The sequence below is a fragment of the Lactuca sativa genome, chromosome 3, assembly GCF_002870075.4.
Source record: "Lactuca sativa cultivar Salinas chromosome 3, Lsat_Salinas_v11, whole genome shotgun sequence".
Lineage (NCBI taxonomy): Eukaryota > Viridiplantae > Streptophyta > Magnoliopsida > Asterales > Asteraceae > Lactuca > Lactuca sativa.
This window is the reverse complement of record NC_056625.2, coordinates 276,283,572-276,354,922: the sequence shown is the minus strand read 5'-3', so window position 1 is coordinate 276,354,922 and position 71,351 is coordinate 276,283,572. Positions and strand designations below refer to the sequence as shown.

Here is a 71,351-nt window from a genome sequence, read left to right as displayed (position 1 = left end):
TGTAGATGTGGATATGTATTTGTATTTGCATTTCTATGTATATGAGTATCTTGAGTGTATTTTATGTATGTATATGTGTTTTTGTATGCTCATTTATATGTATATGTATGTAAATTCTGTATGTGTATGTGTTTTTGTATGCTCATTTATATGTATATGTATGTAAATTCTGTATGTGTATGTGTTTTTGTATGTATATGTGTATTTTGTATGTGTATTATGTATGTATGTGTATTTGTATGTATACAAATACATACGAATAGCGACGATACCTTTAGTGGCAACAAATAGTATTAGCATCGACACGCCTTTAACGGCGACAGAAGGCAATAGCGGCGACCAGTGGAGCATTAGCGACGAACCAACAGTAGTGATCATTTAGCGGCGACATTTTCGACCTTTAGCGACGACGCCCGTCCCCAGTAATACTCTAATTTCTTGTAGTGCACCAGTCAGTGACGGAAGCTTCTAGAGGCCTAGGGGGGCCAAGGCCTCCCCGTTTTTCTCATTCTCAGCTATAAATATTATATAAACTAGGTTATAAATGTGTACTACACGAAACCAACGTAAAATCATTTTAGAAGTTAATAGATGTTATAATTAATAATACATTTGCAAACAAATATTTTTTAGAAGCTTAAAGGTTTTATCCATAACTATAAAATTGTTAGTTTAAACCCATAGAAATTATGTTTGTGAAAGATTAACACTATTAATTTACAAGGATTTATTAATTTATTAATTTAAGAAGATTAAAGCTTTGTCAGTAATTTTATAATTTTGTTTTTAAATTAATATATACAATGTTATAAATATCCAATTTACTTATAATTGTCTTTTAAAATAAATACATACACTATTATGAATATCCAATTTACTTTTTGTATATTTAGATATTTGATAAAATCTCAAAGTTGCACCATACAATATAAAATTTGAGTACAGTTAATGGTCAACTTACCGATTATACCCTCCTAGATTCAAAAAGAAAGAAAGTGGCTATTAACATACATAATAAATCAAAAGTAGCAATAAGTAATTTAAAGGTTGTTTAAATTTCTGTAATTTAAAGGTTGTTCAAGTTTATGCGGAAGCAAATGACATGCCAATTGACTAAATATGGATATCTTGCAAGTTTGGATGCAGAATTGACCAAGATGAGACTTTTCATGAGACCATATTCCTAATTTTGCCAAAATAAACTGTGTGTTAGGTCCAAAAGCATAATGATTGCTTGAAGTACCGAATGTATTTTTGACAATATTTTAAGCATTTATCTTAATGACATCTGAAAAATTATTAGACATTTATATTTGTACTTCAAAAAGGTCAACTAAATAAGTAAATACCAACTTTGATAGAGAGTAATTCAACCTCTAAATTTCTGATCATTTACTACCCAAAAACATCACGAGGAAGAATATGTTTTGTAGGAAAATAAAATGATAACATATAAAAACATATATATGAAAAATGTATGTACAATGCATAATTCTAAGTCTTATTCTTTACACCATTTTAATTTTAATTTAAGAATTTTTATTTTCACATGTAAAAAAATTAAAAGACAACAGAGGCTCATTAAAACCCAATTAAGTGATAAAAAGATAATTTTGTGACGTTAAAATTCCACAAACAAAATTGGGTTACAATGCAATTTTTCTATTCCATTACATGATAAATGAAGAAAAAAAGGAATGGAAATTAACAAATGGAGTGAATCACCTTCGTTCGGCAGTAGTTTATTCCATTGCTTCCTTCTCTGATCCATTATACTAAACACTACCTTAGTCTTTTCGGTAATGATGCTTTAGCAAATACCCCAGATCCAAATAAGCTGATATGAGCTCATTTAAGCTTTGCGCATACCTTAAATAAATAGGTAGAAGTTTGCAATTATCACTAATTATTTTTACTTTTTCTTCACAACTCCAAATCCAACTTAATGATTGACATGAGAAAGCAAATTATATGAAATGGTAAATCACCTTTATATTTTTTAGCATCTTTAAACTTTATACAGTAAGGAAAAACATTTGTAAATTGAAGAATTATCAAATGAGCGTTGCATTACCTCGACAAATCGAGGTTGATTCACTGATTGTTTTCCATGTTTCTTGAATAACAGGTCTTATCATACCCACCAAGAAACTATGTTAAAAAAAAGGTTGTAGGCTCCCAAGAGAGAATCTCAGTCCATTGATCTCCTCTTTATCTATCTCATCACCATCACCACTGCATTCCACACAAATCAAGTTCAATTATAAAATTAAAAGGGATATAAATAATAACAACAATTACAAAACTATCTACTTTTAAAGTAAAGAAGCAAAGTGTACTTCTGCTGTACACTTATATATATAGAAACTGATTGAACTAAAAAATAAATGATTACAAATTGGAATCCTAGCTTTCAAGAGGCTAGTTCTCTCCTTGAGCTTTAACTTTAACAGAAATAGATCCAAGATGATGACCGACTGAATCTAAACTCCCACTTAAAGATAAACAACACCAACATATCCTAATTGACTAAAAGACCTTATTGCCCCCACCATCTCTACTTAAGCCACACTTAGAGAACCACAACCGAATGCGCATGGTTGTTTAAAATATTATAGTCACATGAGAAATGAGATGCAATTAAGAAACTGAATAAACCTAACCACAATGGAAATAATGATGCATTTGGAGAATCTTTTGTGTGTGTGTGTGTGTGTGTATATATCACATTAGTTGTTGTAATTCTCTCATAAGTGCTTATGTGCTTGAATCATACCAATCATAGATTAAAACATAACTTTCCTTGTGAACTCAAATACCATTTTTCCTAATTTTTTTTGCAGTGCTTTTATATACTCGAAAGGGAAATTGAAAGTTATAACACAATATGTTAGTATATCAGAAGATATATGTCTCATATTATCTTAATTTTGACAAATACCACCCATATTTAGAGGTTATTTGAGTCAATTTCTATAACCCTAATATTTGAATGTTCAACTAATAGGTATTTGGTCAATACGGTGGTGAAGATCAGAAAACACCTTTGACTATGAGTTGGTGATGTTTACTTGTCACGTTTTGATTGAATCTTTCACCCGCTTTGATTCTCAGAGTCTGTCAGCCTTTGATTCTTTGCTAGTATACTTTATTTGAGGCATTTGGATTTTACTGTGTATTAAGGTTTTTCCTATGATTTTTTTTTTTTTTTCAATTTCTTACATTATACTTTGCACGGCTAGAAGCCAATGCCCTTTTCTTTTATAAAACTGCACTTCTCAAAAAATATGATTTAGTGCAAATCATTGATATATCATTTTATACATTATTATTTAGAGAATAAATTAATATCAAGCTGGAATAAAAAGGAATTCAAAGGAATTGAAATGAAATATTTTGATATTAAAGCCTTTAGGTGACAAATAGATGAAATTTAATTTGCTCAAAATACATCTAATTCAACAACTGAAAGATTCTATGATTTTTTTGACACAAGAACATAAAATATATGTCATTCTTAAATTATATTCCCTCTTAAATATATATTTATGCTAAATGATCATTAAGTTTAATAAAACACTTGTATCGAGCAAACTTTTCAGCCAAATTTGTTGACTTTTACATTATTAGAACCATACCATTTGAATATATATAAAAAACGTTAGCAGCCGGGGAGTTCAATCTCTATATATTATGATCCCTGTGTATCATCATATTCATAATTCATTCTGGACGTAGAAAGCATGGAGCTGTTTCTCCCATTTTCAGCCTCTATAGCAGCGATTGTTTTTTCTTTGCTACTAAAATTCCTGCTGCAAAGCTTAGAAGGAAAGAGAGTGAAGAACAGAGAACCACCTCAAGCAAAGGGCCGATGGCCGGTAATCGGACACCTGCGCCTTCTAGGTGGAGCTGAACTACCTCACAGGGTCTTAGGTGGCATGGCAGATAAATATGGCCCCATTTTCACCATCAAGCTTGGTGTTCACAATGTTTTGGTGGTGAGTAACGCTGAGATGGCGAAAGAGTGCTTTACCACAAATGATAAGGTGTTTGCAAGTCGACCCAAGTCAATGGCAGTAGAACACATGGGCTATAACTATGCCATCTTGGCTCTAGCTCCTTATGGTGACTACTGGCGACAAGTGCGCAAGATCTTGACACTCGAGGTTCTCTCTCAGCGACGCGTGGAGATGCTTGGACCTCTTCGTGCTTCAGAGGTTAAAGCATCCATGGGAGATATATATAATGCTTGGGTAAAGAATAAAGAGAGTGGAAGTTCCGACATGGTAAAGGTGGATATGAAACAATGGTTTCAGAACTTGATATTAAATGTTGTGGTCAGGGTTGTTTCAGGAAAAAGGTTTTCACCTGATGACAAAGAAGGGGTTCGATTTCAAAAAGTGATAAGGAAATTCTTTGTGTTATTGGGCACATTTGTGGTGTCTGATTTTATTCCATATCTCAAGCCTTTGGACCTGGGAGGATACGAGAAAAAAATGAAGATGACAGGAGAAGAGATGTACGGAATTGTAACAGGATGGCTAGAGGATCACAAGAGAGTGAGGGCGGAGGAAAAGCATGCGCAGCAACATGAAAGAAGCCAAGTCTTCATGGATGTTCTGATTTCCGTTCTTGAAGGTGCCTCCCCAGAGGAATTCCGTGGTTTTGACCATGATACCATAATCAAGGCTACATGTTTGGTAAACCTTATTAATCTTTCTATATCTCATACTATTACTAGCTAGAGTTTGTTAATTAATCGTTTAATTATATATAGTTTCTTCCACATTCATTATAGTACGTATTTGCAACAGTTTTCAGTGGCAAATATAAAGATAAGCTGTGCAAACAAACAAAATTAATTATCAGCATGCATGCATGTTGCTTGAAATCTAGCTAATATAAGAAATTTGTTTTAACTTCAAACTTGCAGACTGTTTTAGCTGCGGGATTGGACACATCGTCTGCAACGTTAACATGGGCTTTATGTTTGTTGCTCAACAACCCAAGAGTATTAAAAATTGCCCAAGATGAATTGGATGAGCATGTTGGAAGGAAGAGAGCAGTAGAGGAGTCGGACCTGAAGAACCTTGTTTACCTTGACGCAGTCGTTAAAGAAACACTGCGTTTATACCCACCTGGACCTCTAAACCTTCCTCATGAGTCCATGGAGGATTGCGTTATTGGTGGCTACAAAATCCCTAAAGGCACACGTTTATTGACTAATCTTTGGAAAATTCAACATGATCCTAATAAATGGTCACATCCTGAAGAATTTCAGCCAGAAAGATTCTTGACAAGTCATAAACATGTTGATGTCAGGGGAAACAATTATGAATTGCTTCCTTTCGGTAGTGGTAGAAGAGTATGCCCTGCTATTCCCTTTGCTCTTCGGTCTTTGCATATAACTTTAGCTACTTTAATACAACAATTTGTGCTTAAAAACCCATCGAAAGAACCCATTGATATGAGTGAAAGCGCTGGAGTGACTATCAGCAAAGCCATCCCACTTGAGGTCCTTCTGGCGCCTCGTTTATCCCTTGATATGTACCCTGCAGTTGCTGCATGATACGTCTGCTTCGAATCATCACCGACCATGCGCCCACACTCTAGTCTTATTGAACAACCATTCCAAGACAATTAATCCCGAAAAATCACAAAGTCTTCTTACTATCTTATCAACAGCTTGTTAATTAGTCATACTAGCTACTTTGTTTTGGATTTTCATTATTTCATGCAATGGATACTACTTTGTTTTGGATTTTCATTATTTCATGCAATGCTTTCTAGTTTCTTCTGCTTGTATATATATGCTCTGTATATAGAGCCATCCCTTATTTACATTTTAAGCATCGATAATTAGCATGAAAATTTTTGCTGTTTAATTACACGAACATTGTGTTATCAGAGCTAGCTATGTTGCACGCATAATAGTTGCTTTATATCAATTTTAAAATGGTACAAGTCAACACTACTATATATTAGCATGGCTTAGCTTCTGATCCCAATTTTCAGACTATGTGTTTTTGAGCATGAAAAAAATATCCTTTCCAAGTCAGAAGAGATATGGGATTTTTTACAGAATGATTACGCTGTTGCCTGGATTAATCGGTTCGGTTGTCATCGGTTCACCCGTTATATGCATGCATGATTGGAACTTTAGTTTTAATGAGTATTTATGAATTTATATCATCTTATGTTTTAATTAGTAGTTTATTATTTAGAATTTAGCTTCTAGATTGACCCAAGTATATGGAGTTGTACCAGTCCTTAGCTTGTACCGAGTCTTCTGGTAGAACAATTAGCATGGCTTCTTTCATGGGTCACGTGTGTATCTAAGATGATTATATATAGCCTTTAGTGCTATGAATAAAATAGTTTTTTTGCTCTTTACTTTTCAGATTGCTGCACATTTAATTTATTACATTAGAAAAAACCTTTCTTCTTCCTTTCTTCATACATTTCGTGAGTGATAACAGTAATAAAAGGAGTTTGTTATTTTGGTCTTATATCCAACATACGCACACGGAAACTAATGAAGCTCAACAAATAGAGATATCCAAAAGAAAGATACCAATGTTTTGTTGTTCATCCAACATGGAAAGGATGAAACTGTTTTCCTCATAATCGTTTCTAGAGAATAATGGAACATTTTAAAGACTTCGTATCCACTATGGTTATCACCATCAAGCAATAGCAGCGACACCTTTAGCACGACGGACACTTTGAGCGGCGACATCAAACAAACGCGTTTTTGTCGCCGCTAAAAGTGTATGTCGCCTCTAAAAGCTTATGTTGGCGATCCGCCTCATTTCAACCCTAACCGTCGATTTAGGCGATGATCCAACGACTAGGAGGATGTAGAAAACTCCGCGTTATTTTCCCTCCGGTGTGTCGCCGCTAAAGGCTACTCGTCGTTGCTATTGCTAGTTCTGGCGATCCGCGTCATTTCAACCCCAACAGTCGATTTAAGTGATGATCCAACGATGTAGAAAACCCCGGATTGTTTTCCCTCCGATGTGTCACCGCTAAAGGTGTCGCTGCTAAAGAGCCTCGACAATAAAATCTGCGTCGTCTTCACTTTCTTCCCTGATCTACTTCTGTGTTTTCCCTTCTTCTCTCTTCTTTCTACTCACCACCTTCGACCCCATCGGAATTTCACCGAAATCTTCGATATTTCACCTCTCTTCCTCTCCATTTTCCCCCTTTCTCTTTTCCTTTTCTCTTCTCCCTAATAAATTTGTGTTGGTTGTCGGAATTTTGAGACCCCCACCTTTCTCGCCGGAGTATACCGCCACCACCACTGTTCATGACGAAATTTTGATAATTTTGATATTTTAGATCTGTATTTGTATTTGTATTTTGTGTTTGTAGATGTGGATATGTATTTGTATTTGCATTTCTATGTATATGAGTATCTTGAGTGTATTTTATGTATGTATATGTGTTTTTGTATGCTCATTTATATGTATATGTATGTAAATTCTGTATGTGTATGTGTTTTTGTATGCTCATTTATATGTATATGTATGTAAATTCTGTATGTGTATGTGTTTTTGTATGTATATGTGTATTTTGTATGTGTATTATGTATGTATGTGTATTTGTATGTATACAAATACATACGAATAGCGACGATACCTTTAGTGGCAACAAATAGTATTAGCATCGACACGCCTTTAACGGCGACAGAAGGCAATAGCGGCGACCAGTGGAGCATTAGCGACGAACCAACAGTAGTGATCATTTAGCGGCGACATTTTCGACCTTTAGCGACGACGCCCGTCCCCAGTAATACTCTAATTTCTTGTAGTGCACCAGTCAGTGACGGAAGCTTCTAGAGGCCTAGGGGGGCCAAGGCCTCCCCGTTTTTCTCATTCTCAGCTATAAATATTATATAAACTAGGTTATAAATGTGTACTACACGAAACCAACGTAAAATCATTTTAGAAGTTAATAGATGTTATAATTAATAATACATTTGCAAACAAATATTTTTTAGAAGCTTAAAGGTTTTATCCATAACTATAAAATTGTTAGTTTAAACCCATAGAAATTATGTTTGTGAAAGATTAACACTATTAATTTACAAGGATTTATTAATTTATTAATTTAAGAAGATTAAAGCTTTGTCAGTAATTTTATAATTTTGTTTTTAAATTAATATATACAATGTTATAAATATCCAATTTACTTATAATTGTCTTTTAAAATAAATACATACACTATTATGAATATCCAATTTACTTTTTGTATATTTAGATATTTGATAAAATCTCAAAGTTGCACCATACAATATAAAATTTGAGTACAGTTAATGGTCAACTTACCGATTATACCCTCCTAGATTCAAAAAGAAAGAAAGTGGCTATTAACATACATAATAAATCAAAAGTAGCAATAAGTAATTTAAAGGTTGTTTAAATTTCTGTAATTTAAAGGTTGTTCAAGTTTATGCGGAAGCAAATGACATGCCAATTGACTAAATATGGATATCTTGCAAGTTTGGATGCAGAATTGACCAAGATGAGACTTTTCATGAGACCATATTCCTAATTTTGCCAAAATAAACTGTGTGTTAGGTCCAAAAGCATAATGATTGCTTGAAGTACCGAATGTATTTTTGACAATATTTTAAGCATTTATCTTAATGACATCTGAAAAATTATTAGACATTTATATTTGTACTTCAAAAAGGTCAACTAAATAAGTAAATACCAACTTTGATAGAGAGTAATTCAACCTCTAAATTTCTGATCATTTACTACCCAAAAACATCACGAGGAAGAATATGTTTTGTAGGAAAATAAAATGATAACATATAAAAACATATATATGAAAAATGTATGTACAATGCATAATTCTAAGTCTTATTCTTTACACCATTTTAATTTTAATTTAAGAATTTTTATTTTCACATGTAAAAAAATTAAAAGACAACAGAGGCTCATTAAAACCCAATTAAGTGATAAAAAGATAATTTTGTGACGTTAAAATTCCACAAACAAAATTGGGTTACAATGCAATTTTTCTATTCCATTACATGATAAATGAAGAAAAAAAGGAATGGAAATTAACAAATGGAGTGAATCACCTTCGTTCGGCAGTAGTTTATTCCATTGCTTCCTTCTCTGATCCATTATACTAAACACTACCTTAGTCTTTTCGGTAATGATGCTTTAGCAAATACCCCAGATCCAAATAAGCTGATATGAGCTCATTTAAGCTTTGCGCATACCTTAAATAAATAGGTAGAAGTTTGCAATTATCACTAATTATTTTTACTTTTTCTTCACAACTCCAAATCCAACTTAATGATTGACATGAGAAAGCAAATTATATGAAATGGTAAATCACCTTTATATTTTTTAGCATCTTTAAACTTTATACAGTAAGGAAAAACATTTGTAAATTGAAGAATTATCAAATGAGCGTTGCATTACCTCGACAAATCGAGGTTGATTCACTGATTGTTTTCCATGTTTCTTGAATAACAGGTCTTATCATACCCACCAAGAAACTATGTTAAAAAAAAGGTTGTAGGCTCCCAAGAGAGAATCTCAGTCCATTGATCTCCTCTTTATCTATCTCATCACCATCACCACTGCATTCCACACAAATCAAGTTCAATTATAAAATTAAAAGGGATATAAATAATAACAACAATTACAAAACTATCTACTTTTAAAGTAAAGAAGCAAAGTGTACTTCTGCTGTACACTTATATATATAGAAACTGATTGAACTAAAAAATAAATGATTACAAATTGGAATCCTAGCTTTCAAGAGGCTAGTTCTCTCCTTGAGCTTTAACTTTAACAGAAATAGATCCAAGATGATGACCGACTGAATCTAAACTCCCACTTAAAGATAAACAACACCAACATATCCTAATTGACTAAAAGACCTTATTGCCCCCACCATCTCTACTTAAGCCACACTTAGAGAACCACAACCGAATGCGCATGGTTGTTTAAAATATTATAGTCACATGAGAAATGAGATGCAATTAAGAAACTGAATAAACCTAACCACAATGGAAATAATGATGCATTTGGAGAATCTTTTGTGTGTGTGTGTGTGTATATATCACATTAGTTGTTGTAATTCTCTCATAAGTGCTTATGTGCTTGAATCATACCAATCATAGATTAAAACATAACTTTCCTTGTGAACTCAAATACCATTTTTCCTAATTTTTTTTGCAGTGCTTTTATATACTCGAAAGGGAAATTGAAAGTTATAACACAATATGTTAGTATATCAGAAGATATATGTCTCATATTATCTTAATTTTGACAAATACCACCCATATTTAGAGGTTATTTGAGTCAATTTCTATAACCCTAATATTTGAATGTTCAACTAATAGGTATTTGGTCAATACGGTGGTGAAGATCAGAAAACACCTTTGACTATGAGTTGGTGATGTTTACTTGTCACGTTTTGATTGAATCTTTCACCCGCTTTGATTCTCAGAGTCTGTCAGCCTTTGATTCTTTGCTAGTATACTTTATTTGAGGCATTTGGATTTTACTGTGTATTAAGGTTTTTCCTATGATTTTTTTTTTTTTCAATTTCTTACATTATACTTTGCACGGCTAGAAGCCAATGCCCTTTTCTTTTATAAAACTGCACTTCTCAAAAAATATGATTTAGTGCAAATCATTGATATATCATTTTATACATTATTATTTAGAGAATAAATTAATATCAAGCTGGAATAAAAAGGAATTCAAAGGAATTGAAATGAAATATTTTGATATTAAAGCCTTTAGGTGACAAATAGATGAAATTTAATTTGCTCAAAATACATCTAATTCAACAACTGAAAGATTCTATGATTTTTTTGACACAAGAACATAAAATATATGTCATTCTTAAATTATATTCCCTCTTAAATATATATTTATGCTAAATGATCATTAAGTTTAATAACACACTTGTATCGAGCAAACTTTTCAGCCAAATTTGTTGACTTTTACATTATTAGAACCATACCATTTGAATATATATAAAAAACGTTAGCAGCCGGGGAGTTCAATCTCTATATATTATGATCCCTGTGTATCATCATATTCATAATTCATTCTGGACGTAGAAAGCATGGAGCTGTTTCTCCCATTTTCAGCCTCTATAGCAGCGATTGTTTTTTCTTTGCTACTAAAATTCCTGCTGCAAAGCTTAGAAGGAAAGAGAGTGAAGAACAGAGAACCACCTCAAGCAAAGGGCCGATGGCCGGTAATCGGACACCTGCGCCTTCTAGGTGGAGCTGAACTACCTCACAGGGTCTTAGGTGGCATGGCAGATAAATATGGCCCCATTTTCACCATCAAGCTTGGTGTTCACAATGTTTTGGTGGTGAGTAACGCTGAGATGGCGAAAGAGTGCTTTACCACAAATGATAAGGTGTTTGCAAGTCGACCCAAGTCAATGGCAGTAGAACACATGGGCTATAACTATGCCATCTTGGCTCTAGCTCCTTATGGTGACTACTGGCGACAAGTGCGCAAGATCTTGACACTCGAGGTTCTCTCTCAGCGACGCGTGGAGATGCTTGGACCTCTTCGTGCTTCAGAGGTTAAAGCATCCATGGGAGATATATATAATGCTTGGGTAAAGAATAAAGAGAGTGGAAGTTCCGACATGGTAAAGGTGGATATGAAACAATGGTTTCAGAACTTGATATTAAATGTTGTGGTCAGGGTTGTTTCAGGAAAAAGGTTTTCACCTGATGACAAAGAAGGGGTTCGATTTCAAAAAGTGATAAGGAAATTCTTTGTGTTATTGGGCACATTTGTGGTGTCTGATTTTATTCCATATCTCAAGCCTTTGGACCTGGGAGGATACGAGAAAAAAATGAAGATGACAGGAGAAGAGATGTACGGAATTGTAACAGGATGGCTAGAGGATCACAAGAGAGTGAGGGCGGAGGAAAAGCATGCGCAGCAACATGAAAGAAGCCAAGTCTTCATGGATGTTCTGATTTCCGTTCTTGAAGGTGCCTCCCCAGAGGAATTCCGTGGTTTTGACCATGATACCATAATCAAGGCTACATGTTTGGTAAACCTTATTAATCTTTCTATATCTCATACTATTACTAGCTAGAGTTTGTTAATTAATCGTTTAATTATATATAGTTTCTTCCACATTCATTATAGTACGTATTTGCAACAGTTTTCAGTGGCAAATATAAAGATAAGCTGTGCAAACAAACAAAATTAATTATCAGCATGCATGCATGTTGCTTGAAATCTAGCTAATATAAGAAATTTGTTTTAACTTCAAACTTGCAGACTGTTTTAGCTGCGGGATTGGACACATCGTCTGCAACGTTAACATGGGCTTTATGTTTGTTGCTCAACAACCCAAGAGTATTAAAAATTGCCCAAGATGAATTGGATGAGCATGTTGGAAGGAAGAGAGCAGTAGAGGAGTCGGACCTGAAGAACCTTGTTTACCTTGACGCAGTCGTTAAAGAAACACTGCGTTTATACCCACCTGGACCTCTAAACCTTCCTCATGAGTCCATGGAGGATTGCGTTATTGGTGGCTACAAAATCCCTAAAGGCACACGTTTATTGACTAATCTTTGGAAAATTCAACATGATCCTAATAAATGGTCACATCCTGAAGAATTTCAGCCAGAAAGATTCTTGACAAGTCATAAACATGTTGATGTCAGGGGAAACAATTATGAATTGCTTCCTTTCGGTAGTGGTAGAAGAGTATGCCCTGCTATTCCCTTTGCTCTTCGGTCTTTGCATATAACTTTAGCTACTTTAATACAACAATTTGTGCTTAAAAACCCATCGAAAGAACCCATTGATATGAGTGAAAGCGCTGGAGTGACTATCAGCAAAGCCATCCCACTTGAGGTCCTTCTGGCGCCTCGTTTATCCCTTGATATGTACCCTGCAGTTGCTGCATGATACGTCTGCTTCGAATCATCACCGACCATGCGCCCACACTCTAGTCTTATTGAACAACCATTCCAAGACAATTAATCCCGAAAAATCACAAAGTCTTCTTACTATCTTATCAACAGCTTGTTAATTAGTCATACTAGCTACTTTGTTTTGGATTTTCATTATTTCATGCAATGGATACTACTTTGTTTTGGATTTTCATTATTTCATGCAATGCTTTCTAGTTTCTTCTGCTTGTATATATATGCTCTGTATATAGAGCCATCCCTTATTTACATTTTAAGCATCGATAATTAGCATGAAAATTTTTGCTGTTTAATTACACGAACATTGTGTTATCAGAGCTAGCTATGTTGCACGCATAATAGTTGCTTTATATCAATTTTAAAATGGTACAAGTCAACACTACTATATATTAGCATGGCTTAGCTTCTGATCCCAATTTTCAGACTATGTGTTTTTGAGCATGAAAAAAATATCCTTTCCAAGTCAGAAGAGATATGGGATTTTTTACAGAATGATTACGCTGTTGCCTGGATTAATCGGTTCGGTTGTCATCGGTTCACCCGTTATATGCATGCATGATTGGAACTTTAGTTTTAATGAGTATTTATGAATTTATATCATCTTATGTTTTAATTAGTAGTTTATTATTTAGAATTTAGCTTCTAGATTGACCCAAGTATATGGAGTTGTACCAGTCCTTAGCTTGTACCGAGTCTTCTGGTAGAACAATTAGCATGGCTTCTTTCATGGGTCACGTGTGTATCTAAGATGATTATATATAGCCTTTAGTGCTATGAATAAAATAGTTTTTTTGCTCTTTACTTTTCAGATTGCTGCACATTTAATTTATTACATTAGAAAAAACCTTTCTTCTTCCTTTCTTCATACATTTCGTGAGTGATAACAGTAATAAAAGGAGTTTGTTATTTTGGTCTTATATCCAACATACGCACACGGAAACTAATGAAGCTCAACAAATAGAGATATCCAAAAGAAAGATACCAATGTTTTGTTGTTCATCCAACATGGAAAGGATGAAACTGCTTTCCTCATAATCGTTTCTAGAGAATAATGGAACATTTTAAAGACTTCGTATCCACTATGGTTATCACCATCAAGCAATAGCAGCGACACCTTTAGCACGACGGACACTTTGAGCGGCGACATCAAACAAACGCGTTTTTGTCGCCGCTAAAAGTGTATGTCGCCGCTAAAAGCTTATGTTGGCGATCCGCCTCATTTCAACCCTAACCGTCGATTTAGGCGATGATCCAACGACTAGGAGGATGTAGAAAACTCCGCGTTATTTTCCCTCCGGTGTGTCGCCGCTAAAGGCTACTCGTCGTCGCTATTGCTAGTTCTGGCGATCCGCGTCATTTCAACCCCAACAGTCGATTTAAGTGATGATCCAACGATGTAGAAAACCCCGGATTGTTTTCCCTCCGATGTGTCACCGCTAAAGGTGTCGCTGCTAAAGAGCCTCGACAATAAAATCTGCGTCGTCTTCACTTTCTTCCCTGATCTACTTCTGTGTTTTCCCTTCTTCTCTCTTCTTTCTACTCACCACCTTCGACCCCATCGGAATTTCACCGAAATCTTCGATATTTCACCTCTCTTCCTCTCCATTTTCCCCCTTTCTCTTTTCCTTTTCTCTTCTCCCTAATAAATTTGTGTTGGTTGTCGGAATTTTGAGACCCCCACCTTTCTCGCCGGAGTATACCGCCACCACCACTGTTCATGACGAAATTTTGATAATTTTGATATTTTAGATCTGTATTTGTATTTGTATTTTGTGTTTGTAGATGTGGATATGTATTTGTATTTGCATTTCTATGTATATGAGTATCTTGAGTGTATTTTATGTATGTATATGTGTTTTTGTATGCTCATTTATATGTATATGTATGTAAATTCTGTATGTGTATGTGTTTTTGTATGCTCATTTATATGTATATGTATGTAAATTCTGTATGTGTATGTGTTTTTGTATGTATATGTGTATTTTGTATGTGTATTATGTATGTATGTGTATTTGTATGTATACAAATACATACGAATAGCGACGATACCTTTAGTGGCAACAAATAGTATTAGCATCGACACGCCTTTAACGGCGACAGAAGGCAATAGCGGCGACCAGTGGAGCATTAGCGACGAACCAACAGTAGTGATCATTTAGCGGCGACATTTTCGACCTTTAGCGACGACGCCCGTCCCCAGTAATACTCTAATTTCTTGTAGTGCACCAGTCAGTGACGGAAGCTTCTAGAGGCCTAGGGGGGCCAAGGCCTCCCCGTTTTTCTCATTCTCAGCTATAAATATTATATAAACTAGGTTATAAATGTGTACTACACGAAACCAACGTAAAATCATTTTAGAAGTTAATAGATGTTATAATTAATAATACATTTGCAAACAAATATTTTTTAGAAGCTTAAAGGTTTTATCCATAACTATAAAATTGTTAGTTTAAACCCATAGAAATTATGTTTGTGAAAGATTAACACTATTAATTTACAAGGATTTATTAATTTATTAATTTAAGAAGATTAAAGCTTTGTCAGTAATTTTATAATTTTGTTTTTAAATTAATATATACAATGTTATAAATATCCAATTTACTTATAATTGTCTTTTAAAATAAATACATACACTATTATGAATATCCAATTTACTTTTTGTATATTTAGATATTTGATAAAATCTCAAAGTTGCACCATACAATATAAAATTTGAGTACAGTTAATGGTCAACTTACCGATTATACCCTCCTAGATTCAAAAAGAAAGAAAGTGGCTATTAACATACATAATAAATCAAAAGTAGCAATAAGTAATTTAAAGGTTGTTTAAATTTCTGTAATTTAAAGATTGTTCAAGTTTATGCGGAAGCAAATGACATGCCAATTGACTAAATATGGATATCTTGCAAGTTTGGATGCAGAATTGACCAAGATGAGACTTTTCATGAGACCATATTCCTAATTTTGCCAAAATAAACTGTGTGTTAGGTCCAAAAGCATAATGATTGCTTGAAGTACCGAATGTATTTTTGACAATATTTTAAGCATTTATCTTAATGACATCTGAAAAATTATTAGACATTTATATTTGTACTTCAAAAAGGTCAACTAAATAAGTAAATACCAACTTTGATAGAGAGTAATTCAACCTCTAAATTTCTGATCATTTACTACCCAAAAACATCACGAGGAAGAATATGTTTTGTAGGAAAATAAAATGATAACATATAAAAACATATATATGAAAAATGTATGTACAATGCATAATTCTAAGTCTTATTCTTTACACCATTTTAATTTTAATTTAAGAATTTTTATTTTCACATGTAAAAAAATTAAAAGACAACAGAGGCTCATTAAAACCCAATTAAGTGATAAAAAGATAATTTTGTGACGTTAAAATTCCACAAACAAAATTGGGTTACAATGCAATTTTTCTATTCCATTACATGATAAATGAAGAAAAAAAGGAATGGAAATTAACAAATGGAGTGAATCACCTTCGTTCGGCAGTAGTTTATTCCATTGCTTCCTTCTCTGATCCATTATACTAAACACTACCTTAGTCTTTTCGGTAATGATGCTTTAGCAAATACCCCAGATCCAAATAAGCTGATATGAGCTCATTTAAGCTTTGCGCATACCTTAAATAAATAGGTAGAAGTTTGCAATTATCACTAATTATTTTTACTTTTTCTTCACAACTCCAAATCCAACTTAATGATTGACATGAGAAAGCAAATTATATGAAATAGTAAATCACCTTTATATTTTTTAGCATCTTTAAACTTTATACAGTAAGGAAAAACATTTGTAAATTGAAGAATTATCAAATGAGCGTTGCATTACCTCGACAAATCGAGGTTGATTCACTGATTGTTTTCCATGTTTCTTGAATAACAGGTCTTATCATACCCACCAAGAAACTATGTTAAAAAAAAGGTTGTAGGCTCCCAAGAGAGAATCTCAGTCCATTGATCTCCTCTTTATCTATCTCATCACCATCACCACTGCATTCCACACAAATCAAGTTCAATTATAAAATTAAAAGGGATATAAATAATAACAACAATTACAAAACTATCTACTTTTAAAGTAAAGAAGCAAAGTGTACTTCTGCTGTACACTTATATATATAGAAACTGATTGAACTAAAAAATAAATGATTACAAATTGGAATCCTAGCTTTCAAGAGGCTAGTTCTCTCCTTGAGCTTTAACTTTAACAGAAATAGATCCAAGATGATGACCGACTGAATCTAAACTCCCACTTAAAGATAAACAACACCAACATATCCTAATTGACTAAAAGACCTTATTGCCCCCACCATCTCTACTTAAGCCACACTTAGAGAACCACAACCGAATGCGCATGGTTGTTTAAAATATTATAGTCACATGAGAAATGAGATGCAATTAAGAAACTGAATAAACCTAACCACAATGGAAATAATGATGCATTTGGAGAATCTTTTGTGTGTGTGTGTGTGTATATATCACATGTACATTAGTTGTTGTAATTCTCTCATAAGTGCTTATGTGCTTGAATCATACCAATCATAGATTAAAACATAACTTTCCTTGTGAACTCAAATACCATTTTTCCTAATTTTTTTTGCAGTGCTTTTATATACTCGAAAGGGAAATTGAAAGTTATAACACAATATGTTAGTATATCAGAAGATATATGTCTCATATTATCTTAATTTTGACAAATACCACCCATATTTAGAGGTTATTTGAGTCAATTTCTATAACCCTAATATTTGAATGTTCAACTAATAGGTATTTGGTCAATACGGTGGTGAAGATCAGAAAACACCTTTGACTATGAGTTGGTGATGTTTACTTGTCACGTTTTGATTGAATCTTTCACCCGCTTTGATTCTCAGAGTCTGTCAGCCTTTGATTCTTTGCTAGTATACTTTATTTGAGGCATTTGGATTTTACTGTGTATTAAGGTTTTTCCTATGATTTTTTTTTTTTTCAATTTCTTACATTATACTTTGCACGGCTAGAAGCCAATGCCCTTTTCTTTTATAAAACTGCACTTCTCAAAAAATATGATTTAGTGCAAATCATTGATATATCATTTTATACATTATTATTTAGAGAATAAATTAATATCAAGCTGGAATAAAAAGGAATTCAAAGGAATTGAAATGAAATATTTTGATATTAAAGCCTTTAGGTGACAAATAGATGAAATTTAATTTGCTCAAAATACATCTAATTCAACAACTGAAAGATTCTATGATTTTTTTGACACAAGAACATAAAATATATGTCATTCTTAAATTATATTCCCTCTTAAATATATATTTATGCTAAATGATCATTAAGTTTAATAACACACTTGTATCGAGCAAACTTTTCAGCCAAATTTGTTGACTTTTACATTATTAGAACCATACCATTTGAATATATATAAAAAACGTTAGCAGCCGGGGAGTTCAATCTCTATATATTATGATCCCTGTGTATCATCATATTCATAATTCATTCTGGACGTAGAAAGCATGGAGCTGTTTCTCCCATTTTCAGCCTCTATAGCAGCGATTGTTTTTTCTTTGCTACTAAAATTCCTGCTGCAAAGCTTAGAAGGAAAGAGAGTGAAGAACAGAGAACCACCTCAAGCAAAGGGCCGATGGCCGGTAATCGGACACCTGCGCCTTCTAGGTGGAGCTGAACTACCTCACAGGGTCTTAGGTGGCATGGCAGATAAATATGGCCCCATTTTCACCATCAAGCTTGGTGTTCACAATGTTTTGGTGGTGAGTAACGCTGAGATGGCGAAAGAGTGCTTTACCACAAATGATAAGGTGTTTGCAAGTCGACCCAAGTCAATGGCAGTAGAACACATGGGCTATAACTATGCCATCTTGGCTCTAGCTCCTTATGGTGACTACTGGCGACAAGTGCGCAAGATCTTGACACTCGAGGTTCTCTCTCAGCGACGCGTGGAGATGCTTGGACCTCTTCGTGCTTCAGAGGTTAAAGCATCCATGGGAGATATATATAATGCTTGGGTAAAGAATAAAGAGAGTGGAAGTTCCGACATGGTAAAGGTGGATATGAAACAATGGTTTCAGAACTTGATATTAAATGTTGTGGTCAGGGTTGTTTCAGGAAAAAGGTTTTCACCTGATGACAAAGAAGGGGTTCGATTTCAAAAAGTGATAAGGAAATTCTTTGTGTTATTGGGCACATTTGTGGTGTCTGATTTTATTCCATATCTCAAGCCTTTGGACCTGGGAGGATACGAGAAAAAAATGAAGATGACAGGAGAAGAGATGTACGGAATTGTAACAGGATGGCTAGAGGATCACAAGAGAGTGAGGGCGGAGGAAAAGCATGCGCAGCAACATGAAAGAAGCCAAGTCTTCATGGATGTTCTGATTTCCGTTCTTGAAGGTGCCTCCCCAGAGGAATTCCGTGGTTTTGACCATGATACCATAATCAAGGCTACATGTTTGGTAAACCTTATTAATCTTTCTATATCTCATACTATTACTAGCTAGAGTTTGTTAATTAATCGTTTAATTATATATAGTTTCTTCCACATTCATTATAGTACGTATTTGCAACAGTTTTCAGTGGCAAATATAAAGATAAGCTGTGCAAACAAACAAAATTAATTATCAGCATGCATGCATGTTGCTTGAAATCTAGCTAATATAAGAAATTTGTTTTAACTTCAAACTTGCAGACTGTTTTAGCTGCGGGATTGGACACATCGTCTGCAACGTTAACATGGGCTTTATGTTTGTTGCTCAACAACCCAAGAGTATTAAAAATTGCCCAAGATGAATTGGATGAGCATGTTGGAAGGAAGAGAGCAGTAGAGGAGTCGGACCTGAAGAACCTTGTTTACCTTGACGCAATCGTTAAAGAAACACTGCGTTTATACCCGCCTGGACCTCTAAACCTTCCTCATGAGTCCATGGAGGATTGCGTTATTGGTGGCTACAAAATCCCTAAAGGCACACGTTTATTGACTAATCTTTGGAAAATTCAACATGATCCTAATAAATGGTCACATCCTGAAGAATTTCAGCCAGAAAGATTCTTGACAAGTCATAAACATGTTGATGTCAGGGGAAACAATTATGAATTGCTTCCTTTCGGTAGTGGTAGAAGAGTATGCCCTGCTATTCCCTTTGCTCTTCGGTCTTTGCATATAACTTTAGCTACTTTAATACAACAATTTGTGCTTAAAAACCCATCGAAAGAACCCATTGATATGAGTGAAAGCGCTGGAGTGACTATCAGCAAAGCCATCCCACTTGAGGTCCTTCTGGCGCCTCGTTTATCCCTTGATATGTACCCTGCAGTTGCTGCATGATACGTCTGCTTCGAATCATCACCGACCATGCGCCCACACTCTAGTCTTATTGAACAACCATTCCAAGACAATTAATCCCGAAAAATCACAAAGTCTTCTTACTATCTTATCAACAGCTTGTTAATTAGTCATACTAGCTACTTTGTTTTGGATTTTCATTATTTCATGCAATGGATACTACTTTGTTTTGGATTTTCATTATTTCATGCAATGCTTTCTAGTTTCTTCTGCTTGTATATATATGCTCTGTATATAGAGCCATCCCTTATTTACATTTTAAGCATCGATAATTAGCATGAAAATTTTTGCTGTTTAATTACACGAACATTGTGTTATCAGAGCTAGCTATGTTGCACGCATAATAGTTGCTTTATATCAATTTTAAAATGGTACAAGTCAACACTACTATATATTAGCATGGCTTAGCTTCTGATCCCAATTTTCAGACTATGTGTTTTTGAGCATGAAAAAAATATCCTTTCCAAGTCAGAAGAGATATGGGATTTTTTACAGAATGATTACGCTGTTGCCTGGATTAATCGGTTCGGTTGTCATCGGTTCACCCGTTATATGCATGCATGATTGGAACTTTAGTTTTAATGAGTATTTATGAATTTATATCATCTTATGTTTTAATTAGTAGTTTATTATTTAGAATTTAGCTTCTAGATTGACCCAAGTATATGGAGTTGTACCAGTCCTTAGCTTGTACCGAGTCTTCTGGTAGAACAATTAGCATGGCTTCTTTCATGGGTCACGTGTGTATCTAAGATGATTATATATAGCCTTTAGTGCTATGAATAAAATAGTTTTTTTGCTCTTTACTTTTCAGATTGCTGCACATTTAATTTATTACATTAGAAAAAACCTTTCTTCTTCCTTTCTTCATACATTTCGTGAGTGATAACAGTAATAAAAGGAGTTTGTTATTTTGGTCTTATATCCAACATACGCACACGGAAACTAATGAAGCTCAACAAATAGAGATATCCAAAAGAAAGATACCAATGTTTTGTTGTTCATCCAACATGGAAAGGATGAAACTGCTTTCCTCATAATCGTTTCTAGAGAATAATGGAACATTTTAAAGACTTCGTATCCACTATGGTTATCACCATCAAGCAATAGCAGCGACACCTTTAGCACGACGGACACTTTGAGCGGCGACATCAAACAAACGCGTTTTTGTCGCCGCTAAAAGTGTATGTCGCCGCTAAAAGCTTATGTTGGCGATCCGCCTCATTTCAACCCTAACCGTCGATTTAGGCGATGATCCAACGACTAGGAGGATGTAGAAAACTCCGCGTTATTTTCCCTCCGGTGTGTCGCCGCTAAAGGCTACTCGTCGTCGCTATTGCTAGTTCTGGCGATCCGCGTCATTTCAACCCCAACAGTCGATTTAAGTGATGATCCAACGATGTAGAAAACCCCGGATTGTTTTCCCTCCGATGTGTCACCGCTAAAGGTGTCGCTGCTAAAGAGCCTCGACAATAAAATCTGCGTCGTCTTCACTTTCTTCCCTGATCTACTTCTGTGTTTTCCCTTCTTCTCTCTTCTTTCTACTCACCACCTTCGACCCCATCGGAATTTCACCGAAATCTTCGATATTTCACCTCTCTTCCTCTCCATTTTCCCCCTTTCTCTTTTCCTTTTCTCTTCTCCCTAATAAATTTGTGTTGGTTGTCGGAATTTTGAGACCCCCACCTTTCTCGCCGGAGTATACCGCCACCACCACTGTTCATGACGAAATTTTGATAATTTTGATATTTTAGATCTGTATTTGTATTTGTATTTTGTGTTTGTAGATGTGGATATGTATTTGTATTTGCATTTCTATGTATATGAGTATCTTGAGTGTATTTTATGTATGTATATGTGTTTTTGTATGCTCATTTATATGTATATGTATGTAAATTCTGTATGTGTATGTGTTTTTGTATGCTCATTTATATGTATATGTATGTAAATTCTGTATGTGTATGTGTTTTTGTATGTATATGTGTATTTTGTATGTGTATTATGTATGTATGTGTATTTGTATGTATACAAATACATACGAATAGCGACGATACCTTTAGTGGCAACAAATAGTATTAGCATCGACACGCCTTTAACGGCGACAGAAGGCAATAGCGGCGACCAGTGGAGCATTAGCGACGAACCAACAGTAGTGATCATTTAGCGGCGACATTTTCGACCTTTAGCGACGACGCCCGTCGCCAGTAATACTCTAATTTCTTGTAGTGCACCAGTCAGTGACGGAAGCTTCTAGAGGCCTAGGGGGGCCAAGGCCTCCCCGTTTTTCTCATTCTCAGCTATAAATATTATATAAACTAGGTTATAAATGTGTACTACACGAAACCAACGTAAAATCATTTTAGAAGTTAATAGATGTTATAATTAATAATACATTTGCAAACAAATATTTTTTAGAAGCTTAAAGGTTTTATCCATAACTATAAAATTGTTAGTTTAAACCCATAGAAATTATGTTTGTGAAAGATTAACACTATTAATTTACAAGGATTTATTAATTTATTAATTTAAGAAGATTAAAGCTTTGTCAGTAATTTTATAATTTTGTTTTTAAATTAATATATACAATGTTATAAATATCCAATTTACTTATAATTGTCTTTTAAAATAAATACATACACTATTATGAATATCCAATTTACTTTTTGTATATTTAGATATTTGATAAAATCTCAAAGTTGCACCATACAATATAAAATTTGAGTACAGTTAATGGTCAACTTACCGATTATACCCTCCTAGATTCAAAAAGAAAGAAAGTGGCTATTAACATACATAATAAATCAAAAGTAGCAATAAGTAATTTAAAGGTTGTTTAAATTTCTGTAATTTAAAGGTTGTTCAAGTTTATGCGGAAGCAAATGACATGCCAATTGACTAAATATGGATATCTTGCAAGTTTGGATGCAGAATTGACCAAGATGAGACTTTTCATGAGACCATATTCCTAATTTTGCCAAAATAAACTGTGTGTTAGGTCCAAAAGCATAATGATTGCTTGAAGTACCGAATGTATTTTTGACAATATTTTAAGCATTTATCTTAATGACATCTGAAAAATTATTAGACATTTATATTTGTACTTCAAAAAGGTCAACTAAATAAGTAAATACCAACTTTGATAGAGAGTAATTCAACCTCTAAATTTCTGATCATTTACTACCCAAAAACATCACGAGGAAGAATATGTTTTGTAGGAAAATAAAATGATAACATATAAAAACATATATATGAAAAATGTATGTACAATGCATAATTCTAAGTCTTATTCTTTACACCATTTTAATTTTAATTTAAGAATTTTTATTTTCACATGTAAAAAAATTAAAAGACAACAGAGGCTCATTAAAACCCAATTAAGTGATAAAAAGATAATTTTGTGACGTTAAAATTCCACAAACAAAATTGGGTTACAATGCAATTTTTCTATTCCATTACATGATAAATGAAGAAAAAAAGGAATGGAAATTAACAAATGGAGTGAATCACCTTCGTTCGGCAGTAGTTTATTCCATTGCTTCCTTCTCTGATCCATTATACTAAACACTACCTTAGTCTTTTCGGTAATGATGCTTTAGCAAATACCCCAGATCCAAATAAGCTGATATGAGCTCATTTAAGCTTTGCGCATACCTTAAATAAATAGGTAGAAGTTTGCAATTATCACTAATTATTTTTACTTTTTCTTCACAACTCCAAATCCAACTTAATGATTGACATGAGAAAGCAAATTATATGAAATAGTAAATCACCTTTATATTTTTTAGCATCTTTAAACTTTATACAGTAAGGAAAAACATTTGTAAATTGAAGAATTATCAAATGAGCGTTGCATTACCTCGACAAATCGAGGTTGATTCACTGATTGTTTTCCATGTTTCTTGAATAACAGGTCTTATCATACCCACCAAGAAACTATGTTAAAAAAAAGGTTGTAGGCTCCCAAGAGAGAATCTCAGTCCATTGATCTCCTCTTTATCTATCTTATCACCATCACCACTGCATTCCACACAAATCAAGTTCAATTATAAAATTAAAAGGGATATAAATAATAACAACAATTACAAAACTATCTACTTTTAAAGTAAAGAAGCAAAGTGTACTTCTGCTGTACACTTATATATATAGAAACTGATTGAACTAAAAAATAAATGATTACAAATTGGAATCCTAGCTTTCAAGAGGCTAGTTCTCTCCTTGAGCTTTAACTTTAACAGAAATAGATCCAAGATGATGACCGACTGAATCTAAACTCCCACTTAAAGATAAACAACACCAACATATCCTAATTGACTAAAAGACCTTATTGCCCCCACCATCTCTACTTAAGCCACACTTAGAGAACCACAACCGAATGCGCATGGTTGTTTAAAATATTATAGTCACATGAGAAATGAGATGCAATTAAGAAACTGAATAAACCTAACCACAATGGAAATAATGATGCATTTGGAGAATCTTTTGTGTGTGTGTGTGTGTATATATCACATGTACATTAGTTGTTGTAATTCTCTCATAAGTGCTTATGTGCTTGAATCATACCAATCATAGATTAAAACATAACTTTCCTTGTGAACTCAAATACCATTTTTCCTAATTTTTTTTGCAGTGCTTTTATATACTCGAAAGGGAAATTGAAAGTTATAACACAATATGTTAGTATATCAGAAGATATATGTCTCATATTATCTTAATTTTGACAAATACCACCCATATTTAGAGGTTATTTGAGTCAATTTCTATAACCCTAATATTTGAATGTTCAACTAATAGGTATTTGGTCAATACGGTGGTGAAGATCAGAAAACACCTTTGACTATGAGTTGGTGATGTTTACTTGTCACGTTTTGATTGAATCTTTCACCCGCTTTGATTCTCAGAGTCTGTCAGCCTTTGATTCTTTGCTAGTATACTTTATTTGAGGCATTTGGATTTTACTGTGTATTAAGGTTTTTCCTATGATTTTTTTTTTTTTCAATTTCTTACATTATACTTTGCACGGCTAGAAGCCAATGCCCTTTTCTTTTATAAAACTGCACTTCTCAAAAAATATGATTTAGTGCAAATCATTGATATATCATTTTATACATTATTATTTAGAGAATAAATTAATATCAAGCTGGAATAAAAAGGAATTCAAAGGAATTGAAATGAAATATTTTGATATTAAAGCCTTTAGGTGACAAATAGATGAAATTTAATTTGCTCAAAATACATCTAATTCAACAACTGAAAGATTCTATGATTTTTTTGACACAAGAACATAAAATATATGTCATTCTTAAATTATATTCCCTCTTAAATATATATTTATGCTAAATGATCATTAAGTTTAATAACACACTTGTATCGAGCAAACTTTTCAGCCAAATTTGTTGACTTTTACATTATTAGAACCATACCATTTGAATATATATAAAAAACGTTAGCAGCCGGGGAGTTCAATCTCTATATATTATGATCCCTGTGTATCATCATATTCATAATTCATTCTGGACGTAGAAAGCATGGAGCTGTTTCTCCCATTTTCAGCCTCTATAGCAGCGATTGTTTTTTCTTTGCTACTAAAATTCCTGCTGCAAAGCTTAGAAGGAAAGAGAGTGAAGAACAGAGAACCACCTCAAGCAAAGGGCCGATGGCCGGTAATCGGACACCTGCGCCTTCTAGGTGGAGCTGAACTACCTCACAGGGTCTTAGGTGGCATGGCAGATAAATATGGCCCCATTTTCACCATCAAGCTTGGTGTTCACAATGTTTTGGTGGTGAGTAACGCTGAGATGGCGAAAGAGTGCTTTACCACAAATGATAAGGTGTTTGCAAGTCGACCCAAGTCAATGGCAGTAGAACACATGGGCTATAACTATGCCATCTTGGCTCTAGCTCCTTATGGTGACTACTGGCGACAAGTGCGCAAGATCTTGACACTCGAGGTTCTCTCTCAGCGACGCGTGGAGATGCTTGGACCTCTTCGTGCTTCAGAGGTTAAAGCATCCATGGGAGATATATATAATGCTTGGGTAAAGAATAAAGAGAGTGGAAGTTCCGACATGGTAAAGGTGGATATGAAACAATGGTTTCAGAACTTGATATTAAATGTTGTGGTCAGGGTTGTTTCAGGAAAAAGGTTTTCACCTGATGACAAAGAAGGGGTTCGATTTCAAAAAGTGATAAGGAAATTCTTTGTGTTATTGGGCACATTTGTGGTGTCTGATTTTATTCCATATCTCAAGCCTTTGGACCTGGGAGGATACGAGAAAAAAATGAAGATGACAGGAGAAGAGATGTACGGAATTGTAACAGGATGGCTAGAGGATCACAAGAGAGTGAGGGCGGAGGAAAAGCATGCGCAGCAACATGAAAGAAGCCAAGTCTTCATGGATGTTCTGATTTCCGTTCTTGAAGGTGCCTCCCCAGAGGAATTCCGTGGTTTTGACCATGATACCATAATCAAGGCTACATGTTTGGTAAACCTTATTAATCTTTCTATATCTCATACTATTACTAGCTAGAGTTTGTTAATTAATCGTTTAATTATATATAGTTTCTTCCACATTCATTATAGTACGTATTTGCAACAGTTTTCAGTGGCAAATATAAAGATAAGCTGTGCAAACAAACAAAATTAATTATCAGCATGCATGCATGTTGCTTGAAATCTAGCTAATATAAGAAATTTGTTTTAACTTCAAACTTGCAGACTGTTTTAGCTGCGGGATTGGACACATCGTCTGCAACGTTAACATGGGCTTTATGTTTGTTGCTCAACAACCCAAGAGTATTAAAAATTGCCCAAGATGAATTGGATGAGCATGTTGGAAGGAAGAGAGCAGTAGAGGAGTCGGACCTGAAGAACCTTGTTTACCTTGACGCAGTCGTTAAAGAAACACTGCGTTTATACCCACCTGGACCTCTAAACCTTCCTCATGAGTCCATGGAGGATTGCGTTATTGGTGGCTACAAAATCCCTAAAGGCACACGTTTATTGACTAATCTTTGGAAAATTCAACATGATCCTAATAAATGGTCACATCCTGAAGAATTTCAGCCAGAAAGATTCTTGACAAGTCATAAACATGTTGATGTCAGGGGAAACAATTATGAATTGCTTCCTTTCGGTAGTGGTAGAAGAGTATGCCCTGCTATTCCCTTTGCTCTTCGGTCTTTGCATATAACTTTAGCTACTTTAATACAACAATTTGTGCTTAAAAACCCATCGAAAGAACCCATTGATATGAGTGAAAGCGCTGGAGTGACTATCAGCAAAGCCATCCCACTTGAGGTCCTTCTGGCGCCTCGTTTATCCCTTGATATGTACCCTGCAGTTGCTGCATGATACGTCTGCTTCGAATCATCACCGACCATGCGCCCACACTCTAGTCTTATTGAACAACCATTCCAAGACAATTAATCCCGAAAAATCACAAAGTCTTCTTACTATCTTATCAACAGCTTGTTAATTAGTCATACTAGCTACTTTGTTTTGGATTTTCATTATTTCATGCAATGGATACTACTTTGTTTTGGATTTTCATTATTTCATGCAATGCTTTCTAGTTTCTTCTGCTTGTATATATATGCTCTGTATATAGAGCCATCCCTTATTTACATTTTAAGCATCGATAATTAGCATGAAAATTTTTGCTGTTTAATTACACGAACATTGTGTTATCAGAGCTAGCTATGTTGCACGCATAATAGTTGCTTTATATCAATTTTAAAATGGTACAAGTCAACACTACTATATATTAGCATGGCTTAGCTTCTGATCCCAATTTTCAGACTATGTGTTTTTGAGCATGAAAAAAATATCCTTTCCAAGTCAGAAGAGATATGGGATTTTTTACAGAATGATTACGCTGTTGCCTGGATTAATCGGTTCGGTTGTCATCGGTTCACCCGTTATATGCATGCATGATTGGAACTTTAGTTTTAATGAGTATTTATGAATTTATATCATCTTATGTTTTAATTAGTAGTTTATTATTTAGAATTTAGCTTCTAGATTGACCCAAGTATATGGAGTTGTACCAGTCCTTAGCTTGTACCGAGTCTTCTGGTAGAACAATTAGCATGGCTTCTTTCATGGGTCACGTGTGTATCTAAGATGATTATATATAGCCTTTAGTGCTATGAATAAAATAGTTTTTTTGCTCTTTACTTTTCAGATTGCTGCACATTTAATTTATTACATTAGAAAAAACCTTTCTTCTTCCTTTCTTCATACATTTCGTGAGTGATAACAGTAATAAAAGGAGTTTGTTATTTTGGTCTTATATCCAACATACGCACACGGAAACTAATGAAGCTCAACAAATAGAGATATCCAAAAGAAAGATACCAATGTTTTGTTGTTCATCCAACATGGAAAGGATGAAACTGTTTTCCTCATAATCGTTTCTAGAGAATAATGGAACATTTTAAAGACTTCGTATCCACTATGGTTATCACCATCAAGCAATAGCAGCGACACCTTTAGCACGACGGACACTTTGAGCGGCGACATCAAACAAACGCGTTTTTGTCGCCGCTAAAAGTGTATGTCGCCGCTAAAAGCTTATGTTGGCGATCCGCCTCATTTCAACCCTAACCGTCGATTTAGGCGATGATCCAACGACTAGGAGGATGTAGAAAACTCCGCGTTATTTTCCCTCCGGTGTGTCGCCGCTAAAGGCTACTCGTCGTCGCTATTGCTAGTTCTGGCGATCCGCGTCATTTCAACCCCAACAGTCGATTTAAGTGATGATCCAACGATGTAGAAAACCCCGGATTGTTTTCCCTCCGATGTGTCACCGCTAAAGGTGTCGCTGCTAAAGAGCCTCGACAATAAAATCTGCGTCGTCTTCACTTTCTTCCCTGATCTACTTCTGTGTTTTCCCTTCTTCTCTCTTCTTTCTACTCACCACCTTCGACCCCATCGGAATTTCACCGAAATCTTCGATATTTCACCTCTCTTCCTCTCCATTTTCCCCCTTTCTCTTTTCCTTTTCTCTTCTCCCTAATAAATTTGTGTTGGTTGTCGGAATTTTGAGACCCCCACCTTTCTCGCCGGAGTATACCGCCACCACCACTGTTCATGACGAAATTTTGATAATTTTGATATTTTAGATCTGTATTTGTATTTGTATTTTGTGTTTGTAGATGTGGATATGTATTTGTATTTGCATTTCTATGTATATGAGTATCTTGAGTGTATTTTATGTATGTATATGTGTTTTTGTATGCTCATTTATATGTATATGTATGTAAATTCTGTATGTGTATGTGTTTTTGTATGCTCATTTATATGTATATGTATGTAAATTCTGTATGTGTATGTGTTTTTGTATGTATATGTGTATTTTGTATGTGTATTATGTATGTATGTGTATTTGTATGTATACAAATACATACGAATAGCGACGATACCTTTAGTGGCAACAAATAGTATTAGCATCGACACGCCTTTAACGGCGACAGAAGGCAATAGCGGCGACCAGTGGAGCATTAGCGACGAACCAACAGTAGTGATCATTTAGCGGCGACATTTTCGACCTTTAGCGACGACGCCCGTCCCCAGTAATACTCTAATTTCTTGTAGTGCACCAGTCAGTGACGGAAGCTTCTAGAGGCCTAGGGGGGCCAAGGCCTCCCCGTTTTTCTCATTCTCAGCTATAAATATTATATAAACTAGGTTATAAATGTGTACTACACGAAACCAACGTAAAATCATTTTAGAAGTTAATAGATGTTATAATTAATAATACATTTGCAAACAAATATTTTTTAGAAGCTTAAAGGTTTTATCCATAACTATAAAATTGTTAGTTTAAACCCATAGAAATTATGTTTGTGAAAGATTAACACTATTAATTTACAAGGATTTATTAATTTATTAATTTAAGAAGATTAAAGCTTTGTCAGTAATTTTATAATTTTGTTTTTAAATTAATATATACAATGTTATAAATATCCAATTTACTTATAATTGTCTTTTAAAGTAAATACATACACTATTATGAATATCCAATTTACTTTTTGTATATTTAGATATTTGATAAAATCTCAAAGTTGCACCATACAATATAAAATTTGAGTACAGTTAATGGTCAACTTACCGATTATACCCTCCTAGATTCAAAAAGAAAGAAAGTGGCTATTAACATACATAATAAATCAAAAGTAGCAATAAGTAATTTAAAGGTTGTTTAAATTTCTGTAATTTAAAGGTTGTTCAAGTTTATGCGGAAGCAAATGACATGCCAATTGACTAAATATGGATATTTTGCAAGTTTGGATGCAGAATTGACCAAGATGAGACTTTTCATGAGACCATATTCCTAATTTTGCCAAAATAAACTGTGTGTTAGGTCCAAAAGCATAATGATTGCTTGAAGTACCGAATGTATTTTTGACAATATTTTAAGCATTTATCTTAATGACATCTGAAAAATTATTAGACATTTATATTTGTACTTCAAAAAGGTCAACTAAATAAGTAAATACCAACTTTGATAGAGAGTAATTCAACCTCTAAATTTCTGATCATTTACTACCCAAAAACATCACGAGGAAGAATATGTTTTGTAGGAAAATAAAATGATAACATATAAAAACATATATATGAAAAATGTATGTACAATGCATAATTCTAAGTCTTATTCTTTACACCATTTTAATTTTAATTTAAGAATTTTTATTTTCACATGTAAAAAAATTAAAAGACAACAGAGGCTCATTAAAACCCAATTAAGTGATAAAAAGATAATTTTGTGACGTTAAAATTCCACAAACAAAATTGGGTTACAATGCAATTTTTCTATTCCATTACATGATAAATGAAGAAAAAAAGGAATGGAAATTAACAAATGGAGTGAATCACCTTCGTTCGGCAGTAGTTTATTCCATTGCTTCCTTCTCTGATCCATTATACTAAACACTACCTTAGTCTTTTCGGTAATGATGCTTTAGCAAATACCCCAGATCCAAATAAGCTGATATGAGCTCATTTAAGCTTTGCGCATACCTTAAATAAATAGGTAGAAGTTTGCAATTATCACTAATTATTTTTACTTTTTCTTCACAACTCCAAATCCAACTTAATGATTGACATGAGAAAGCAAATTATATGAAATAGTAAATCACCTTTATATTTTTTAGCATCTTTAAACTTTATACAGTAAGGAAAAACATTTGTAAATTGAAGAATTATCAAATGAGCGTTGCATTACCTCGACAAATCGAGGTTGATTCACTGATTGTTTTCCATGTTTCTTGAATAACAGGTCTTATCATACCCACCAAGAAACTATGTTAAAAAAAAGGTTGTAGGCTCCCAAGAGAGAATCTCAGTCCATTGATCTCCTCTTTATCTATCTCATCACCATCACCACTGCATTCCACACAAATCAAGTTCAATTATAAAATTAAAAGGGATATAAATAATAACAACAATTACAAAACTATCTACTTTTAAAGTAAAGAAGCAAAGTGTACTTCTGCTGTACACTTATATATATAGAAACTGATTGAACTAAAAAATAAATGATTACAAATTGGAATCCTAGCTTTCAAGAGGCTAGTTCTCTCCTTGAGCTTTAACTTTAACAGAAATAGATCCAAGATGATGACCGACTGAATCTAAACTCCCACTTAAAGATAAACAACACCAACATATCCTAATTGACTAAAAGACCTTATTGCCCCCACCATCTCTACTTAAGCCACACTTAGAGAACCACAACCGAATGCGCATGGTTGTTTAAAATATTATAGTCACATGAGAAATGAGATGCAATTAAGAAACTGAATAAACCTAACCACAATGGAAATAATGATGCATTTGGAGAATCTTTTGTGTGTGTGTGTGTGTGTGTATATCACATTAGTTGTTGTAATTCTCTCATAAGTGCTTATGTGCTTGAATCATACCAATCATAGATTAAAACATAACTTTCCTTGTGAACTCAAATACCATTTTTCCTAATTTTTTTTGCAGTGCTTTTATATACTCGAAAGGGAAATTGAAAGTTATAACACAATATGTTAGTATATCAGAAGATATATGTCTCATATTATCTTAATTTTGACAAATACCACCCATATTTAGAGGTTATTTGAGTCAATTTCTATAACCCTAATATTTGAATGTTCAACTAATAGGTATTTGGTCAATACGGTGGTGAAGATCAGAAAACACCTTTGACTATGAGTTGGTGATGTTTACTTGTCACGTTTTGATTGAATCTTTCACCCGCTTTGATTCTCAGAGTCTGTCAGCCTTTGATTCTTTGCTAGTATACTTTATTTGAGGCATTTGGATTTTACTGTGTATTAAGGTTTTTCCTATGATTTTTTTTTTTTTCAATTTCTTACATTATACTTTGCACGGCTAGAAGCCAATGCCCTTTTCTTTTATAAAACTGCACTTCTCAAAAAATATGATTTAGTGCAAATCATTGATATATCATTTTATACATTATTATTTAGAGAATAAATTAATATCAAGCTGGAATAAAAAGGAATTCAAAGGAATTGAAATGAAATATTTTGATATTAAAGCCTTTAGGTGACAAATAGATGAAATTTAATTTGCTCAAAATACATCTAATTCAACAACTGAAAGATTCTATGATTTTTTTGACACAAGAACATAAAATATATGTCATTCTTAAATTATATTCCCTCTTAAATATATATTTATGCTAAATGATCATTAAGTTTAATAACACACTTGTATCGAGCAAACTTTTCAGCCAAATTTGTTGACTTTTACATTATTAGAACCATACCATTTGAATATATATAAAAAACGTTAGCAGCCGGGGAGTTCAATCTCTATATATTATGATCCCTGTGTATCATCATATTCATAATTCATTCTGGACGTAGAAAGCATGGAGCTGTTTCTCCCATTTTCAGCCTCTATAGCAGCGATTGTTTTTTCTTTGCTACTAAAATTCCTGCTGCAAAGCTTAGAAGGAAAGAGAGTGAAGAACAGAGAACCACCTCAAGCAAAGGGCCGATGGCCGGTAATCGGACACCTGCGCCTTCTAGGTGGAGCTGAACTACCTCACAGGGTCTTAGGTGGCATGGAAGATAAATATGGCCCCATTTTCACCATCAAGCTTGGTGTTCACAATGTTTTGGTGGTGAGTAACGCTGAGATGGCGAAAGAGTGCTTTACCACAAATGATAAGGTGTTTGCAAGTCGACCCAAGTCAATGGCAGTAGAACACATGGGCTATAACTATGCCATCTTGGCTCTAGCTCCTTATGGTGACTACTGGCGACAAGTGCGCAAGATCTTGACACTCGAGGTTCTCTCTCAGCGACGCGTGGAGATGCTTGGACCTCTTCGTGCTTCAGAGGTTAAAGCATCCATGGGAGATATATATAATGCTTGGGTAAAGAATAAAGAGAGTGGAAGTTCCGACATGGTAAAGGTGGATATGAAACAATGGTTTCAGAACTTGATATTAAATGTTGTGGTCAGGGTTGTTTCAGGAAAAAGGTTTTCACCTGATGACAAAGAAGGGGTTCGATTTCAAAAAGTGATAAGGAAATTCTTTGTGTTATTGGGCACATTTGTGGTGTCTGATTTTATTCCATATCTCAAGCCTTTGGACCTGGGAGGATACGAGAAAAAAATGAAGATGACAGGAGAAGAGATGTACGGAATTGTAACAGGATGGCTAGAGGATCACAAGAGAGTGAGGGCGGAGGAAAAGCATGCGCAGCAACATGAAAGAAGCCAAGTCTTCATGGATGTTCTGATTTCCGTTCTTGAAGGTGCCTCCCCAGAGGAATTCCGTGGTTTTGACCATGATACCATAATCAAGGCTACATGTTTGGTAAACCTTATTAATCTTTCTATATCTCATACTATTACTAGCTAGAGTTTGTTAATTAATCGTTTAATTATATATAGTTTCTTCCACATTCATTATAGTACGTATTTGCAACAGTTTTCAGTGGCAAATATAAAGATAAGCTGTGCAAACAAACAAAATTAATTATCAGCATGCATGCATGTTGCTTGAAATCTAGCTAATATAAGAAATTTGTTTTAACTTCAAACTTGCAGACTGTTTTAGCTGCGGGATTGGACACATCGTCTGCAACGTTAACATGGGCTTTATGTTTGTTGCTCAACAACCCAAGAGTATTAAAAATTGCCCAAGATGAATTGGATGAGCATGTTGGAAGGAAGAGAGCAGTAGAGGAGTCGGACCTGAAGAACCTTGTTTACCTTGACGCAATCGTTAAAGAAACACTGCGTTTATACCCGCCTGGACCTCTAAACCTTCCTCATGAGTCCATGGAGGATTGCGTTATTGGTGGCTACAAAATCCCTAAAGGCACACGTTTATTGACTAATCTTTGGAAAATTCAACATGATCCTAATAAATGGTCACATCCTGAAGAATTTCAGCCAGAAAGATTCTTGACAAGTCATAAACATGTTGATGTCAGGGGAAACAATTATGAATTGCTTCCTTTCGGTAGTGGTAGAAGAGTATGCCCTGCTATTCCCTTTGCTCTTCGGTCTTTGCATATAACTTTAGCTACTTTAATACAACAATTTGTGCTTAAAAACCCATCGAAAGAACCCATTGATATGAGTGAAAGCGCTGGAGTGACTATCAGCAAAGCCATCCCACTTGAGGTCCTTCTGGCGCCTCGTTTATCCCTTGATATGTACCCTGCAGTTGCTGCATGATACGTCTGCTTCGAATCATCACCGACCATGCGCCCACACTCTAGTCTTATTGAACAACCATTCCAAGACAATTAATCCCGAAAAATCACAAAGTCTTCTTACTATCTTATCAACAGCTTGTTAATTAGTCATACTAGCTACTTTGTTTTGGATTTTCATTATTTCATGCAATGGATACTACTTTGTTTTGGATTTTCATTATTTCATGCAATGCTTTCTAGTTTCTTCTGCTTGTATATATATGCTCTGTATATAGAGCCATCCCTTATTTACATTTTAAGCATCGATAATTAGCATGAAAATTTTTGCTGTTTAATTACACGAACATTGTGTTATCAGAGCTAGCTATGTTGCACGCATAATAGTTGCTTTATATCAATTTTAAAATGGTACAAGTCAACACTACTATATATTAGCATGGCTTAGCTTCTGATCCCAATTTTCAGACTATGTGTTTTTGAGCATGAAAAAAATATCCTTTCCAAGTCAGAAGAGATATGGGATTTTTTACAGAATGATTACGCTGTTGCCTGGATTAATCGGTTCGGTTGTCATCGGTTCACCCGTTATATGCATGCATGATTGGAACTTTAGTTTTAATGAGTATTTATGAATTTATATCATCTTATGTTTTAATTAGTAGTTTATTATTTAGAATTTAGCTTCTAGATTGACCCAAGTATATGGAGTTGTACCAGTCCTTAGCTTGTACCGAGTCTTCTGGTAGAACAATTAGCATGGCTTCTTTCATGGGTCACGTGTGTATCTAAGATGATTATATATAGCCTTTAGTGCTATGAATAAAATAGTTTTTTTGCTCTTTACTTTTCAGATTGCTGCACATTTAATTTATTACATTAGAAAAAACCTTTCTTCTTCCTTTCTTCATACATTTCGTGAGTGATAACAGTAATAAAAGGAGTTTGTTATTTTGGTCTTATATCCAACATACGCACACGGAAACTAATGAAGCTCAACAAATAGAGATATCCAAAAGAAAGATACCAATGTTTTGTTGTTCATCCAACATGGAAAGGATGAAACTGTTTTCCTCATAATCGTTTCTAGAGAATAATGGAACATTTTAAAGACTTCGTATCCACTATGGTTATCACCATCAAGCAATAGCAGCGACACCTTTAGCACGACGGACACTTTGAGCGGCGACATCAAACAAACGCGTTTTTGTCGCCGCTAAAAGTGTATGTCGCCGCTAAAAGCTTATGTTGGCGATCCGCCTCATTTCAACCCTAACCGTCGATTTAGGCGATGATCCAACGACTAGGAGGATGTAGAAAACTCCGCGTTATTTTCCCTCCGGTGTGTCGCCGCTAAAGGCTACTCGTCGTCGCTATTGCTAGTTCTGGCGATCCGCGTCATTTCAACCCCAACAGTCGATTTAAGTGATGATCCAACGATGTAGAAAACCCCGGATTGTTTTCCCTCCGATGTGTCACCGCTAAAGGTGTCGCTGCTAAAGAGCCTCGACAATAAAATCTGCGTCGTCTTCACTTTCTTCCCTGATCTACTTCTGTGTTTTCCCTTCTTCTCTCTTCTTTCTACTCACCACCTTCGACCCCATCGGAATTTCACCGAAATCTTCGATATTTCACCTCTCTTCCTCTCCATTTTCCCCCTTTCTCTTTTCCTTTTCTCTTCTCCCTAATAAATTTGTGTTGGTTGTCGGAATTTTGAGACCCCCACCTTTCTCGCCGGAGTATACCGCCACCACCACTGTTCATGACGAAATTTTGATAATTTTGATATTTTAGATCTGTATTTGTATTTGTATTTTGTGTTTGTAGATGTGGATATGTATTTGTATTTGCATTTCTATGTATATGAGTATCTTGAGTGTATTTTATGTGTATGTGTTTTTGTATGTATATGTGTATTTTGTATGTGTATTATGTATGTATGTGTATTTGTATGTATACAAATACATACGAATAGCGACGATACCTTTAGTGGCAACAAATAGTATTAGCATCGACACGCCTTTAACGGCGACAGAAGGCAATAGCGGCGACCAGTGGAGCATTAGCGACGAACCAACAGTAGTGATCATTTAGCGGCGACATTTTCGACCTTTAGCGACGACGCCCGTCGCCAGTAATACTCTAATTTCTTGTAGTGCACCAGTCAGTGACGGAAGCTTCTAGAGGCCTAGGGGGGCCAAGGCCTCCCCGTTTTTCTCATTCTCAGCTATAAATATTATATAAACTAGGTTATAAATGTGTACTACACGAAACCAACGTAAAATCATTTTAGAAGTTAATAGATGTTATAATTAATAATACATTTGCAAACAAATATTTTTTAGAAGCTTAAAGGTTTTATCCATAACTATAAAATTGTTAGTTTAAACCCATAGAAATTATGTTTGTGAAAGATTAACACTATTAATTTACAAGGATTTATTAATTTATTAATTTAAGAAGATTAAAGCTTTGTCAGTAATTTTATAATTTTGTTTTTAAATTAATATATACAATGTTATAAATATCCAATTTACTTATAATTGTCTTTTAAAATAAATACATACACTATTATGAATATCCAATTTACTTTTTGTATATTTAGATATTTGATAAAATCTCAAAGTTGCACCATACAATATAAAATTTGAGTACAGTTAATGGTCAACTTACCGATTATACCCTCCTAGATTCAAAAAGAAAGAAAGTGGCTATTAACATACATAATAAATCAAAAGTAGCAATAAGTAATTTAAAGGTTGTTTAAATTTCTGTAATTTAAAGGTTGTTCAAGTTTATGCGGAAGCAAATGACATGCCAATTGACTAAATATGGATATCTTGCAAGTTTGGATGCAGAATTGACCAAGATGAGACTTTTCATGAGACCATATTCCTAATTTTGCCAAAATAAACTGTGTGTTAGGTCCAAAAGCATAATGATTGCTTGAAGTACCGAATGTATTTTTGACAATATTTTAAGCATTTATCTTAATGACATCTGAAAAATTATTAGACATTTATATTTGTACTTCAAAAAGGTCAACTAAATAAGTAAATACCAACTTTGATAGAGAGTAATTCAACCTCTAAATTTCTGATCATTTACTACCCAAAAACATCACGAGGAAGAATATGTTTTGTAGGAAAATAAAATGATAACATATAAAAACATATATATGAAAAATGTATGTACAATGCATAATTCTAAGTCTTATTCTTTACACCATTTTAATTTTAATTTAAGAATTTTTATTTTCACATGTAAAAAAATTAAAAGACAACAGAGGCTCATTAAAACCCAATTAAGTGATAAAAAGATAATTTTGTGACGTTAAAATTCCACAAACAAAATTGGGTTACAATGCAATTTTTCTATTCCATTACATGATAAATGAAGAAAAAAAGGAATGGAAATTAACAAATGGAGTGAATCACCTTCGTTCGGCAGTAGTTTATTCCATTGCTTCCTTCTCTGATCCATTATACTAAACACTACCTTAGTCTTTTCGGTAATGATGCTTTAGCAAATACCCCAGATCCAAATAAGCTGATATGAGCTCATTTAAGCTTTGCGCATACCTTAAATAAATAGGTAGAAGTTTGCAATTATCACTAATTATTTTTACTTTTTCTTCACAACTCCAAATCCAACTTAATGATTGACATGAGAAAGCAAATTATATGAAATAGTAAATCACCTTTATATTTTTTAGCATCTTTAAACTTTATACAGTAAGGAAAAACATTTGTAAATTGAAGAATTATCAAATGAGCGTTGCATTACCTCGACAAATCGAGGTTGATTCACTGATTGTTTTCCATGTTTCTTGAATAACAGGTCTTATCATACCCACCAAGAAACTATGTTAAAAAAAAGGTTGTAGGCTCCCAAGAGAGAATCTCAGTCCATTGATCTCCTCTTTATCTATCTCATCACCATCACCACTGCATTCCACACAAATCAAGTTCAATTATAAAATTAAAAGGGATATAAATAATAACAACAATTACAAAACTATCTACTTTTAAAGTAAAGAAGCAAAGTGTACTTCTGCTGTACACTTATATATATAGAAACTGATTGAACTAAAAAATAAATGATTACAAATTGGAATCCTAGCTTTCAAGAGGCTAGTTCTCTCCTTGAGCTTTAACTTTAACAGAAATAGATCCAAGATGATGACCGACTGAATCTAAACTCCCACTTAAAGATAAACAACACCAACATATCCTAATTGACTAAAAGACCTTATTGCCCCCACCATCTCTACTTAAGCCACACTTAGAGAACCACAACCGAATGCGCATGGTTGTTTAAAATATTATAGTCACATGAGAAATGAGATGCAATTAAGAAACTGAATAAACCTAACCACAATGGAAATAATGATGCATTTGGAGAATCTTTTGTGTGTGTGTGTGTGTATATATCACATGTACATTAGTTGTTGTAATTCTCTCATAAGTGCTTATGTGCTTGAATCATACCAATCATAGATTAAAACATAACTTTCCTTGTGAACTCAAATACCATTTTTCCTAATTTTTTTTGCAGTGCTTTTATATACTCGAAAGGGAAATTGAAAGTTATAACACAATATGTTAGTATATCAGAAGATATATGTCTCATATTATCTTAATTTTGACAAATACCACCCATATTTAGAGGTTATTTGAGTCAATTTCTATAACCCTAATATTTGAATGTTCAACTAATAGGTATTTGGTCAATACGGTGGTGAAGATCAGAAAACACCTTTGACTATGAGTTGGTGATGTTTACTTGTCACGTTTTGATTGAATCTTTCACCCGCTTTGATTCTCAGAGTCTGTCAGCCTTTGATTCTTTGCTAGTATACTTTATTTGAGGCATTTGGATTTTACTGTGTATTAAGGTTTTTCCTATGATTTTTTTTTTTTTTTCAATTTCTTACATTATACTTTGCACGGCTAGAAGCCAATGCCCTTTTCTTTTATAAAACTGCACTTCTCAAAAAATATGATTTAGTGCAAATCATTGATATATCATTTTATACATTATTATTTAGAGAATAAATTAATATCAAGCTGGAATAAAAAGGAATTCAAAGGAATTGAAATGAAATATTTTGATATTAAAGCCTTTAGGTGACAAATAGATGAAATTTAATTTGCTCAAAATACATCTAATTCAACAACTGAAAGATTCTATGATTTTTTTGACACAAGAACATAAAATATATGTCATTCTTAAATTATATTCCCTCTTAAATATATATTTATGCTAAATGATCATTAAGTTTAATAACACACTTGTATCGAGCAAACTTTTCAGCCAAATTTGTTGACTTTTACATTATTAGAACCATACCATTTGAATATATATAAAAAACGTTAGCAGCCGGGGAGTTCAATCTCTATATATTATGATCCCTGTGTATCATCATATTCATAATTCATTCTGGACGTAGAAAGCATGGAGCTGTTTCTCCCATTTTCAGCCTCTATAGCAGCGATTGTTTTTTCTTTGCTACTAAAATTCCTGCTGCAAAGCTTAGAAGGAAAGAGAGTGAAGAACAGAGAACCACCTCAAGCAAAGGGCCGATGGCCGGTAATCGGACACCTGCGCCTTCTAGGTGGAGCTGAACTACCTCACAGGGTCTTAGGTGGCATGGCAGATAAATATGGCCCCATTTTCACCATCAAGCTTGGTGTTCACAATGTTTTGGTGGTGAGTAACGCTGAGATGGCGAAAGAGTGCTTTACCACAAATGATAAGGTGTTTGCAAGTCGACCCAAGTCAATGGCAGTAGAACACATGGGCTATAACTATGCCATCTTGGCTCTAGCTCCTTATGGTGACTACTGGCGACAAGTGCGCAAGATCTTGACACTCGAGGTTCTCTCTCAGCGACGCGTGGAGATGCTTGGACCTCTTCGTGCTTCAGAGGTTAAAGCATCCATGGGAGATATATATAATGCTTGGGTAAAGAATAAAGAGAGTGGAAGTTCCGACATGGTAAAGGTGGATATGAAACAATGGTTTCAGAACTTGATATTAAATGTTGTGGTCAGGGTTGTTTCAGGAAAAAGGTTTTCACCTGATGACAAAGAAGGGGTTCGATTTCAAAAAGTGATAAGGAAATTCTTTGTGTTATTGGGCACATTTGTGGTGTCTGATTTTATTCCATATCTCAAGCCTTTGGACCTGGGAGGATACGAGAAAAAAATGAAGATGACAGGAGAAGAGATGTACGGAATTGTAACAGGATGGCTAGAGGATCACAAGAGAGTGAGGGCGGAGGAAAAGCATGCGCAGCAACATGAAAGAAGCCAAGTCTTCATGGATGTTCTGATTTCCGTTCTTGAAGGTGCCTCCCCAGAGGAATTCCGTGGTTTTGACCATGATACCATAATCAAGGCTACATGTTTGGTAAACCTTATTAATCTTTCTATATCTCATACTATTACTAGCTAGAGTTTGTTAATTAATCGTTTAATTATATATAGTTTCTTCCACATTCATTATAGTACGTATTTGCAACAGTTTTCAGTGGCAAATATAAAGATAAGCTGTGCAAACAAACAAAATTAATTATCAGCATGCATGCATGTTGCTTGAAATCTAGCTAATATAAGAAATTTGTTTTAACTTCAAACTTGCAGACTGTTTTAGCTGCGGGATTGGACACATCGTCTGCAACGTTAACATGGGCTTTATGTTTGTTGCTCAACAACCCAAGAGTATTAAAAATTGCCCAAGATGAATTGGATGAGCATGTTGGAAGGAAGAGAGCAGTAGAGGAGTCGGACCTGAAGAACCTTGTTTACCTTGACGCAATCGTTAAAGAAACACTGCGTTTATACCCGCCTGGACCTCTAAACCTTCCTCATGAGTCCATGGAGGATTGCGTTATTGGTGGCTACAAAATCCCTAAAGGCACACGTTTATTGACTAATCTTTGGAAAATTCAACATGATCCTAATAAATGGTCACATCCTGAAGAATTTCAGCCAGAAAGATTCTTGACAAGTCATAAACATGTTGATGTCAGGGGAAACAATTATGAATTGCTTCCTTTCGGTAGTGGTAGAAGAGTATGCCCTGCTATTCCCTTTGCTCTTCGGTCTTTGCATATAACTTTAGCTACTTTAATACAACAATTTGTGCTTAAAAACCCATCGAAAGAACCCATTGATATGAGTGAAAGCGCTGGAGTGACTATCAGCAAAGCCATCCCACTTGAGGTCCTTCTGGCGCCTCGTTTATCCCTTGATATGTACCCTGCAGTTGCTGCATGATACGTCTGCTTCGAATCATCACCGACCATGCGCCCACACTCTAGTCTTATTGAACAACCATTCCAAGACAATTAATCCCGAAAAATCACAAAGTCTTCTTACTATCTTATCAACAGCTTGTTAATTAGTCATACTAGCTACTTTGTTTTGGATTTTCATTATTTCATGCAATGGATACTACTTTGTTTTGGATTTTCATTATTTCATGCAATGCTTTCTAGTTTCTTCTGCTTGTATATATATGCTCTGTATATAGAGCCATCCCTTATTTACATTTTAAGCATCGATAATTAGCATGAAAATTTTTGCTGTTTAATTACACGAACATTGTGTTATCAGAGCTAGCTATGTTGCACGCATAATAGTTGCTTTATATCAATTTTAAAATGGTACAAGTCAACACTACTATATATTAGCATGGCTTAGCTTCTGATCCCAATTTTCAGACTATGTGTTTTTGAGCATGAAAAAAATATCCTTTCCAAGTCAGAAGAGATATGGGATTTTTTACAGAATGATTACGCTGTTGCCTGGATTAATCGGTTCGGTTGTCATCGGTTCACCCGTTATATGCATGCATGATTGGAACTTTAGTTTTAATGAGTATTTATGAATTTATATCATCTTATGTTTTAATTAGTAGTTTATTATTTAGAATTTAGCTTCTAGATTGACCCAAGTATATGGAGTTGTACCAGTCCTTAGCTTGTACCGAGTCTTCTGGTAGAACAATTAGCATGGCTTCTTTCATGGGTCACGTGTGTATCTAAGATGATTATATATAGCCTTTAGTGCTATGAATAAAATAGTTTTTTTGCTCTTTACTTTTCAGATTGCTGCACATTTAATTTATTACATTAGAAAAAACCTTTCTTCTTCCTTTCTTCATACATTTCGTGAGTGATAACAGTAATAAAAGGAGTTTGTTATTTTGGTCTTATATCCAACATACGCACACGGAAACTAATGAAGCTCAACAAATAGAGATATCCAAAAGAAAGATACCAATGTTTTGTTGTTCATCCAACATGGAAAGGATGAAACTGTTTTCCTCATAATCGTTTCTAGAGAATAATGGAACATTTTAAAGACTTCGTATCCACTATGGTTATCACCATCAAGCAATAGCAGCGACACCTTTAGCACGACGGACACTTTGAGCGGCGACATCAAACAAACGCGTTTTTGTCGCCGCTAAAAGTGTATGTCGCCGCTAAAAGCTTATGTTGGCGATCCGCCTCATTTCAACCCTAACCGTCGATTTAGGCGATGATCCAACGACTAGGAGGATGTAGAAAACTCCGCGTTATTTTCCCTCCGGTGTGTCGCCGCTAAAGGCTACTCGTCGTCGCTATTGCTAGTTCTGGCGATCCGCGTCATTTCAACCCCAACAGTCGATTTAAGTGATGATCCAACGATGTAGAAAACCCCGGATTGTTTTTCCTCCGATGTGTCACCGCTAAAGGTGTCGCTGCTAAAGAGCCTCGACAATAAAATCTGCGTCGTCTTCACTTTCTTCCCTGATCTACTTCTGTGTTTTCCCTTCTTCTCTCTTCTTTCTACTCACCACCTTCGACCCCATCGGAATTTCACCGAAATCTTCGATATTTCACCTCTCTTCCTCTCCATTTCCCCCCTTTCTCTTTTCCTTTTCTCTTCTCCCTAATAAATTTGTGTTGGTTGTCGGAATTTTGAGACCCCCACCTTTCTCGCCGGAGTATACCGCCACCACCACTGTTCATGACGAAATTTTGATAATTTTGATATTTTAGATCTGTATTTGTATTTGTATTTTGTGTTTGTAGATGTGGATATGTATTTGTATTTGCATTTCTATGTATATGAGTATCTTGAGTGTATTTTATGTATGTATATGTGTTTTTGTATGCTCATTTATATGTATATGTATGTAAATTCTGTATGTGTATGTGTTTTTGTATGCTCATTTATATGTATATGTATGTAAATTCTGTATGTGTATGTGTTTTTGTATGTATATGTGTATTTTGTATGTGTATTATGTATGTATGTGTATTTATATGTATACAAATACATACGAATAGCGACGATACCTTTAGTGGCAACAAATAGTATTAGCATCGACACGCCTTTAACGGCGACAGAAGGCAATAGCGGCGACCAGTGGAGCATTAGCGACGAACCAACAGTAGTGATCATTTAGCGGCGACATTTTCGACCTTTAGCGACGACGCCCGTCGCCAGTAATACTCTAATTTCTTGTAGTGCACCAGTCAGTGACGGAAGCTTCTAGAGGCCTAGGGGGGCCAAGGCCTCCCCGTTTTTCTCATTCTCAGCTATAAATATTATATAAACTAGGTTATAAATGTGTACTACACGAAACCAACGTAAAATCATTTTAGAAGTTAATAGATGTTATAATTAATAATACATTTGCAAACAAATATTTTTTAGAAGCTTAAAGGTTTTATCCATAACTATAAAATTGTTAGTTTAAACCCATAGAAATTATGTTTGTGAAAGATTAACACTATTAATTTACAAGGATTTATTAATTTATTAATTTAAGAAGATTAAAGCTTTGTCAGTAATTTTATAATTTTGTTTTTAAATTAATATATACAATGTTATAAATATCCAATTTACTTATAATTGTCTTTTAAAATAAATACATACACTATTATGAATATCCAATTTACTTTTTGTATATTTAGATATTTGATAAAATCTCAAAGTTGCACCATACAATATAAAATTTGAGTACAGTTAATGGTCAACTTACCGATTATACCCTCCTAGATTCAAAAAGAAAGAAAGTGGCTATTAACATACATAATAAATCAAAAGTAGCAATAAGTAATTTAAAGGTTGTTTAAATTTCTGTAATTTAAAGGTTGTTCAAGTTTATGCGGAAGCAAATGACATGCCAATTGACTAAATATGGATATCTTGCAAGTTTGGATGCAGAATTGACCAAGATGAGACTTTTCATGAGACCATATTCCTAATTTTGCCAAAATAAACTGTGTGTTAGGTCCAAAAGCATAATGATTGCTTGAAGTACCGAATGTATTTTTGACAATATTTTAAGCATTTATCTTAATGACATCTGAAAAATTATTAGACATTTATATTTGTACTTCAAAAAGGTCAACTAAATAAGTAAATACCAACTTTGATAGAGAGTAATTCAACCTCTAAATTTCTGATCATTTACTACCCAAAAACATCACGAGGAAGAATATGTTTTGTAGGAAAATAAAATGATAACATATAAAAACATATATATGAAAAATGTATGTACAATGCATAATTCTAAGTCTTATTCTTTACACCATTTTAATTTTAATTTAAGAATTTTTATTTTCACATGTAAAAAAATTAAAAGACAACAGAGGCTCATTAAAACCCAATTAAGTGATAAAAAGATAATTTTGTGACGTTAAAATTCCACAAACAAAATTGGGTTACAATGCAATTTTTCTATTCCATTACATGATAAATGAAGAAAAAAAGGAATGGAAATTAACAAATGGAGTGAATCACCTTCGTTCGGCAGTAGTTTATTCCATTGCTTCCTTCTCTGATCCATTATACTAAACACTACCTTAGTCTTTTCGGTAATGATGCTTTAGCAAATACCCCAGATCCAAATAAGCTGATATGAGCTCATTTAAGCTTTGCGCATACCTTAAATAAATAGGTAGAAGTTTGCAATTATCACTAATTATTTTTACTTTTTCTTCACAACTCCAAATCCAACTTAATGATTGACATGAGAAAGCAAATTATATGAAATAGTAAATCACCTTTATATTTTTTAGCATCTTTAAACTTTATACAGTAAGGAAAAACATTTGTAAATTGAAGAATTATCAAATGAGCGTTGCATTACCTCGACAAATCGAGGTTGATTCACTGATTGTTTTCCATGTTTCTTGAATAACAGGTCTTATCATACCCACCAAGAAACTATGTTAAAAAAAAGGTTGTAGGCTCCCAAGAGAGAATCTCAGTCCATTGATCTCCTCTTTATCTATCTCATCACCATCACCACTGCATTCCACACAAATCAAGTTCAATTATAAAATTAAAAGGGATATAAATAATAACAACAATTACAAAACTATCTACTTTTAAAGTAAAGAAGCAAAGTGTACTTCTGCTGTACACTTATATATATAGAAACTGATTGAACTAAAAAATAAATGATTACAAATTGGAATCCTAGCTTTCAAGAGGCTAGTTCTCTCCTTGAGCTTTAACTTTAACAGAAATAGATCCAAGATGATGACCGACTGAATCTAAACTCCCACTTAAAGATAAACAACACCAACATATCCTAATTGACTAAAAGACCTTATTGCCCCCACCATCTCTACTTAAGCCACACTTAGAGAACCACAACCGAATGCGCATGGTTGTTTAAAATATTATAGTCACATGAGAAATGAGATGCAATTAAGAAACTGAATAAACCTAACCACAATGGAAATAATGATGCATTTGGAGAATCTTTTGTGTGTGTGTGTGTGTATATATCACATGTACATTAGTTGTTGTAATTCTCTCATAAGTGCTTATGTGCTTGAATCATACCAATCATAGATTAAAACATAACTTTCCTTGTGAACTCAAATACCATTTTTCCTAATTTTTTTTGCAGTGCTTTTATATACTCGAAAGGGAAATTGAAAGTTATAACACAATATGTTAGTATATCAGAAGATATATGTCTCATATTATCTTAATTTTGACAAATACCACCCATATTTAGAGGTTATTTGAGTCAATTTCTATAACCCTAATATTTGAATGTTCAACTAATAGGTATTTGGTCAATACGGTGGTGAAGATCAGAAAACACCTTTGACTATGAGTTGGTGATGTTTACTTGTCACGTTTTGATTGAATCTTTCACCCGCTTTGATTCTCAGAGTCTGTCAGCCTTTGATTCTTTGCTAGTATACTTTATTTGAGGCATTTGGATTTTACTGTGTATTAAGGTTTTTCCTATGATTTTTTTTTTTTTTTCAATTTCTTACATTATACTTTGCACGGCTAGAAGCCAATGCCCTTTTCTTTTATAAAACTGCACTTCTCAAAAAATATGATTTAGTGCAAATCATTGATATATCATTTTATACATTATTATTTAGAGAATAAATTAATATCAAGCTGGAATAAAAAGGAATTCAAAGGAATTGAAATGAAATATTTTGATATTAAAGCCTTTAGGTGACAAATAGATGAAATTTAATTTGCTCAAAATACATCTAATTCAACAACTGAAAGATTCTATGATTTTTTTGACACAAGAACATAAAATATATGTCATTCTTAAATTATATTCCCTCTTAAATATATATTTATGCTAAATGATCATTAAGTTTAATAACACACTTGTATCGAGCAAACTTTTCAGCCAAATTTGTTGACTTTTACATTATTAGAACCATACCATTTGAATATATATAAAAAACGTTAGCAGCCGGGGAGTTCAATCTCTATATATTATGATCCCTGTGTATCATCATATTCATAATTCATTCTGGACGTAGAAAGCATGGAGCTGTTTCTCCCATTTTCAGCCTCTATAGCAGCGATTGTTTTTTCTTTGCTACTAAAATTCCTGCTGCAAAGCTTAGAAGGAAAGAGAGTGAAGAACAGAGAACCACCTCAAGCAAAGGGCCGATGGCCGGTAATCGGACACCTGCGCCTTCTAGGTGGAGCTGAACTACCTCACAGGGTCTTAGGTGGCATGGCAGATAAATATGGCCCCATTTTCACCATCAAGCTTGGTGTTCACAATGTTTTGGTGGTGAGTAACGCTGAGATGGCGAAAGAGTGCTTTACCACAAATGATAAGGTGTTTGCAAGTCGACCCAAGTCAATGGCAGTAGAACACATGGGCTATAACTATGCCATCTTGGCTCTAGCTCCTTATGGTGACTACTGGCGACAAGTGCGCAAGATCTTGACACTCGAGGTTCTCTCTCAGCGACGCGTGGAGATGCTTGGACCTCTTCGTGCTTCAGAGGTTAAAGCATCCATGGGAGATATATATAATGCTTGGGTAAAGAATAAAGAGAGTGGAAGTTCCGACATGGTAAAGGTGGATATGAAACAATGGTTTCAGAACTTGATATTAAATGTTGTGGTCAGGGTTGTTTCAGGAAAAAGGTTTTCACCTGATGACAAAGAAGGGGTTCGATTTCAAAAAGTGATAAGGAAATTCTTTGTGTTATTGGGCACATTTGTGGTGTCTGATTTTATTCCATATCTCAAGCCTTTGGACCTGGGAGGATACGAGAAAAAAATGAAGATGACAGGAGAAGAGATGTACGGAATTGTAACAGGATGGCTAGAGGATCACAAGAGAGTGAGGGCGGAGGAAAAGCATGCGCAGCAACATGAAAGAAGCCAAGTCTTCATGGATGTTCTGATTTCCGTTCTTGAAGGTGCCTCCCCAGAGGAATTCCGTGGTTTTGACCATGATACCATAATCAAGGCTACATGTTTGGTAAACCTTATTAATCTTTCTATATCTCATACTATTACTAGCTAGAGTTTGTTAATTAATCGTTTAATTATATATAGTTTCTTCCACATTCATTATAGTACGTATTTGCAACAGTTTTCAGTGGCAAATATAAAGATAAGCTGTGCAAACAAACAAAATTAATTATCAGCATGCATGCATGTTGCTTGAAATCTAGCTAATATAAGAAATTTGTTTTAACTTCAAACTTGCAGACTGTTTTAGCTGCGGGATTGGACACATCGTCTGCAACGTTAACATGGGCTTTATGTTTGTTGCTCAACAACCCAAGAGTATTAAAAATTGCCCAAGATGAATTGGATGAGCATGTTGGAAGGAAGAGAGCAGTAGAGGAGTCGGACCTGAAGAACCTTGTTTACCTTGACGCAATCGTTAAAGAAACACTGCGTTTATACCCGCCTGGACCTCTAAACCTTCCTCATGAGTCCATGGAGGATTGCGTTATTGGTGGCTACAAAATCCCTAAAGGCACACGTTTATTGACTAATCTTTGGAAAATTCAACATGATCCTAATAAATGGTCACATCCTGAAGAATTTCAGCCAGAAAGATTCTTGACAAGTCATAAACATGTTGATGTCAGGGGAAACAATTATGAATTGCTTCCTTTCGGTAGTGGTAGAAGAGTATGCCCTGCTATTCCCTTTGCTCTTCGGTCTTTGCATATAACTTTAGCTACTTTAATACAACAATTTGTGCTTAAAAACCCATCGAAAGAACCCATTGATATGAGTGAAAGCGCTGGAGTGACTATCAGCAAAGCCATCCCACTTGAGGTCCTTCTGGCGCCTCGTTTATCCCTTGATATGTACCCTGCAGTTGCTGCATGATACGTCTGCTTCGAATCATCACCGACCATGCGCCCACACTCTAGTCTTATTGAACAACCATTCCAAGACAATTAATCCCGAAAAATCACAAAGTCTTCTTACTATCTTATCAACAGCTTGTTAATTAGTCATACTAGCTACTTTGTTTTGGATTTTCATTATTTCATGCAATGGATACTACTTTGTTTTGGATTTTCATTATTTCATGCAATGCTTTCTAGTTTCTTCTGCTTGTATATATATGCTCTGTATATAGAGCCATCCCTTATTTACATTTTAAGCATCGATAATTAGCATGAAAATTTTTGCTGTTTAATTACACGAACATTGTGTTATCAGAGCTAGCTATGTTGCACGCATAATAGTTGCTTTATATCAATTTTAAAATGGTACAAGTCAACACTACTATATATTAGCATGGCTTAGCTTCTGATCCCAATTTTCAGACTATGTGTTTTTGAGCATGAAAAAAATATCCTTTCCAAGTCAGAAGAGATATGGGATTTTTTACAGAATGATTACGCTGTTGCCTGGATTAATCGGTTCGGTTGTCATCGGTTCACCCGTTATATGCATGCATGATTGGAACTTTAGTTTTAATGAGTATTTATGAATTTATATCATCTTATGTTTTAATTAGTAGTTTATTATTTAGAATTTAGCTTCTAGATTGACCCAAGTATATGGAGTTGTACCAGTCCTTAGCTTGTACCGAGTCTTCTGGTAGAACAATTAGCATGGCTTCTTTCATGGGTCACGTGTGTATCTAAGATGATTATATATAGCCTTTAGTGCTATGAATAAAATAGTTTTTTTGCTCTTTACTTTTCAGATTGCTGCACATTTAATTTATTACATTAGAAAAAACCTTTCTTCTTCCTTTCTTCATACATTTCGTGAGTGATAACAGTAATAAAAGGAGTTTGTTATTTTGGTCTTATATCCAACATACGCACACGGAAACTAATGAAGCTCAACAAATAGAGATATCCAAAAGAAAGATACCAATGTTTTGTTGTTCATCCAACATGGAAAGGATGAAACTGTTTTCCTCATAATCGTTTCTAGAGAATAATGGAACATTTTAAAGACTTCGTATCCACTATGGTTATCACCATCAAGCAATAGCAGCGACACCTTTAGCACGACGGACACTTTGAGCGGCGACATCAAACAAACGCGTTTTTGTCGCCGCTAAAAGTGTATGTCGCCGCTAAAAGCTTATGTTGGCGATCCGCCTCATTTCAACCCTAACCGTCGATTTAGGCGATGATCCAACGACTAGGAGGATGTAGAAAACTCCGCGTTATTTTCCCTCCGGTGTGTCGCCGCTAAAGGCTACTCGTCGTCGCTATTGCTAGTTCTGGCGATCCGCGTCATTTCAACCCCAACAGTCGATTTAAGTGATGATCCAACGATGTAGAAAACCCCGGATTGTTTTTCCTCCGATGTGTCACCGCTAAAGGTGTCGCTGCTAAAGAGCCTCGACAATAAAATCTGCGTCGTCTTCACTTTCTTCCCTGATCTACTTCTGTGTTTTCCCTTCTTCTCTCTTCTTTCTACTCACCACCTTCGACCCCATCGGAATTTCACCGAAATCTTCGATATTTCACCTCTCTTCCTCTCCATTTTCCCCCTTTCTCTTTTCCTTTTCTCTTCTCCCTAATAAATTTGTGTTGGTTGTCGGAATTTTGAGACCCCCACCTTTCTCGCCGGAGTATACCGCCACCACCACTGTTCATGACGAAATTTTGATAATTTTGATATTTTAGATCTGTATTTGTATTTGTATTTTGTGTTTGTAGATGTGGATATGTATTTGTATTTGCATTTCTATGTATATGAGTATCTTGAGTGTATTTTATGTATGTATATGTGTTTTTGTATGCTCATTTATATGTATATGTATGTAAATTATGTATGTGTATGTGTTTTTGTATGCTCATTTATATGTATATGTATGTAAATTCTGTATGTGTATGTGTTTTTGTATGTATATGTGTATTTTGTATGTGTATTATGTATGTATGTGTATTTATATGTATACAAATACATACGAATAGCGACGATACCTTTAGTGGCAACAAATAGTATTAGCATCGACACGCCTTTAACGGCGACAGAAGGCAATAGCGGCGACCAGTGGAGCATTAGCGACGAACCAACAGTAGTGATCATTTAGCGGCGACATTTTCGACCTTTAGCGACGACGCCCGTCGCCAGTAATACTCTAATTTCTTGTAGTGCACCAGTCAGTGACGGAAGCTTCTAGAGGCCTAGGGGGGCCAAGGCCTCCCCGTTTTTCTCATTCTCAGCTATAAATATTATATAAACTAGGTTATAAATGTGTACTACACGAAACCAACGTAAAATCATTTTAGAAGTTAATAGATGTTATAATTAATAATACATTTGCAAACAAATATTTTTTAGAAGCTTAAAGGTTTTATCCATAACTATAAAATTGTTAGTTTAAACCCATAGAAATTATGTTTGTGAAAGATTAACACTATTAATTTACAAGGATTTATTAATTTATTAATTTAAGAAGATTAAAGCTTTGTCAGTAATTTTATAATTTTGTTTTTAAATTAATATATACAATGTTATAAATATCCAATTTACTTATAATTGTCTTTTAAAATAAATACATACACTATTATGAATATCCAATTTACTTTTTGTATATTTAGATATTTGATAAAATCTCAAAGTTGCACCATACAATATAAAATTTGAGTACAGTTAATGGTCAACTTACCGATTATACCCTCCTAGATTCAAAAAGAAAGAAAGTGGCTATTAACATACATAATAAATCAAAAGTAGCAATAAGTAATTTAAAGGTTGTTTAAATTTCTGTAATTTAAAGGTTGTTCAAGTTTATGCGGAAGCAAATGACATGCCAATTGACTAAATATGGATATCTTGCAAGTTTGGATGCAGAATTGACCAAGATGAGACTTTTCATGAGACCATATTCCTAATTTTGCCAAAATAAACTGTGTGTTAGGTCCAAAAGCATAATGATTGCTTGAAGTACCGAATGTATTTTTGACAATATTTTAAGCATTTATCTTAATGACATCTGAAAAATTATTAGACATTTATATTTGTACTTCAAAAAGGTCAACTAAATAAGTAAATACCAACTTTGATAGAGAGTAATTCAACCTCTAAATTTCTGATCATTTACTACCCAAAAACATCACGAGGAAGAATATGTTTTGTAGGAAAATAAAATGATAACATATAAAAACATATATATGAAAAATGTATGTACAATGCATAATTCTAAGTCTTATTCTTTACACCATTTTAATTTTAATTTAAGAATTTTTATTTTCACATGTAAAAAAATTAAAAGACAACAGAGGCTCATTAAAACCCAATTAAGTGATAAAAAGATAATTTTGTGACGTTAAAATTCCACAAACAAAATTGGGTTACAATGCAATTTTTCTATTCCATTACATGATAAATGAAGAAAAAAAGGAATGGAAATTAACAAATGGAGTGAATCACCTTCGTTCGGCAGTAGTTTATTCCATTGCTTCCTTCTCTGATCCATTATACTAAACACTACCTTAGTCTTTTCGGTAATGATGCTTTAGCAAATACCCCAGATCCAAATAAGCTGATATGAGCTCATTTAAGCTTTGCGCATACCTTAAATAAATAGGTAGAAGTTTGCAATTATCACTAATTATTTTTACTTTTTCTTCACAACTCCAAATCCAACTTAATGATTGACATGAGAAAGCAAATTATATGAAATAGTAAATCACCTTTATATTTTTTAGCATCTTTAAACTTTATACAGTAAGGAAAAACATTTGTAAATTGAAGAATTATCAAATGAGCGTTGCATTACCTCGACAAATCGAGGTTGATTCACTGATTGTTTTCCATGTTTCTTGAATAACAGGTCTTATCATACCCACCAAGAAACTATGTTAAAAAAAAGGTTGTAGGCTCCCAAGAGAGAATCTCAGTCCATTGATCTCCTCTTTATCTATCTCATCACCATCACCACTGCATTCCACACAAATCAAGTTCAATTATAAAATTAAAAGGGATATAAATAATAACAACAATTACAAAACTATCTACTTTTAAAGTAAAGAAGCAAAGTGTACTTCTGCTGTACACTTATATATATAGAAACTGATTGAACTAAAAAATAAATGATTACAAATTGGAATCCTAGCTTTCAAGAGGCTAGTTCTCTCCTTGAGCTTTAACTTTAACAGAAATAGATCCAAGATGATGACCGACTGAATCTAAACTCCCACTTAAAGATAAACAACACCAACATATCCTAATTGACTAAAAGACCTTATTGCCCCCACCATCTCTACTTAAGCCACACTTAGAGAACCACAACCGAATGCGCATGGTTGTTTAAAATATTATAGTCACATGAGAAATGAGATGCAATTAAGAAACTGAATAAACCTAACCACAATGGAAATAATGATGCATTTGGAGAATCTTTTGTGTGTGTGTGTGTGTATATATCACATGTACATTAGTTGTTGTAATTCTCTCATAAGTGCTTATGTGCTTGAATCATACCAATCATAGATTAAAACATAACTTTCCTTGTGAACTCAAATACCATTTTTCCTAATTTTTTTTGCAGTGCTTTTATATACTCGAAAGGGAAATTGAAAGTTATAACACAATATGTTAGTATATCAGAAGATATATGTCTCATATTATCTTAATTTTGACAAATACCACCCATATTTAGAGGTTATTTGAGTCAATTTCTATAACCCTAATATTTGAATGTTCAACTAATAGGTATTTGGTCAATACGGTGGTGAAGATCAGAAAACACCTTTGACTATGAGTTGGTGATGTTTACTTGTCACGTTTTGATTGAATCTTTCACCCGCTTTGATTCTCAGAGTCTGTCAGCCTTTGATTCTTTGCTAGTATACTTTATTTGAGGCATTTGGATTTTACTGTGTATTAAGGTTTTTCCTATGATTTTTTTTTTTTTTTCAATTTCTTACATTATACTTTGCACGGCTAGAAGCCAATGCCCTTTTCTTTTATAAAACTGCACTTCTCAAAAAATATGATTTAGTGCAAATCATTGATATATCATTTTATACATTATTATTTAGAGAATAAATTAATATCAAGCTGGAATAAAAAGGAATTCAAAGGAATTGAAATGAAATATTTTGATATTAAAGCCTTTAGGTGACAAATAGATGAAATTTAATTTGCTCAAAATACATCTAATTCAACAACTGAAAGATTCTATGATTTTTTTGACACAAGAACATAAAATATATGTCATTCTTAAATTATATTCCCTCTTAAATATATATTTATGCTAAATGATCATTAAGTTTAATAACACACTTGTATCGAGCAAACTTTTCAGCCAAATTTGTTGACTTTTACATTATTAGAACCATACCATTTGAATATATATAAAAAACGTTAGCAGCCGGGGAGTTCAATCTCTATATATTATGATCCCTGTGTATCATCATATTCATAATTCATTCTGGACGTAGAAAGCATGGAGCTGTTTCTCCCATTTTCAGCCTCTATAGCAGCGATTGTTTTTTCTTTGCTACTAAAATTCCTGCTGCAAAGCTTAGAAGGAAAGAGAGTGAAGAACAGAGAACCACCTCAAGCAAAGGGCCGATGGCCGGTAATCGGACACCTGCGCCTTCTAGGTGGAGCTGAACTACCTCACAGGGTCTTAGGTGGCATGGCAGATAAATATGGCCCCATTTTCACCATCAAGCTTGGTGTTCACAATGTTTTGGTGGTGAGTAACGCTGAGATGGCGAAAGAGTGCTTTACCACAAATGATAAGGTGTTTGCAAGTCGACCCAAGTCAATGGCAGTAGAACACATGGGCTATAACTATGCCATCTTGGCTCTAGCTCCTTATGGTGACTACTGGCGACAAGTGCGCAAGATCTTGACACTCGAGGTTCTCTCTCAGCGACGCGTGGAGATGCTTGGACCTCTTCGTGCTTCAGAGGTTAAAGCATCCATGGGAGATATATATAATGCTTGGGTAAAGAATAAAGAGAGTGGAAGTTCCGACATGGTAAAGGTGGATATGAAACAATGGTTTCAGAACTTGATATTAAATGTTGTGGTCAGGGTTGTTTCAGGAAAAAGGTTTTCACCTGATGACAAAGAAGGGGTTCGATTTCAAAAAGTGATAAGGAAATTCTTTGTGTTATTGGGCACATTTGTGGTGTCTGATTTTATTCCATATCTCAAGCCTTTGGACCTGGGAGGATACGAGAAAAAAATGAAGATGACAGGAGAAGAGATGTACGGAATTGTAACAGGATGGCTAGAGGATCACAAGAGAGTGAGGGCGGAGGAAAAGCATGCGCAGCAACATGAAAGAAGCCAAGTCTTCATGGATGTTCTGATTTCCGTTCTTGAAGGTGCCTCCCCAGAGGAATTCCGTGGTTTTGACCATGATACCATAATCAAGGCTACATGTTTGGTAAACCTTATTAATCTTTCTATATCTCATACTATTACTAGCTAGAGTTTGTTAATTAATCGTTTAATTATATATAGTTTCTTCCACATTCATTATAGTACGTATTTGCAACAGTTTTCAGTGGCAAATATAAAGATAAGCTGTGCAAACAAACAAAATTAATTATCAGCATGCATGCATGTTGCTTGAAATCTAGCTAATATAAGAAATTTGTTTTAACTTCAAACTTGCAGACTGTTTTAGCTGCGGGATTGGACACATCGTCTGCAACGTTAACATGGGCTTTATGTTTGTTGCTCAACAACCCAAGAGTATTAAAAATTGCCCAAGATGAATTGGATGAGCATGTTGGAAGGAAGAGAGCAGTAGAGGAGTCGGACCTGAAGAACCTTGTTTACCTTGACGCAGTCGTTAAAGAAACACTGCGTTTATACCCACCTGGACCTCTAAACCTTCCTCATGAGTCCATGGAGGATTGCGTTATTGGTGGCTACAAAATCCCTAAAGGCACACGTTTATTGACTAATCTTTGGAAAATTCAACATGATCCTAATAAATGGTCACATCCTGAAGAATTTCAGCCAGAAAGATTCTTGACAAGTCATAAACATGTTGATGTCAGGGGAAACAATTATGAATTGCTTCCTTTCGGTAGTGGTAGAAGAGTATGCCCTGCTATTCCCTTTGCTCTTCGGTCTTTGCATATAACTTTAGCTACTTTAATACAACAATTTGTGCTTAAAAACCCATCGAAAGAACCCATTGATATGAGTGAAAGCGCTGGAGTGACTATCAGCAAAGCCATCCCACTTGAGGTCCTTCTGGCGCCTCGTTTATCCCTTGATATGTACCCTGCAGTTGCTGCATGATACGTCTGCTTCGAATCATCACCGACCATGCGCCCACACTCTAGTCTTATTGAACAACCATTCCAAGACAATTAATCCCGAAAAATCACAAAGTCTTCTTACTATCTTATCAACAGCTTGTTAATTAGTCATACTAGCTACTTTGTTTTGGATTTTCATTATTTCATGCAATGGATACTACTTTGTTTTGGATTTTCATTATTTCATGCAATGCTTTCTAGTTTCTTCTGCTTGTATATATATGCTCTGTATATAGAGCCATCCCTTATTTACATTTTAAGCATCGATAATTAGCATGAAAATTTTTGCTGTTTAATTACACGAACATTGTGTTATCAGAGCTAGCTATGTTGCACGCATAATAGTTGCTTTATATCAATTTTAAAATGGTACAAGTCAACACTACTATATATTAGCATGGCTTAGCTTCTGATCCCAATTTTCAGACTATGTGTTTTTGAGCATGAAAAAAATATCCTTTCCAAGTCAGAAGAGATATGGGATTTTTTACAGAATGATTACGCTGTTGCCTGGATTAATCGGTTCGGTTGTCATCGGTTCACCCGTTATATGCATGCATGATTGGAACTTTAGTTTTAATGAGTATTTATGAATTTATATCATCTTATGTTTTAATTAGTAGTTTATTATTTAGAATTTAGCTTCTAGATTGACCCAAGTATATGGAGTTGTACCAGTCCTTAGCTTGTACCGAGTCTTCTGGTAGAACAATTAGCATGGCTTCTTTCATGGGTCACGTGTGTATCTAAGATGATTATATATAGCCTTTAGTGCTATGAATAAAATAGTTTTTTTGCTCTTTACTTTTCAGATTGCTGCACATTTAATTTATTACATTAGAAAAAACCTTTCTTCTTCCTTTCTTCATACATTTCGTGAGTGATAACAGTAATAAAAGGAGTTTGTTATTTTGGTCTTATATCCAACATACGCACACGGAAACTAATGAAGCTCAACAAATAGAGATATCCAAAAGAAAGATACCAATGTTTTGTTGTTCATCCAACATGGAAAGGATGAAACTGTTTTCCTCATAATCGTTTCTAGAGAATAATGGAACATTTTAAAGACTTCGTATCCACTATGGTTATCACCATCAAGCAATAGCAGCGACACCTTTAGCACGACGGACACTTTGAGCGGCGACATCAAACAAACGCGTTTTTGTCGCCGCTAAAAGTGTATGTCGCCGCTAAAAGCTTATGTTGGCGATCCGCCTCATTTCAACCCTAACCGTCGATTTAGGCGATGATCCAACGACTAGGAGGATGTAGAAAACTCCGCGTTATTTTCCCTCCGGTGTGTCGCCGCTAAAGGCTACTCGTCGTCGCTATTGCTAGTTCTGGCGATCCGCGTCATTTCAACCCCAACAGTCGATTTAAGTGATGATCCAACGATGTAGAAAACCCCGGATTGTTTTCCCTCCGATGTGTCACCGCTAAAGGTGTCGCTGCTAAAGAGCCTCGACAATAAAATCTGCGTCGTCTTCACTTTCTTCCCTGATCTACTTCTGTGTTTTCCCTTCTTCTCTCTTCTTTCTACTCACCACCTTCGACCCCATCGGAATTTCACCGAAATCTTCGATATTTCACCTCTCTTCCTCTCCATTTTCCCCCTTTCTCTTTTCCTTTTCTCTTCTCCCTAATAAATTTGTGTTGGTTGTCGGAATTTTGAGACCCCCACCTTTCTCGCCGGAGTATACCGCCACCACCACTGTTCATGACGAAATTTTGATAATTTTGATATTTTAGATCTGTATTTGTATTTGTATTTTGTGTTTGTAGATGTGGATATGTATTTGTATTTGCATTTCTATGTATATGAGTATCTTGAGTGTATTTTATGTGTATGTGTTTTTGTATGTATATGTGTATTTTGTATGTGTATTATGTATGTATGTGTATTTGTATGTATACAAATACATACGAATAGCGACGATACCTTTAGTGGCAACAAATAGTATTAGCATCGACACGCCTTTAACGGCGACAGAAGGCAATAGCGGCGACCAGTGGAGCATTAGCGACGAACCAACAGTAGTGATCATTTAGCGGCGACATTTTCGACCTTTAGCGACGACGCCCGTCGCCAGTAATACTCTAATTTCTTGTAGTGCACCAGTCAGTGACGGAAGCTTCTAGAGGCCTAGGGGGGCCAAGGCCTCCCCGTTTTTCTCATTCTCAGCTATAAATATTATATAAACTAGGTTATAAATGTGTACTACACGAAACCAACGTAAAATCATTTTAGAAGTTAATAGATGTTATAATTAATAATACATTTGCAAACAAATATTTTTTAGAAGCTTAAAGGTTTTATCCATAACTATAAAATTGTTAGTTTAAACCCATAGAAATTATGTTTGTGAAAGATTAACACTATTAATTTACAAGGATTTATTAATTTATTAATTTAAGAAGATTAAAGCTTTGTCAGTAATTTTATAATTTTGTTTTTAAATTAATATATACAATGTTATAAATATCCAATTTACTTATAATTGTCTTTTAAAATAAATACATACACTATTATGAATATCCAATTTACTTTTTGTATATTTAGATATTTGATAAAATCTCAAAGTTGCACCATACAATATAAAATTTGAGTACAGTTAATGGTCAACTTACCGATTATACCCTCCTAGATTCAAAAAGAAAGAAAGTGGCTATTAACATACATAATAAATCAAAAGTAGCAATAAGTAATTTAAAGGTTGTTTAAATTTCTGTAATTTAAAGGTTGTTCAAGTTTATGCGGAAGCAAATGACATGCCAATTGACTAAATATGGATATCTTGCAAGTTTGGATGCAGAATTGACCAAGATGAGACTTTTCATGAGACCATATTCCTAATTTTGCCAAAATAAACTGTGTGTTAGGTCCAAAAGCATAATGATTGCTTGAAGTACCGAATGTATTTTTGACAATATTTTAAGCATTTATCTTAATGACATCTGAAAAATTATTAGACATTTATATTTGTACTTCAAAAAGGTCAACTAAATAAGTAAATACCAACTTTGATAGAGAGTAATTCAACCTCTAAATTTCTGATCATTTACTACCCAAAAACATCACGAGGAAGAATATGTTTTGTAGGAAAATAAAATGATAACATATAAAAACATATATATGAAAAATGTATGTACAATGCATAATTCTAAGTCTTATTCTTTACACCATTTTAATTTTAATTTAAGAATTTTTATTTTCACATGTAAAAAAATTAAAAGACAACAGAGGCTCATTAAAACCCAATTAAGTGATAAAAAGATAATTTTGTGACGTTAAAATTCCACAAACAAAATTGGGTTACAATGCAATTTTTCTATTCCATTACATGATAAATGAAGAAAAAAAGGAATGGAAATTAACAAATGGAGTGAATCACCTTCGTTCGGCAGTAGTTTATTCCATTGCTTCCTTCTCTGATCCATTATACTAAACACTACCTTAGTCTTTTCGGTAATGATGCTTTAGCAAATACCCCAGATCCAAATAAGCTGATATGAGCTCATTTAAGCTTTGCGCATACCTTAAATAAATAGGTAGAAGTTTGCAATTATCACTAATTATTTTTACTTTTTCTTCACAACTCCAAATCCAACTTAATGATTGACATGAGAAAGCAAATTATATGAAATAGTAAATCACCTTTATATTTTTTAGCATCTTTAAACTTTATACAGTAAGGAAAAACATTTGTAAATTGAAGAATTATCAAATGAGCGTTGCATTACCTCGACAAATCGAGGTTGATTCACTGATTGTTTTCCATGTTTCTTGAATAACAGGTCTTATCATACCCACCAAGAAACTATGTTAAAAAAAAGGTTGTAGGCTCCCAAGAGAGAATCTCAGTCCATTGATCTCCTCTTTATCTATCTCATCACCATCACCACTGCATTCCACACAAATCAAGTTCAATTATAAAATTAAAAGGGATATAAATAATAACAACAATTACAAAACTATCTACTTTTAAAGTAAAGAAGCAAAGTGTACTTCTGCTGTACACTTATATATATAGAAACTGATTGAACTAAAAAATAAATGATTACAAATTGGAATCCTAGCTTTCAAGAGGCTAGTTCTCTCCTTGAGCTTTAACTTTAACAGAAATAGATCCAAGATGATGACCGACTGAATCTAAACTCCCACTTAAAGATAAACAACACCAACATATCCTAATTGACTAAAAGACCTTATTGCCCCCACCATCTCTACTTAAGCCACACTTAGAGAACCACAACCGAATGCGCATGGTTGTTTAAAATATTATAGTCACATGAGAAATGAGATGCAATTAAGAAACTGAATAAACCTAACCACAATGGAAATAATGATGCATTTGGAGAATCTTTTGTGTGTGTGTGTGTGTGTATATCACATGTACATTAGTTGTTGTAATTCTCTCATAAGTGCTTATGTGCTTGAATCATACCAATCATAGATTAAAACATAACTTTCCTTGTGAACTCAAATACCATTTTTCCTAATTTTTTTTGCAGTGCTTTTATATACTCGAAAGGGAAATTGAAAGTTATAACACAATATGTTAGTATATCAGAAGATATATGTCTCATATTATCTTAATTTTGACAAATACCACCCATATTTAGAGGTTATTTGAGTCAATTTCTATAACCCTAATATTTGAATGTTCAACTAATAGGTATTTGGTCAATACGGTGGTGAAGATCAGAAAACACCTTTGACTATGAGTTGGTGATGTTTACTTGTCACGTTTTGATTGAATCTTTCACCCGCTTTGATTCTCAGAGTCTGTCAGCCTTTGATTCTTTGCTAGTATACTTTATTTGAGGCATTTGGATTTTACTGTGTATTAAGGTTTTTCCTATGATTTTTTTTTTTTTTTCAATTTCTTACATTATACTTTGCACGGCTAGAAGCCAATGCCCTTTTCTTTTATAAAACTGCACTTCTCAAAAAATATGATTTAGTGCAAATCATTGATATATCATTTTATACATTATTATTTAGAGAATAAATTAATATCAAGCTGGAATAAAAAGGAATTCAAAGGAATTGAAATGAAATATTTTGATATTAAAGCCTTTAGGTGACAAATAGATGAAATTTAATTTGCTCAAAATACATCTAATTCAACAACTGAAAGATTCTATGATTTTTTTGACACAAGAACATAAAATATATGTCATTCTTAAATTATATTCCCTCTTAAATATATATTTATGCTAAATGATCATTAAGTTTAATAACACACTTGTATCGAGCAAACTTTTCAGCCAAATTTGTTGACTTTTACATTATTAGAACCATACCATTTGAATATATATAAAAAACGTTAGCAGCCGGGGAGTTCAATCTCTATATATTATGATCCCTGTGTATCATCATATTCATAATTCATTCTGGACGTAGAAAGCATGGAGCTGTTTCTCCCATTTTCAGCCTCTATAGCAGCGATTGTTTTTTCTTTGCTACTAAAATTCCTGCTGCAAAGCTTAGAAGGAAAGAGAGTGAAGAACAGAGAACCACCTCAAGCAAAGGGCCGATGGCCGGTAATCGGACACCTGCGCCTTCTAGGTGGAGCTGAACTACCTCACAGGGTCTTAGGTGGCATGGCAGATAAATATGGCCCCATTTTCACCATCAAGCTTGGTGTTCACAATGTTTTGGTGGTGAGTAACGCTGAGATGGCGAAAGAGTGCTTTACCACAAATGATAAGGTGTTTGCAAGTCGACCCAAGTCAATGGCAGTAGAACACATGGGCTATAACTATGCCATCTTGGCTCTAGCTCCTTATGGTGACTACTGGCGACAAGTGCGCAAGATCTTGACACTCGAGGTTCTCTCTCAGCGACGCGTGGAGATGCTTGGACCTCTTCGTGCTTCAGAGGTTAAAGCATCCATGGGAGATATATATAATGCTTGGGTAAAGAATAAAGAGAGTGGAAGTTCCGACATGGTAAAGGTGGATATGAAACAATGGTTTCAGAACTTGATATTAAATGTTGTGGTCAGGGTTGTTTCAGGAAAAAGGTTTTCACCTGATGACAAAGAAGGGGTTCGATTTCAAAAAGTGATAAGGAAATTCTTTGTGTTATTGGGCACATTTGTGGTGTCTGATTTTATTCCATATCTCAAGCCTTTGGACCTGGGAGGATACGAGAAAAAAATGAAGATGACAGGAGAAGAGATGTACGGAATTGTAACAGGATGGCTAGAGGATCACAAGAGAGTGAGGGCGGAGGAAAAGCATGCGCAGCAACATGAAAGAAGCCAAGTCTTCATGGATGTTCTGATTTCCGTTCTTGAAGGTGCCTCCCCAGAGGAATTCCGTGGTTTTGACCATGATACCATAATCAAGGCTACATGTTTGGTAAACCTTATTAATCTTTCTATATCTCATACTATTACTAGCTAGAGTTTGTTAATTAATCGTTTAATTATATATAGTTTCTTCCACATTCATTATAGTACGTATTTGCAACAGTTTTCAGTGGCAAATATAAAGATAAGCTGTGCAAACAAACAAAATTAATTATCAGCATGCATGCATGTTGCTTGAAATCTAGCTAATATAAGAAATTTGTTTTAACTTCAAACTTGCAGACTGTTTTAGCTGCGGGATTGGACACATCGTCTGCAACGTTAACATGGGCTTTATGTTTGTTGCTCAACAACCCAAGAGTATTAAAAATTGCCCAAGATGAATTGGATGAGCATGTTGGAAGGAAGAGAGCAGTAGAGGAGTCGGACCTGAAGAACCTTGTTTACCTTGACGCAATCGTTAAAGAAACACTGCGTTTATACCCGCCTGGACCTCTAAACCTTCCTCATGAGTCCATGGAGGATTGCGTTATTGGTGGCTACAAAATCCCTAAAGGCACACGTTTATTGACTAATCTTTGGAAAATTCAACATGATCCTAATAAATGGTCACATCCTGAAGAATTTCAGCCAGAAAGATTCTTGACAAGTCATAAACATGTTGATGTCAGGGGAAACAATTATGAATTGCTTCCTTTCGGTAGTGGTAGAAGAGTATGCCCTGCTATTCCCTTTGCTCTTCGGTCTTTGCATATAACTTTAGCTACTTTAATACAACAATTTGTGCTTAAAAACCCATCGAAAGAACCCATTGATATGAGTGAAAGCGCTGGAGTGACTATCAGCAAAGCCATCCCACTTGAGGTCCTTCTGGCGCCTCGTTTATCCCTTGATATGTACCCTGCAGTTGCTGCATGATACGTCTGCTTCGAATCATCACCGACCATGCGCCCACACTCTAGTCTTATTGAACAACCATTCCAAGACAATTAATCCCGAAAAATCACAAAGTCTTCTTACTATCTTATCAACAGCTTGTTAATTAGTCATACTAGCTACTTTGTTTTGGATTTTCATTATTTCATGCAATGGATACTACTTTGTTTTGGATTTTCATTATTTCATGCAATGCTTTCTAGTTTCTTCTGCTTGTATATATATGCTCTGTATATAGAGCCATCCCTTATTTACATTTTAAGCATCGATAATTAGCATGAAAATTTTTGCTGTTTAATTACACGAACATTGTGTTATCAGAGCTAGCTATGTTGCACGCATAATAGTTGCTTTATATCAATTTTAAAATGGTACAAGTCAACACTACTATATATTAGCATGGCTTAGCTTCTGATCCCAATTTTCAGACTATGTGTTTTTGAGCATGAAAAAAATATCCTTTCCAAGTCAGAAGAGATATGGGATTTTTTACAGAATGATTACACTGTTGCCTGGATTAATCGGTTCGGTTGTCATCGGTTCACCCGTTATATGCATGCATGATTGGAACTTTAGTTTTAATGAGTATTTATGAATTTATATCATCTTATGTTTTAATTAGTAGTTTATTATTTAGAATTTAGCTTCTAGATTGACCCAAGTATATGGAGTTGTACCAGTCCTTAGCTTGTACCGAGTCTTCTGGTAGAACAATTAGCATGGCTTCTTTCATGGGTCACGTGTGTATCTAAGATGATTATATATAGCCTTTAGTGCTATGAATAAAATAGTTTTTTTGCTCTTTACTTTTCAGATTGCTGCACATTTAATTTATTACATTAGAAAAAACCTTTCTTCTTCCTTTCTTCATACATTTCGTGAGTGATAACAGTAATAAAAGGAGTTTGTTATTTTGGTCTTATATCCAACATACGCACACGGAAACTAATGAAGCTCAACAAATAGAGATATCCAAAAGAAGGATACCAATGTTTTGTTGTTCATCCAACATGGAAAGGATGAAACTGTTTTCCTCATAATCGTTTCTAGAGAATAATGGAACATTTTAAAGACTTCGTATCCACTATGGTTATCACCATCAAGCAATAGCAGCGACACCTTTAGCACGACGGACACTTTGAGCGGCGACATCAAACAAACGCGTTTTTGTCGCCGCTAAAAGTGTATGTCGCCGCTAAAAGCTTATGTTGGCGATCCGCCTCATTTCAACCCTAACCGTCGATTTAGGCGATGATCCAACGACTAGGAGGATGTAGAAAACTCCGCGTTATTTTCCCTCCGGTGTGTCGCCGCTAAAGGCTACTCGTCGTCGCTATTGCTAGTTCTGGCGATCCGCGTCATTTCAACCCCAACAGTCGATTTAAGTGATGATCCAACGATGTAGAAAACCCCGGATTGTTTTTCCTCCGATGTGTCACCGCTAAAGGTGTCGCTGCTAAAGAGCCTCGACAATAAAATCTGCGTCGTCTTCACTTTCTTCCCTGATCTACTTCTGTGTTTTCCCTTCTTCTCTCTTCTTTCTACTCACCACCTTCGACCCCATCGGAATTTCACCGAAATCTTCGATATTTCACCTCTCTTCCTCTCCATTTCCCCCCTTTCTCTTTTCCTTTTCTCTTCTCCCTAATAAATTTGTGTTGGTTGTCGGAATTTTGAGACCCCCACCTTTCTCGCCGGAGTATACCGCCACCACCACTGTTCATGACGAAATTTTGATAATTTTGATATTTTAGATCTGTATTTGTATTTGTATTTTGTGTTTGTAGATGTGGATATGTATTTGTATTTGCATTTCTATGTATATGAGTATCTTGAGTGTATTTTATGTATGTATATGTGTTTTTGTATGCTCATTTATATGTATATGTATGTAAATTCTGTATGTGTATGTGTTTTTGTATGCTCATTTATATGTATATGTATGTAAATTCTGTATGTGTATGTGTTTTTGTATGTATATGTGTATTTTGTATGTGTATTATGTATGTATGTGTATTTATATGTATACAAATACATACGAATAGCGACGATACCTTTAGTGGCAACAAATAGTATTAGCATCGACACGCCTTTAACGGCGACAGAAGGCAATAGCGGCGACCAGTGGAGCATTAGCGACGAACCAACAGTAGTGATCATTTAGCGGCGACATTTTCGACCTTTAGCGACGACGCCCGTCGCCAGTAATACTCTAATTTCTTGTAGTGCACCAGTCAGTGACGGAAGCTTCTAGAGGCCTAGGGGGGCCAAGGCCTCCCCGTTTTTCTCATTCTCAGCTATAAATATTATATAAACTAGGTTATAAATGTGTACTACACGAAACCAACGTAAAATCATTTTAGAAGTTAATAGATGTTATAATTAATAATACATTTGCAAACAAATATTTTTTAGAAGCTTAAAGGTTTTATCCATAACTATAAAATTGTTAGTTTAAACCCATAGAAATTATGTTTGTGAAAGATTAACACTATTAATTTACAAGGATTTATTAATTTATTAATTTAAGAAGATTAAAGCTTTGTCAGTAATTTTATAATTTTGTTTTTAAATTAATATATACAATGTTATAAATATCCAATTTACTTATAATTGTCTTTTAAAATAAATACATACACTATTATGAATATCCAATTTACTTTTTGTATATTTAGATATTTGATAAAATCTCAAAGTTGCACCATACAATATAAAATTTGAGTACAGTTAATGGTCAACTTACCGATTATACCCTCCTAGATTCAAAAAGAAAGAAAGTGGCTATTAACATACATAATAAATCAAAAGTAGCAATAAGTAATTTAAAGGTTGTTTAAATTTCTGTAATTTAAAGGTTGTTCAAGTTTATGCGGAAGCAAATGACATGCCAATTGACTAAATATGGATATCTTGCAAGTTTGGATGCAGAATTGACCAAGATGAGACTTTTCATGAGACCATATTCCTAATTTTGCCAAAATAAACTGTGTGTTAGGTCCAAAAGCATAATGATTGCTTGAAGTACCGAATGTATTTTTGACAATATTTTAAGCATTTATCTTAATGACATCTGAAAAATTATTAGACATTTATATTTGTACTTCAAAAAGGTCAACTAAATAAGTAAATACCAACTTTGATAGAGAGTAATTCAACCTCTAAATTTCTGATCATTTACTACCCAAAAACATCACGAGGAAGAATATGTTTTGTAGGAAAATAAAATGATAACATATAAAAACATATATATGAAAAATGTATGTACAATGCATAATTCTAAGTCTTATTCTTTACACCATTTTAATTTTAATTTAAGAATTTTTATTTTCACATGTAAAAAAATTAAAAGACAACAGAGGCTCATTAAAACCCAATTAAGTGATAAAAAGATAATTTTGTGACGTTAAAATTCCACAAACAAAATTGGGTTACAATGCAATTTTTCTATTCCATTACATGATAAATGAAGAAAAAAAGGAATGGAAATTAACAAATGGAGTGAATCACCTTCGTTCGGCAGTAGTTTATTCCATTGCTTCCTTCTCTGATCCATTATACTAAACACTACCTTAGTCTTTTCGGTAATGATGCTTTAGCAAATACCCCAGATCCAAATAAGCTGATATGAGCTCATTTAAGCTTTGCGCATACCTTAAATAAATAGGTAGAAGTTTGCAATTATCACTAATTATTTTTACTTTTTCTTCACAACTCCAAATCCAACTTAATGATTGACATGAGAAAGCAAATTATATGAAATAGTAAATCACCTTTATATTTTTTAGCATCTTTAAACTTTATACAGTAAGGAAAAACATTTGTAAATTGAAGAATTATCAAATGAGCGTTGCATTACCTCGACAAATCGAGGTTGATTCACTGATTGTTTTCCATGTTTCTTGAATAACAGGTCTTATCATACCCACCAAGAAACTATGTTAAAAAAAAGGTTGTAGGCTCCCAAGAGAGAATCTCAGTCCATTGATCTCCTCTTTATCTATCTCATCACCATCACCACTGCATTCCACACAAATCAAGTTCAATTATAAAATTAAAAGGGATATAAATAATAACAACAATTACAAAACTATCTACTTTTAAAGTAAAGAAGCAAAGTGTACTTCTGCTGTACACTTATATATATAGAAACTGATTGAACTAAAAAATAAATGATTACAAATTGGAATCCTAGCTTTCAAGAGGCTAGTTCTCTCCTTGAGCTTTAACTTTAACAGAAATAGATCCAAGATGATGACCGACTGAATCTAAACTCCCACTTAAAGATAAACAACACCAACATATCCTAATTGACTAAAAGACCTTATTGCCCCCACCATCTCTACTTAAGCCACACTTAGAGAACCACAACCGAATGCGCATGGTTGTTTAAAATATTATAGTCACATGAGAAATGAGATGCAATTAAGAAACTGAATAAACCTAACCACAATGGAAATAATGATGCATTTGGAGAATCTTTTGTGTGTGTGTGTGTGTGTATATCACATGTACATTAGTTGTTGTAATTCTCTCATAAGTGCTTATGTGCTTGAATCATACCAATCATAGATTAAAACATAACTTTCCTTGTGAACTCAAATACCATTTTTCCTAATTTTTTTTGCAGTGCTTTTATATACTCGAAAGGGAAATTGAAAGTTATAACACAATATGTTAGTATATCAGAAGATATATGTCTCATATTATCTTAATTTTGACAAATACCACCCATATTTAGAGGTTATTTGAGTCAATTTCTATAACCCTAATATTTGAATGTTCAACTAATAGGTATTTGGTCAATACGGTGGTGAAGATCAGAAAACACCTTTGACTATGAGTTGGTGATGTTTACTTGTCACGTTTTGATTGAATCTTTCACCCGCTTTGATTCTCAGAGTCTGTCAGCCTTTGATTCTTTGCTAGTATACTTTATTTGAGGCATTTGGATTTTACTGTGTATTAAGGTTTTTCCTATGATTTTTTTTTTTTTTTCAATTTCTTACATTATACTTTGCACGGCTAGAAGCCAATGCCCTTTTCTTTTATAAAACTGCACTTCTCAAAAAATATGATTTAGTGCAAATCATTGATATATCATTTTATACATTATTATTTAGAGAATAAATTAATATCAAGCTGGAATAAAAAGGAATTCAAAGGAATTGAAATGAAATATTTTGATATTAAAGCCTTTAGGTGACAAATAGATGAAATTTAATTTGCTCAAAATACATCTAATTCAACAACTGAAAGATTCTATGATTTTTTTGACACAAGAACATAAAATATATGTCATTCTTAAATTATATTCCCTCTTAAATATATATTTATGCTAAATGATCATTAAGTTTAATAACACACTTGTATCGAGCAAACTTTTCAGCCAAATTTGTTGACTTTTACATTATTAGAACCATACCATTTGAATATATATAAAAAACGTTAGCAGCCGGGGAGTTCAATCTCTATATATTATGATCCCTGTGTATCATCATATTCATAATTCATTCTGGACGTAGAAAGCATGGAGCTGTTTCTCCCATTTTCAGCCTCTATAGCAGCGATTGTTTTTTCTTTGCTACTAAAATTCCTGCTGCAAAGCTTAGAAGGAAAGAGAGTGAAGAACAGAGAACCACCTCAAGCAAAGGGCCGATGGCCGGTAATCGGACACCTGCGCCTTCTAGGTGGAGCTGAACTACCTCACAGGGTCTTAGGTGGCATGGCAGATAAATATGGCCCCATTTTCACCATCAAGCTTGGTGTTCACAATGTTTTGGTGGTGAGTAACGCTGAGATGGCGAAAGAGTGCTTTACCACAAATGATAAGGTGTTTGCAAGTCGACCCAAGTCAATGGCAGTAGAACACATGGGCTATAACTATGCCATCTTGGCTCTAGCTCCTTATGGTGACTACTGGCGACAAGTGCGCAAGATCTTGACACTCGAGGTTCTCTCTCAGCGACGCGTGGAGATGCTTGGACCTCTTCGTGCTTCAGAGGTTAAAGCATCCATGGGAGATATATATAATGCTTGGGTAAAGAATAAAGAGAGTGGAAGTTCCGACATGGTAAAGGTGGATATGAAACAATGGTTTCAGAACTTGATATTAAATGTTGTGGTCAGGGTTGTTTCAGGAAAAAGGTTTTCACCTGATGACAAAGAAGGGGTTCGATTTCAAAAAGTGATAAGGAAATTCTTTGTGTTATTGGGCACATTTGTGGTGTCTGATTTTATTCCATATCTCAAGCCTTTGGACCTGGGAGGATACGAGAAAAAAATGAAGATGACAGGAGAAGAGATGTACGGAATTGTAACAGGATGGCTAGAGGATCACAAGAGAGTGAGGGCGGAGGAAAAGCATGCGCAGCAACATGAAAGAAGCCAAGTCTTCATGGATGTTCTGATTTCCGTTCTTGAAGGTGCCTCCCCAGAGGAATTCCGTGGTTTTGACCATGATACCATAATCAAGGCTACATGTTTGGTAAACCTTATTAATCTTTCTATATCTCATACTATTACTAGCTAGAGTTTGTTAATTAATCGTTTAATTATATATAGTTTCTTCCACATTCATTATAGTACGTATTTGCAACAGTTTTCAGTGGCAAATATAAAGATAAGCTGTGCAAACAAACAAAATTAATTATCAGCATGCATGCATGTTGCTTGAAATCTAGCTAATATAAGAAATTTGTTTTAACTTCAAACTTGCAGACTGTTTTAGCTGCGGGATTGGACACATCGTCTGCAACGTTAACATGGGCTTTATGTTTGTTGCTCAACAACCCAAGAGTATTAAAAATTGCCCAAGATGAATTGGATGAGCATGTTGGAAGGAAGAGAGCAGTAGAGGAGTCGGACCTGAAGAACCTTGTTTACCTTGACGCAATCGTTAAAGAAACACTGCGTTTATACCCGCCTGGACCTCTAAACCTTCCTCATGAGTCCATGGAGGATTGCGTTATTGGTGGCTACAAAATCCCTAAAGGCACACGTTTATTGACTAATCTTTGGAAAATTCAACATGATCC

At 34.4% G+C, this 71,351-nt stretch overlaps 10 protein-coding genes across 10 annotated transcripts in view; all 10 read left to right on the top strand.

Moving 5' to 3' along the window:
- Positions 1 to 3,740: 3,740 nt before the first annotated feature.
- Positions 3,741 to 5,780, top strand: LOC128133101 (cytochrome P450 82A4-like). The gene is made up of 2 exons (XM_052770109.1): positions 3,741 to 4,700; positions 4,934 to 5,780. The coding sequence occupies exons 1-2, from the start codon at positions 3,744 to 3,746 to the stop codon at positions 5,567 to 5,569; spliced, it is 1,593 nt and encodes a 530-aa protein (XP_052626069.1). The 5' UTR covers positions 3,741 to 3,743; the 3' UTR covers positions 5,570 to 5,780.
- A 5,298-nt stretch (positions 5,781 to 11,078) lies between these two features.
- LOC128133100 (cytochrome P450 82A4-like) lies at positions 11,079 to 13,143 on the top strand. The gene is made up of 2 exons (XM_052770108.1): positions 11,079 to 12,063; positions 12,297 to 13,143. The coding sequence occupies exons 1-2, from the start codon at positions 11,107 to 11,109 to the stop codon at positions 12,930 to 12,932; spliced, it is 1,593 nt and encodes a 530-aa protein (XP_052626068.1). The 5' UTR covers positions 11,079 to 11,106; the 3' UTR covers positions 12,933 to 13,143.
- A 5,305-nt stretch (positions 13,144 to 18,448) lies between these two features.
- On the top strand, positions 18,449 to 20,503 carry LOC128133099 (cytochrome P450 82A4-like). The gene is made up of 2 exons (XM_052770107.1): positions 18,449 to 19,432; positions 19,666 to 20,503. The coding sequence occupies exons 1-2, from the start codon at positions 18,476 to 18,478 to the stop codon at positions 20,299 to 20,301; spliced, it is 1,593 nt and encodes a 530-aa protein (XP_052626067.1). The 5' UTR covers positions 18,449 to 18,475; the 3' UTR covers positions 20,302 to 20,503.
- A 5,313-nt stretch (positions 20,504 to 25,816) lies between these two features.
- LOC111917658 (cytochrome P450 82A4) lies at positions 25,817 to 27,881 on the top strand. The gene is made up of 2 exons (XM_052770106.1): positions 25,817 to 26,801; positions 27,035 to 27,881. The coding sequence occupies exons 1-2, from the start codon at positions 25,845 to 25,847 to the stop codon at positions 27,668 to 27,670; spliced, it is 1,593 nt and encodes a 530-aa protein (XP_052626066.1). The 5' UTR covers positions 25,817 to 25,844; the 3' UTR covers positions 27,671 to 27,881.
- A 5,302-nt stretch (positions 27,882 to 33,183) lies between these two features.
- Positions 33,184 to 35,239, top strand: LOC128133098 (cytochrome P450 CYP82D47-like). The gene is made up of 2 exons (XM_052770105.1): positions 33,184 to 34,166; positions 34,400 to 35,239. The coding sequence occupies exons 1-2, from the start codon at positions 33,210 to 33,212 to the stop codon at positions 35,033 to 35,035; spliced, it is 1,593 nt and encodes a 530-aa protein (XP_052626065.1). The 5' UTR covers positions 33,184 to 33,209; the 3' UTR covers positions 35,036 to 35,239.
- A 5,204-nt stretch (positions 35,240 to 40,443) lies between these two features.
- Positions 40,444 to 42,496, top strand: LOC128133097 (cytochrome P450 82A4-like). The gene is made up of 2 exons (XM_052770104.1): positions 40,444 to 41,427; positions 41,661 to 42,496. The coding sequence occupies exons 1-2, from the start codon at positions 40,471 to 40,473 to the stop codon at positions 42,294 to 42,296; spliced, it is 1,593 nt and encodes a 530-aa protein (XP_052626064.1). The 5' UTR covers positions 40,444 to 40,470; the 3' UTR covers positions 42,297 to 42,496.
- Positions 42,497 to 47,814: 5,318 nt separating this feature from the next.
- On the top strand, positions 47,815 to 49,868 carry LOC128133096 (cytochrome P450 82A4-like). The gene is made up of 2 exons (XM_052770103.1): positions 47,815 to 48,798; positions 49,032 to 49,868. The coding sequence occupies exons 1-2, from the start codon at positions 47,842 to 47,844 to the stop codon at positions 49,665 to 49,667; spliced, it is 1,593 nt and encodes a 530-aa protein (XP_052626063.1). The 5' UTR covers positions 47,815 to 47,841; the 3' UTR covers positions 49,668 to 49,868.
- Positions 49,869 to 55,184: 5,316 nt separating this feature from the next.
- LOC128133095 (cytochrome P450 82A4-like) lies at positions 55,185 to 57,249 on the top strand. Its single transcript, XM_052770102.1, has 2 exons — positions 55,185 to 56,169; positions 56,403 to 57,249. Exons 1-2 carry the CDS (start codon positions 55,213 to 55,215, stop codon positions 57,036 to 57,038), a joined length of 1,593 nt encoding a protein of 530 aa, XP_052626062.1. The 5' UTR covers positions 55,185 to 55,212; the 3' UTR covers positions 57,039 to 57,249.
- Positions 57,250 to 62,446: 5,197 nt separating this feature from the next.
- LOC128133094 (cytochrome P450 82A4-like) lies at positions 62,447 to 64,500 on the top strand. The gene is made up of 2 exons (XM_052770101.1): positions 62,447 to 63,430; positions 63,664 to 64,500. The coding sequence occupies exons 1-2, from the start codon at positions 62,474 to 62,476 to the stop codon at positions 64,297 to 64,299; spliced, it is 1,593 nt and encodes a 530-aa protein (XP_052626061.1). The 5' UTR covers positions 62,447 to 62,473; the 3' UTR covers positions 64,300 to 64,500.
- Positions 64,501 to 69,817: 5,317 nt separating this feature from the next.
- LOC128133093 (cytochrome P450 82A4-like) overlaps positions 69,818 to 71,351 on the top strand; it is a 2,053-nt gene continuing 519 nt past the window's right edge. Inside the window, exons 1-2 of the mRNA XM_052770100.1 lie at positions 69,818 to 70,801; positions 71,035 to 71,351. The exon at positions 71,035 to 71,351 is cut by the window's right edge and continues 519 nt beyond it. Of these exons, the coding sequence (XP_052626060.1) occupies positions 69,845 to 70,801; positions 71,035 to 71,351 (1,274 nt within the window). The 5' untranslated portion in view covers positions 69,818 to 69,844. The remainder of the gene's footprint in view (positions 70,802 to 71,034) is intronic.

Bases quoted from the DNA above. Each gene is read 5' to 3' on its own strand.
- LOC128133096 (XM_052770103.1), top strand. From the start codon at position 47,842: ATGGAGCTGTTTCTCCCATTTTCAGCCTCTATAGCAGCGATTGTTTTT. The intron at 48,799-49,031 runs GTAAACCTTATT...TCAAACTTGCAG, and splicing joins TAATCAAGGCTACATGTTTG to ACTGTTTTAGCTGCGGGATT.
- LOC128133095 (XM_052770102.1), top strand. From the start codon at position 55,213: ATGGAGCTGTTTCTCCCATTTTCAGCCTCTATAGCAGCGATTGTTTTT. The intron at 56,170-56,402 runs GTAAACCTTATT...TCAAACTTGCAG, and splicing joins TAATCAAGGCTACATGTTTG to ACTGTTTTAGCTGCGGGATT.
- LOC128133100 (XM_052770108.1), top strand. From the start codon at position 11,107: ATGGAGCTGTTTCTCCCATTTTCAGCCTCTATAGCAGCGATTGTTTTT. The intron at 12,064-12,296 runs GTAAACCTTATT...TCAAACTTGCAG, and splicing joins TAATCAAGGCTACATGTTTG to ACTGTTTTAGCTGCGGGATT.
- LOC128133101 (XM_052770109.1), top strand. From the start codon at position 3,744: ATGGAGCTGTTTCTCCCATTTTCAGCCTCTATAGCAGCGATTGTTTTT. The intron at 4,701-4,933 runs GTAAACCTTATT...TCAAACTTGCAG, and splicing joins TAATCAAGGCTACATGTTTG to ACTGTTTTAGCTGCGGGATT.
- LOC111917658 (XM_052770106.1), top strand. From the start codon at position 25,845: ATGGAGCTGTTTCTCCCATTTTCAGCCTCTATAGCAGCGATTGTTTTT. The intron at 26,802-27,034 runs GTAAACCTTATT...TCAAACTTGCAG, and splicing joins TAATCAAGGCTACATGTTTG to ACTGTTTTAGCTGCGGGATT.
- LOC128133097 (XM_052770104.1), top strand. From the start codon at position 40,471: ATGGAGCTGTTTCTCCCATTTTCAGCCTCTATAGCAGCGATTGTTTTT. The intron at 41,428-41,660 runs GTAAACCTTATT...TCAAACTTGCAG, and splicing joins TAATCAAGGCTACATGTTTG to ACTGTTTTAGCTGCGGGATT.
- LOC128133094 (XM_052770101.1), top strand. From the start codon at position 62,474: ATGGAGCTGTTTCTCCCATTTTCAGCCTCTATAGCAGCGATTGTTTTT. The intron at 63,431-63,663 runs GTAAACCTTATT...TCAAACTTGCAG, and splicing joins TAATCAAGGCTACATGTTTG to ACTGTTTTAGCTGCGGGATT.
- LOC128133098 (XM_052770105.1), top strand. From the start codon at position 33,210: ATGGAGCTGTTTCTCCCATTTTCAGCCTCTATAGCAGCGATTGTTTTT. The intron at 34,167-34,399 runs GTAAACCTTATT...TCAAACTTGCAG, and splicing joins TAATCAAGGCTACATGTTTG to ACTGTTTTAGCTGCGGGATT.
- LOC128133099 (XM_052770107.1), top strand. From the start codon at position 18,476: ATGGAGCTGTTTCTCCCATTTTCAGCCTCTATAGCAGCGATTGTTTTT. The intron at 19,433-19,665 runs GTAAACCTTATT...TCAAACTTGCAG, and splicing joins TAATCAAGGCTACATGTTTG to ACTGTTTTAGCTGCGGGATT.